The sequence below is a fragment of the Scyliorhinus torazame genome, chromosome 16 (assembly GCF_047496885.1).
Source record: "Scyliorhinus torazame isolate Kashiwa2021f chromosome 16, sScyTor2.1, whole genome shotgun sequence".
Lineage (NCBI taxonomy): Eukaryota > Metazoa > Chordata > Chondrichthyes > Carcharhiniformes > Scyliorhinidae > Scyliorhinus > Scyliorhinus torazame.
Window position 1 is genome coordinate 87706391 of NC_092722.1, and position 72089 is coordinate 87778479.

The 72089-nt window shown below is 45.2% G+C and overlaps 1 protein-coding gene across 1 annotated transcript; it reads right to left on the bottom strand.

Annotated features, from left to right (window-relative positions):
* Window positions 1–14241: 14241 nt before the first annotated feature.
* On the bottom strand, window positions 14242–51299 carry LOC140392932 (CD209 antigen-like protein A). Its single transcript, XM_072478712.1, has 6 exons — window positions 46813–51299; window positions 45991–46089; window positions 42699–42866; window positions 25240–25391; window positions 20282–20394; window positions 14242–15064 (listed from the first exon to the last, which is right to left on the bottom strand). The coding sequence occupies exons 1-6, from the start codon at window positions 47003–47005 to the stop codon at window positions 14902–14904; spliced, it is 888 nt and encodes a 295-aa protein (XP_072334813.1). The 5' UTR covers window positions 47006–51299; the 3' UTR covers window positions 14242–14901.
* Window positions 51300–72089: the final 20790 nt, after the last annotated feature.

The window sequence follows — 72089 nt, forward strand, 5'->3', positions numbered from 1 at the left end:
CATTAATTCGGTCCATGTGTATATATTAGGATCTAAGAACTGATCGAATTGTTCTGCCAGTCCTAAGGGGTCTTCCATTAACGTCTTCATCTCTTTTTTGAATGCTCTGACTTCTCCTGAATTTAAAGGATTTACAAATCCTACATCCCTCTCCCCAATAGGGACTTCCCGAAGGGGGTTCATTTTTGTTATTTCTGTTTCCTCTCCCTGCCCTTTCGCGGATCTTAATTGCATTTTATTCTCTCCTTTTTCAGGGACTTTCTCTGATTTGCCTTTATTCATTTGTTGGTCATTTGACGAGTCATCGTCGTTTGACTTGTTCTTATAAGGGAGTGGCAAATTATCTAGGACGTCCCATTGTCTAAGAGGGGCGGTGGGAACGTCTTCGCCCTGTGGAATTAATGGATATATTCTGGAGGCGTTCCTGCTGGGAAGCCAACAACTCGCGTAACTTACTTCTTTATCAGAACAGGGTCTTTTATCATTGACATATATATTCAAAATTTGGCACACCCAATCTTCGTCTGAACCGTATTTCGGCCAAAAGACTGAGGGTTTACGGATTGCTTCTTTTATCCATATGAAACAATAAAATTTTATCATTGTTTTCCTGTCCTTATTTTTTGTACAACTCTCAAAATCCCAATTAACTAACATCCGACCCAATGGACTTTCTGGTGGGATATCCTTAGGGATTTTTTTAGCGGGGCCGTCTCCTTGTTTCGAGTTTTTACTTCCCATTGTAATGTACTCAACTTTCACTTATTTCTAAGTAAAGTGTCTAGTTATGACCGGTCCGTCAAAACAATCACAATCCTGAAAGTACTTATATCATCAATCCGCCCATACACTTATACGGATGTCTAGATACAAACTCAAGTCAACAAGGTAATACTTAAAAGTCGTTTTTCTTACCTTGCTCCGTGCACAGAGTTGCCTGACTTTCACTTTCACGGCGTGCCTGCCACTATATTCCGTTATTTACTTCTTCAGAATGACTACCCTAGGAACGTGTTCAGTTGACCGTGGAGGATTACTCAAGATGAAGTACGAGACCATTTAAATAACGGGACGCGTCTTCTCGGTTCCTCTTGAGCCGCCCCCTCGATCAATAAAGGCTATCCCGGGCGAGACCCCAATTGTGAGAAATACCGCTCACTTGATAATAATTTACACTTAGCCAAATTCTGAAGAAGTATTTTATTCAGTCGATCTTGCAAGAACGGGTGCCGCCTGTCAACATTAGCAGGCACACTGAGCAGACACAGCATTAGTCCATATATACAATCTCTAAACACACCCCGCCTTCTGCCTTGCTGGCAGTTTCCTTATCAGTTATTCCTTATTTGGAACTTGTTATGTTTTAGAATGAGGAACCTATCCCCACCTGCATCTTGCTATTGCAAGTTCTGTTCATCCCGAGGTCAGTCACAGACACAGTTACAAAGCTTTGGCACTGCAGTTTACACAAAACACCACTTGACATCCTATTTCCCATCAAGCACTATTATTTGTGAGCCAGTGTTATTCATGTGCAAACAACATAAAATGCTCATTTCTCATAAGCAGAATTGAGAATAAATCAATATTAATATATTTAATAATCACCGATACTCAATGGAGCAGAAGAGGGAACAAATCAATATTAATATATTTAATAAACACCGATACTCAATGGAGCAGAATAGAGAATAAATAAATTTAATATATTTAATAAACACCGATACTCAATGGAGCAAAATAGGGAACAAATCAATATTAATATATTTAATAAACACCGATACTCAATGGAGCAGAATAGGGAACAAATCAATATTAATATATTTAATAATCACTGATACTCAATGGAGCAGAATAGAGAACAAATCAATATTAATATATTTAATAAACACCGATACTCAATGGAGCAGAATAGGGAACAAATCAATATTAATATATTTAATAATCACCGATACTCAATGGAGCAGAATAGAGAACAAATCTATATTAATATATTTAATAAACACCGATACTCAATGGAGCAGAATAGGGAACAAATCAATATTAATATATTTAATAAACACCGATACTCAATGGAGCAGAATGGAGAACAAATCAATATTAATATAGTTAATAAACACCGATACTCAATGGAGCAGAATAGGGAACAAATCAATATTAATATATTTAATAATCACTGATACTCAATGGAGCAGAATAGGGAACAAATCAATATTAATATAGTTAATAATCACCGATACTCAATGGAGCAGAATAGAGAACAAATCAATATTAATATATTTAATAATCACTGATACTCAATGGAGCAGAATAGGGAACAAATCAATATTAATATATTTATTAAATATATTATTATTGATTTGTTCTCTTCTGTTCCATTATCGGTGATTATTAAATATATTAATATTGATTTGTTCCCTATTCTGCTCCATTGAGTATCGGTGTTTATTAAATATATTAATATTGATTTGTTCCCTATTCTGCTCCATTGAGTATCGGTGATTATTAAATATATCAATATAGATTTGTTCCCTATTCTGCTCCATTGAGTATCGGTGTTTATTAAATATATTAATATAGATTTGTTCCCTATTCTGCTCCATTGAGTATCGGTGTTTATTAAATATATTAATATTGATTTGTGCCCTATTCTGCTCCATTGAGTATCGGTGTTTATTAAATATATTAATATTGATTTGTTCCCTATTCTGCTCCATTGAGTATCAGTGATTATTAAATATATTAATATTGATTTGTTCTCTATTCTGCTCCATTGTGTATCGGTGTTTATTAAATATATTAATATTGATTTGTTCTCTATTCTGCTCCATTGAGTATCGGTGTTTATTAAATATATTAATATTGATTTGTTCCCTATTCTGCTCCATTGAGTATCGGTGTTTATAAAATATATTAATATTGATTTGTTCTCTATTCTGCTCCATTGAGTATCGGTGTTTATTAAATATAGTAATATTGATTTGTTCTCTATTCTGCTCCATTGAGTATCGGTGTTTATTAAATATATTAATATTGATTTGTTCCCTATTCTGCTCCATTGAGTATCGGTGATTATTAAATATATTAATATTGATTTGTTCCCTATTCTGCTCCATTGAGTATTAGTGATTATTAAATATATTAATATTGATTTGTTCTCTATTCTGCTCCATTGAGTATCAGTGATTATTAAATATATTAATATTGATTTGTTCTCTTTTCTGCTCCATTGAGTATTGGTGATTATTAAATATATTAATATTGATTTGTTCTCTATTCTGCTCCATTGAATATCGGTGTTTATTAAATATATTAATATTGATTTGTTCTCTATTCTGCTCCATTGAGTATCGGTGATTATTAAATATATTAATATTGATTTGTTCTCTATTCTGCTCCATTGAGTATTGGTGATTATTAAATATATTAATATAGATTTGTTCTCTATTCTGCTCCATTGAGTATCGGTGATTATTAAATATATTAATATAGATTTGTTCTCTATTCTGCTCCATTGAGTATCGGTGATTATTAAATATATTAATATTGATTTGTTCTCTATTCTGCTCCATTGAGTATTGGTGATTATTAAATAGATTAATATTGATTTGTTCCCTATTCTGCTCCATTGAATAGAGAACAAATCAATATTAATATTTTTTAAAAAATAATTTTTATTAAAGGTTTTCATAAATTATCAAAAACAAAATGAGAAAGAAAAAAGAACCCAACAGGGTTAAGTACAAAACACAATCTAAAAATGCAACCCCCCAAACCCCTCCCCCCCTGTATCTAAATAATAAATTAACATTAACACCCCGACTTAAGACAACAGGTGTATACCCCCCTCAGACCCTCCAGTGTAAATAACCTGAACAAAAATAAAGTAAGCCCCCCACCCCCCGAGCTGCTGCTGCCATTGACCAATGTCTATTGTTCTACCAGAAAGTCTAAGAACGGTTGCCACCGCCTAAAGAACCCTTGTACCGACCTTCTCAAGGCGGATTTCACCCTCTCCAATTTAATGAACCCTGCCATATCGCTGGTCCAGGATTCCACACTTGGGGGCCTCGTATCTTTCCACTGAAGGAGAATCCTTCACCGGGCTACCAGGGACGCAAAGGCCAGAATTCCGACCTCTTTCACCTCCTGCATTCCCGGCTCCTCTGCCACCCCAAATATTGCGAGCCCCCAGCCCAGTTTGACCCTGGATCCTACCACCCTCGACACCGTCCTCGCTACGCCCTTCCAAAATTCCTCCAGCGCTGGGCATGCCCAGAACATATGGGTGTGATTTGCTGGGCTCCCTGAGCACCTAACACACCTGTCCTCACCCCCAAAGAACCTGCTCATCCTTGTCCCGGTCATGTGTGCCCTGTGCAGCACCTTAAACTGTATGAGGCTGAGCCTCGCGCATGAAGAGGAAGAGTTCACCCTCCCGAGGGCATCTGCCCACGTCCCCTCTTCGATCTCCTCTCCCAACTTCTCCCACTTACCTTTCAACTCCACCACCGAGGCCTCCTCCTCCTCCTGCATTACCTGGTAAGTTTCTGAGATCTTCCCCCCCCCCCCGAGAGCACCCTGTCCTGTACTGTGTGTGGCAGTAGCCGTGGGAATTCCACCACCTGCCGTCTGGCAAACGCCTTACCTGTAAGTACCTGAAGGTGTTCCCCGGGGGGGAGCCCGTATTTCTCCTCCAGCTCACCCAAGCTCGCGAACTTCCCGTCCACAAACAGGTCCCGCAACTTTCGTATCCCTGCCCTGTGCGACCCCGAAAACCCTCCACCTGTTCTTCCTGGGGCGAACCGGTGGTTCCCCCATAATGGGGTCCACGCCGAGGCCCTAACTACCCCCCTATGCCGCCTCCACTGCCCCCAGATTTTGAGGGCCGCCACCACCACCGGGCTCGTGGTATACCTCCTTGGAGGGAGGGGCAGCGGCACCGTTGCCAGCGCCCCCAGACTCGTACCCACACAGGACGCCGTCCCCAGCCTCTTCCATGCAGCCCCCTCCCCCTCCATCACCCACTTGCGCACCATTGTCGCATTGGCGGCCCAGTAGTACCCACAGAGATTGGGCAGTGCCAGCCCCCCCCCCTATCTCGACTCCGCTCCCTTCTCACCCTCGGAGTCCCTCGCGCCCACACAAACCCCATTATACTCCTGTTAACCCGCCTGAAAAAAGCCTTCGGGATAAACACAGGGAGGCACTGGAACAGGAACAAAAACCTTGGGAGCACCGTCATTTTGATTGACTGCACCCTACCCGCCAGGGACAGCGGCAAGGCGTCCCACCTCTTGAACTCCTCCTCCATTTGCTCCACCAGCCTTGTAAAGTTAAGCCTATGCAGGGCCCCCCAGCTCCTGTCCACCTGGACCCTCAAATATCTGAAGCCCCTCTCCGCCCTTTTTAGTGGGAGCTCGCCAATCCCCCTCTCCTGGTCCCCTCGCTGAACTACGAACAGCTCGCTCTTCCCCATAGTGAGCTTGTACCCCGAAAAGTCCCCGAATTCCCTAAGGATCCTCATTACCTCTGGCATTCCTCCCACCGGGTCCGCCACATACAGCAGCAGGTCGTCCGCATAAAGCAACACCCTATGCTCCTCCCCACCCCGCACCAACCCCCTCCAGTTCCTCGACTCTCTCAGTGCCATAGCCAGGGGTTCAATCGCCAGTGCGAAGAGCAAGGGGGCCAGGGGACACCCCTGTCTCGTCCCTCGGTGCAACCGAAAGTCCTCGGACCTCCTCCTATTTGTGGCCACACTCGCCATCGGGACCTCATACAACAGCCTAACCCACCTGACAAACCCCTCCCCAAACCCGAACCTCTTCAGCACCTCCCACAGGTACCCCCACTCTACCCTATCAAAGGCTTTCTCAGCGTCCATCGCCACCACTATCTCCGCCTCCCCCTCCCTCCCCGGCATCATGATAACGTTCAAAAGCCTCTGCACATTCGCGTTCAACTGTCTCCCCTTCACAAACCCCGTCTGGTCTTCATGGATGATCTGCGGCACACAATCCTCAATCTTCGTGGCTAAGACCTTCGCCAGCACCTTGGCATCTACATTTAGCAAGGAAATCGGTCTGTAAGACCCACATTGCAGGGGATCCTTGTCCCGCTTCAGGATCAAGGAGATCAGTGCCCGGGACATCGTCGGGGGTAAAGCCCCCCCTCCCTTGCCTCATTGAAGGTCCTAACAGCGGGCCCAACAGGTCCATATATTTTTTATAGAACTCGACCGGGAAACCGTCCGGCCCCGGTGCCTTCCCTGCCTGCATGCTTCCTATCCCTTTGATCAGCTCCTCCAGCCCAATCGGGGCCCCCAGTCCCGCCACCAGTCCGTCTTCCACCTTTGGAAACCTCAATTGGTCCAGGAAACGGCCCATCCCTCCCTCCTCCCGTGGGGGCTCGGATCGGTACAATTCCTCGTAGAAGTCCCTGAACACCCCATTGATGCCAACCCCACTCCGCACCACGCTCCCTCCCCTGTCCTTAACTCCCCCGATCTCCCTAGCTGCGTCCCGCTTCCGAAGCTGATGCGCCAGCATCCGGCTTGCCTTTTCCCCATACTCGTAGACCGCCCCCTGGGCCTTCCTCCACTGCACCTCCGCCTTCCTGGTGGTCACCAGGTTGAATTCGGCCTGGAGGCTGCGCCTCTTCCTCAACAATCCTTCCTCAGGTTCTTCCGCATACCTCCTGTCTACCCTCACCATCTCCCCCACCAGCCTCTCCCTCTCCCCCCGCTCCCTCCGCTCCTTGTGGGCCCTGATGGAGATCAGCTCTCCCCTCACCACCGCCTTCAGTGCCTCCCATACCATCCCCACTCGGACCTCCCCGTTGTCGTTGGTCTCCAAGTACCTCTCTATACTTCCTCGGACCCGCTCGCTCACCTCCTCGTCCGCCAACAGCCCCACCTCCAAGCGCCACAGCGGGTGCTGGTCCCTCTCCTCCCCCATCTCCAAGTCCACCCAATGCGGGGCGTGGTCCGAAATGGCTATTGCCGAATACTCGGTATCCTCTACTCTCGCTATCAGCGCCCTACTCAAAATGAAAAAGTCGATTCGAGAATAAGCCTTATGGACATGTGAGAAGAATGAAAATTCCCTAGCCCCCGCCCTTGCAAATCTCCAAGGGTCCACCCCTCCCATTTGGTCCATAAATCCCCTCAACACTCTAGCCGCCGCCGGCTTCCTACCCATCCTAGACCTGGAGCGATCCAGTGGAGGATCCAACACCGTGTTAAAGTCTCCCCCCATTATCAGGCCCCCCACTTCCAAGTCTGGGATCCGACCCAACATACGCCGCATAAAACCCGCATCGTCCCAGTTCGGAGCATACACATTGACCAGTACCACCCTCTCTCCCTGCAACTTACCACTTACCATTATGTCCCTACCGCCATTATCTGCCACAATGCTCGACGCCTCGAATAACACCTTCTTTCCCACCAAGATCGCCACCCCTCGATTTTTGGCATCTAGCCCCGAGTGAAACATCTGACCTACCCACCCGTTCCGCAGTCTTAATATTAATATATTTAATAATCACTGATACTCAATGGAGCTGAATAGAGAACAAATCAAAATTAATATATTTAATAATCGCCGATAGGCTCAATGGAGCAGAATAGGGAACAAATCAATATTAATATATTTAATAATCACTGATACTCAATGGAGCAGAACAGAGAACAAATCAATATTAATATATTTAATAATCACCGATAGGCTCAATGGAGCAGAATAGGGAACAAATCAATATTAATATATTTAATAATCACCGATACTCAATGGAGCAAATAGAGACAAATCAATATTAATACATTTAACAAACACCAATACTCAATGGAGCGGCACGGTAGCACAGTGGTTAGCACAGGTGCTTCACAGCTCCAGGGTCCCAGGTTCAATTTCCGGCTTGGGTCACTGTCTGTGCGAAGTCTGAACGTTCTCCCCGCGTCTGCGTGGGTTTCCTCCGGGTGCTCCGGTTTCCTCCCAGTCCAAAGATGTGCAGGTTAGGTGGATTGGACATGCTAATTTGCCCTTCGTGTCCAAAACGGTTAGGTAGGGTTACTGGGATGGGGTGGAGGTGTGAGCTTAAGTAACGTGCTCTTTTCCAGCTTACCATATGGCCATATGGCCTCCTTCTGCACTGTAAATTCTATGTCAATGTCAAAGCAGAATAGAGAATAAATCAATAGTAATGTATTTAATAATTGAATGATGATTATTGAATGTATTGATTTGTTTTAATTTTGCTCCAGTGTGTATCAGTGATTATTAAATATATTAATATTAATTTGTTCTCAATTCTGCACCATTGAGTCTATCGATGATGATTAAATATATTAATATTGATACGTTACTTGCCACTTGTCAGCCCAAACCTGGATATTCTCCTGGAAATGGCTTTGGAAGCCGCTCAGTTCAAGGGCAATTAAGAATGGGAAGAAATGATGGGTCAGTCAGCCACACTGAGGTCCCATTAAACAATAAAGAAAAACAAAATGAGATAATGCTCTCCACGTTTAAATTGAGTGGATGCATTGGATTATTTTATTGTTGTAAACGGTTTTGCTATGAAAAAGAACTTCCTGACACTGAGACCTGAATTTCCCTCGGTTCCTGTGGTCAATGTGGCAGTGCTCGTCACCTTGTTGTAGGCACACTCATCCATGACACGAACACAGCCTCCCTGATCAACGCCTCTCAGATGTGATTCGAGGATGCAGTCTCCAACTGGGGGGCAGCATGAATCTTCGACAGTGCGGCACTTGGTCAGTGCTGACCCTCCAACAGTGCTGCACTCCATCAGGGCTGACCCTCCAACAGTGCAGCACACCATCAGATTTGCTCAGATTTTCGGCGGGAGCAGTGTCCAGGGGCATGTCGGGAAGGGAAGTGTAACTTTAAAAACGTATCTTTACAGCTGCAGGAAGTCGGCCGTGGGGATTTCTGGGTAGATTTGTTAGTACCTGTATATAAGTTGGGCAGTTGCTAAACCCGAGACGCTACACTTGTAGTGTCCCCCACCCTTCCACCTCCTCTAACCTAAGGGATTGAGCGAATATCAGGTAAGCTCTTCCTTTCTTTTTCTTGTTCTATCTAGAGGGGATGGCAGGGAAGGCAGTAAAATGTTCCTCCTGCAGAATGTTTGAGGTGAGGGACACCGCCTGTGTCCCTGCTGATTTCACCTGTGGGAAGTGCACCCATCTCCAGCTCCTCAGAAACCGTGTTAGGGAACTGGAGCTGGAGTGGATGAACTTCGGATCATTCGGGAGGCAGAGGTGGTCATAGATAGGAGCTTCAGGGATGTAGTTACTCCGAAGAATAAAGATAGATGGGTGACGGTGAGAGGGGCTGGGAGAAGCAGTCAGTACAGGGAACCCCTGTGGTCGTTCCCCTTAGTAACAAGTATACCGCTTTGGATACTGTTGGGGGGAGGGGGGGGGGGGGTGACTTACCAGGGGTAATCCATGGGGTACAGGTCTCTGGCACAGAGTCTGTCCCTGTTGCTCAGAAGGGAAGGGGGGGGAGGATTAGAGCATTAGTCATTGGAGACTCCATAGTTAGGGGGATAGATAGGAGATTCTGTGGGAACGAGAGAGACTCGGTTGGTGTGTTCCCTCCCAGGTGCCAGGGTCCGCGATATCTCGGATCGTGTTTTCGGGATCCTTAAGGGGGAGGGGGAGCAGCCCCAAGTCGTGGTCCACATAGGTAGCAACGACATAGGTAGGAAAGGGGGTAGGGATGTAAGGCAGGAATTCAGGGAGCTCGGGTGGAAACTTAGATCTAGGACAGAGTTTTTATCTCTGGGTTGTTACCCGTGCCAGCGAGACGAGGAATAGGGATAGAGAGCAGTTGAACACGTGGCTACAGGGATGGTGCAGGAGGTAGGGTTTCAGATTCCTGGATAATTGGGGCTCATTCTGGCGTAGGTGGGACCTCTACAAATGGGATCGTCTACACCTGGACCAGAGGGGAACTAATATCCAGGGGAGGAAATTTGCTAATGCTCTTCGGGAGGGTTTAAATTAGTTCAGCAGGGGATTGGGAACCTGAATTGTAGCTCCAGTATACAGGAGGTTGAGAGTAGTGAGGTCATGAGTACGGTTTCAAAGTTGCAGGAGTGTACCGGCAGGCAGGAAGGTGGTTTCAATGCCAGGAGCATCCGGAATAAGGTGGGTGAACTTGCGGCATGGGTTGGTACTTGGGACGTCGATGTTGTGGCCATTTCGGAGACATGGATAGAGCACGAACAGGAATGGTTGTTGCAGGTGCCGGGGTTTAGATATTTCAGTAAGCTCAGGGAAGGTGGTAAAAGAGGGGGAGGTGTGGCATTGTTAGTCAAGGACAGTATTATGGTGGCAAAAAGGACGTTTGATGAGGACTCGTCTACTGAGGTAGTATGGGCTGAGGTTAGAAACAGGAAAGGAGAGCGTCACCCTGTTAGGGGTTTTCTGTAGGCGTCCGAAAAGTTCCAGATATGTAGAGGAAAGGATTGCAAAGATGATTCTGGATAGGAGCAAAAGTAACAGGGTAGTTGTTATGGGGGACTTTAACTTTCCAAATATTGACTGGAAACGCTATAGTTTGAGTACTTTAGATGGGTCCGTTTTTGTCCAATGTGTGCAGGAGGGTTTCCTGACACAGTATGTAGATGGCCAACGAGAGGCAAAGCCATATTGGATTTGGTACTGAGTAATGAACCAGGACAGGTATTAGATTTGGAGGTAGATGAGCACCTTGGTGATAGTGACCACAATTCGATTACGTTTACTTTAATGATGGAAAGGGATAGGTATATACCGCAGGGCAAGAGTTATATCTGGGGCAAAGGCAATTATGATGCGATGAGGCAAGACTTCGGATGCATCGGCTGGAGAGGAAAACTGCAGGGGATAGGCACAATGGAAATGTGGAGCTTGTTCAAGGAACAGCTACTGCGTGTCCTTGATAAATATGTACCTGTCAGGCAGGGAGGAAGCGGTCGAGCGAGGGAACCGTGGTTTACTAAAGCAGTTGAAACACTTGTCAAGAGGAAGAAGGAGGCTTATGTAAAGATGAGATGTGAAGGTTCAGTTAGGGCGCTCGAGAGTTACAAGTTAGCTAGGAAAGACCAAAAGAGAGAGCTAAGAAGAGCCAAGAGGGGACATGAGAAGTCTTTGGCAGGTAGGATCAAGGATAACCCGAAAGCTTTCTATCGATATGTAAGGAATAAAAGAATGACTAGGGTAAGAGTAGGGCCAGTCAAGGACAGTAGTGGGAAGTTGTGCGTGGAGTCCGAGGAGATAGGAGAGGTGCTAAATGAATATTTTTCGTCATGATTCACACAGGAAAAAGACAATGTTGCCGAGGAGAATACTGAGATACAGGCTACTAGACTAGAAGGGCTTGAGGTTCATAAAGAGGAGGTGTAAGCAATTCTGGAAAGTGTGAAAATAGATAAATCCCCAGGGCCGGATGGGATTTATCCTAGGATTCTCTGGGAAGCTAGGGAGGAGATTGCTGAGTCTTTGGCTTTTATCTTTAAGTCATCTTTGTCAACAGGAATAGTGCCAGAAGACTGGAGGATAGCAAATGTTGTCCCCTTGTTCAAGAAAGGGAGTAGAGACAACCCCGGTAACTATAGACCAGTGAGCCTTACTTCTGTTGTGGGCAAAGTCTTGGAAAGGCTTATAAGAGATAGGATGTATAATCATCTGGAAAGGAATAATTTGATTAGAGATAGTCAACACGGTTTTGTGAAGGGTAGGTCGTGCCTCACAAACCTTATAGAGTTCTTTGAGAAGGTGACCAAGCAGGTGGATGAGGGTAAAGCAGTTGATGTGGTGTATATGGATTTCAGTAAAGTGTTTGATAAGGTTCCCCACGGTAGGCTATTGCAGAAAATACGGAGGCATGGGATTCAGGGTGATTTAGCAGTTTGGATCAGAAATTGGCTAGCTGGAAGAAGACAAAGGATGGTGGTTGATGGGAAATGTTCAGCCTGGAGTCCAGTTACTAGTGGTGTACCACAAGGATCTGTTTTGGGGCCACTGCTGTTTGTCATTTTTATAAATGACCTGGAGGAGGGCGTAGAAGGATGGGTGAGTAAATTTGCACATGATACTGAAGTTGGTGGAGTTGTGGACAGTGCGGAAGGATGTTACAAGTTACAGAGGGACATAGATAAGCTGCAGAGCTGGGCTGAGAGGTGGCAAATGGAGTTTAATGCAGAAAAGTGTGAGGCGATTCATTTTGGAAGGAATAACAGGAAGACAGAGTACTGGGCTAATGGTAAGATTCTTGGTAGTGTGGATGAGCAGAGAGATCTCGGTGTCCATGTACATAGATCCCTGAAATTTGCCACCCAGGTTGAGAGGGTTGTTAAGAAGGCGTATGGTGTGTTAGCTTTTATTGGTAGAGGGATTGAGTTTCGGAGCCATGAGGTCATGTTGCAGCTGTACAAAACTATGGTGCGGCCGCATTTGGAGTATTGCGTGCAATTCTGGTCGCCGCATTATAGGAAGGATGTGGAAGCATTGGAAAGGGTGCAGAGGAGATTTTATGAGGAAAGGCTGAGGGACTTGAGGCTGTTTTCGTTAGAGAAAAGAAGGTTAAGAGGTGACTTAATTGAGGCATACAAGATGATCAGAGGATTGGATAGGGTGGACAGTGACAGTCTTTTTCCTCGGATGGTGAAGTCTAGCATGAGCGAACATAGCTTTAAATTGAGTGGAGATAGATATAAGACAGATATCAGAGGTAGGTTCTTTACTCAGAGAGTAGTAAGGGTGTGGAATGCCCTGCCTGCAACAGTAGTGGACTCGCCAACACTAAGGGCATTCAAATGGTCATTGGATAGACATATGAACGATAAGGGAATAGTGTAGATGGGCATTAGAGTGGTTTCACAGGTCGGCGCAACATCGAGGGCCGCAGGACCTGTACTGCTCAGTACTGAACCTCCGACAGTGCGGCACTCCCTCAGTACTGACCCTCCCACAGTGCAGAACTCCCTCTGTAGTGATGCCCCGACAGTGCCATGCTTCCTCAGTACTGACGCTCCGACAGCGCGGCACTCCCTCTGTATTGACCATCCGACAGCACAGCACTCCCTCAGTACTGGCCCTCCGATAGTGAGGCACTCCGCTCCCTCAGTACTGACACCTGACAGTGAGGCGCTCCCTCAGTACTGACCCTCCAACAGTACAGCACTCGCTCAGTACTGCCCCCCCCCCCCCTCGACAGTCTGGCACTGCCTCAGTACTGACTCTCCGACAGTGCTTCTCTCCCTCCGTACTGACCCTCCAAAAATATTGCACGCCCCAGTACTGACCCTCCGACAGTACAGCGCTCCTTCAGTGCTGACCCTCTGACACTACGGCGCTCCCTCAGTACTGACCCTCTGACAGTGTGCCTCTCCCTCAGTATTGACCCTCCAACAGTACGGCACTCCCTCAGCACTGACCCTCCGACAATATGGCACTCCCTCGGTACTGACCCTCCAACAGTGCGGCACTCCCTCAGTACTGACTCCCCGACAGTGTGGCATTGCCTCAGTACTGAGTCTCCGACAGTGCTTCTCTCCCTCCGTACTGACCCTCCTAAAATGTGGCACGCCCCAGTACTGACCCTCCGACAGTACAGCGCTCCTTCAGTGCTGACCCTCTGACACAGCGGCGTTCCCTCAGTACTGACCCTCCGACAGTGAGGCGCTTGCTCAGTACTGTCCCTCCGCCAGTGTGCCTCTCCCTCAGTATTGACCCTCCAACAGTACGGCACTCCCTGAGCACTGACCCTCCGACAATATGGCACTCCCTCAGTACTGACCGTCCAACAGTGCGGCGCTCCCTCAGTACTGATCCTCCGACAGTGCGGCACTCCCTCAGTACTGACCCTCCGACAGTGCGGCGCTCCCTCAGTACTGACCCACCGACGGTACGCCACACCCCCAGTACTGACCGGCCAACAGTGCCCACGCTGCCTCAGTACCGACCATCCGACAATGTTGCATTCCCTTGGGTACTGACACTCCGACAGTACAGCGCTCCCTTAGTTATGACCCTCCGACAGTGAGGCGCTCCCTCAGTACTGACCTTCCAACAGTACGGCACTCCCTCTGTACTGACACTCCGACAGTGTGGCACTCCCTCAGTACTGACTCTCCGACAGTGCTTCCCTCCCTCAGTATTGACCTTCCAACAGTGCAAATCCTTTCAATAGCCCCAAATGAATGCAGTCACTGCAGATCAGATCAGATCAGTGAAGTTTTATTGCAAACAATGAACGCTGACATTTGATATTCAGGATTAAATACAAAATATTGAGTCATCTTTCCTTTACAACTGACAATTCCACCCCCCAACCCCCACTCCCACTCCCACCCCCCCCATAAAACTACGACCTACACCTTGCTGTCAACAGGGAAGCACGTTAGGCGGACCACCAGGGAGTGGGGTGGAAGGGACACAAAGAAAGGCTTTCAGTTGTGCCGCTTGAGCCCCAGTCCATCAGTGGATGCATCGAGTGGTCACATGTCATCAATCGCCCTGCACCGCCTCTCCACTCCCCCTCGCCCCGCACGCTGGGAAAGGGCGCAAAATGTCAATCAATGACCCGAGGGCCTGCACCCAGCTGCTTCGGAGAACGTGCTCCTTCGTTTGGTTGGGACCTGGGTTTTGCCCCTTTGGTGCCAGGCTCCACACTCCTGCCCTGCGACATCTCAGCCGCGTCACACCAACTCCAGGTACTCCCGTGCGGCCCCATTCTCCGCACCCCCCCTGCTCGCGATACGACCGCTCCTCGGGCTCAAACCGCAACCCAGCAAACAGAAACGCGGGCAAAGTTTAAACAAACATCGCGCTCTTGCGCTCTTCAGCGCCCTCAAGGCCCCCAGGGGTCCTCCGACTCCATTTCATAGTTTGATCGGGATTGGCTCCGACCTCCGTTTGCAGATCCAGTAGTGCGGCGAGCTGCACACGGCGTTGGCCCAGGTAGCTTTGCGCAGCATGACACAGTTCTTGAAAGCCTCCAGATCGTAGTCAAAGTAACTGTCAGGATTGCCTTGGTCCCAGAACCTAAGAGAACCGGGTGGGGAAGAGGTGGAGCAAATGGCTGAATTTGTGAGTGATAGCCAAACTTTAACCCAATCTTTCCCGAACCCTCATGGGCTGAGAATATAGAATTACAGGATAAGGCTCCCACTACACCGTCCCCATCAAACACTCCCAGGATAGGTACAGCACGGCGTTAGATACAGAGAAAAGCACCCTCTACACCGTCCTCATCAAACACTCCCAGGACAAGTACAGCACGGGGTTAGATACAGAGAAAAGCCCCCTCTACACTGTCCCCATCAAACACTCCCAGGGCAGGTACAGCACGGGGTTAGATACAGAGTAAAGCTCCCTCTACACTGTCCTCATCAAACACTCCCAGGACAGGTGTAATGCGAGGTTGCATATCGAATGTAATACTACAGTGCCGAAAGAGGTCAATCAGCCCATCAAGTCTGCATTGGCCCTTGGAAAGAGCATTCTACTTAAGCCCACGCCTTAACCCTATTCCCGTAACCAGGTAACCCCATCTAACCTTTGGATTTTAAGGGGGCCATTTAGCATGGCCAACCCACTTAAGCTGCACATCTTTGGACTAAGGAGGAAACCAGAGCACCCCCGAGGAGACCGACACAGACACGGAGAGAAACTGCAAACTCCACACAGAAAAGTTACCCAAGGCCGGAATTGAACCCAGGTCCCTGGAGCTGTGAGACAGCAGTGCTAACCACTTTCCACCATGCCGCCCATTTAAGTTAAGCTTCTTCTACAAGATCCCCATCAACCATTCCCAAGACAGGTACGGCACTGGGTTACATAGAGAGTAAAGCTCCCTCCATACTGTCCACATCAAACACTCCCAGGACAGGTACAGCACGGGGTTAGATACAGAGTAAAGCTCCCTCTACACTGTCCCCATCAAACACTCCCAGGACAGGTACAGCACGGGGTTAGATACAGAGTAAAGCTCCCTCTACACTGTCCCCATCAAACACTCCCAGGACAGGGACAGCACGGGGTTAGATACAGAGTAAAGCTCCCTCTACACTGTCCCCATCAAACACTCCCAGGACAGGTACAGCACAGGGTTAGATACAGAGTAAAGCTCTCTCTACACTGTCCCCATCAAACACTCCCAGGACAGGGACAGCACGGGGTTAGATACAGAGTAAAGCTCCCTCTACACTGTGTCCATCAAACACTCCCAGGACAGGAACAGCATGGGGTTAGATGCAGCGTAAAGCTCCCCCTACACTGTCCCCATCAAACTCCCCCAGGACAGGTACAGCAAGGGGTTACATACAGAGTAAACTCTCTCTACACTGTCCCCATCAGACACTCCCAGGACAGGTACAGCACGGGGTTAGATACAGAGTAAAGCTCCCTCTCACTGCCCCCATCAAACACTCCCAGGACAGGGACAGCACGGGGTTAGATACAGAGTAAAGCTCCCCCTACACTGTGCCCATCAAACACTCCCAGGACAGGGACAGCACGGGGTTAGATACAGAGTAAAGCTCCCTCTACACTGTCCCCATCAAACACTCCCAGGACAGGTACAGCATGGGGTTAGATACAGAGTAAAGCTCCCTCTACACTGTCCCCATCAAACACTCCCAGGACAGGTACAGCACAGGGTAAGATACAGAGTAAAGCTCCCTCTACACTGTCCCCATCAAACACTCCCAGGACAGGTACAGCACGGTGTGAGATACAGAGTAAAGCTCATAAAGACCATTGGACACAGGAGCAGAAGGAGGCCATTCAACCCATCAAGTCTGTTGCGCCATTCAATGAGATCTTGACTGATTTGATGTGCTAATCCTCAACTCCACTTTCCCGCCTCATCCCCATAACCATCGATTCCATTTCCTCCTCTAATTTCCGAAAGACATGCTTTAAGTGAATTGGACTTTCTGAATTCTCCCTCAGTGTAACCGAGCAGGCGCCGGAGTGTGACGACTAGGGGATTTTCACAGTAACATCGTTGCAGTGTTAATGTAAGCCTAGGTGTGACATTAATAGAGATTATTATAATAAAAATCTGTCTATCTCAGCCTTGAACATACTCCACTGCAACTCTCTGCAGTAAATAATTCCACAGATTCACTGCTCTCTGAGAGAAGAAATTGCTCCTCATCTTTGTCTGAAATGGCCGACCCCTTACCCTGAGATTATGCCCTCTGGTCCTAGACTCTCCCACAAGGGGAAACAACCTCTTAGCATCTATCCTGTGAAGGCCCTGAGAATCCTATATGTCTTAATAAGGTCGCTCTCATTCTTCTAAATTCCAATCAGTACAGGCCACAACCTACTCAACCTGTTTCCTTACCCGGGAACGACTGAGTGAGCCTTCTCTGGATTGTCTCCAATGCCAGTACATCTTGCCTTACATAAGGAGACCAAAATGTTCACAGTATTCCAGGTGTGGTCTAACTAGTACCTTGTATAGTGATAAGAGTTTATTCATTTCGGTGCTATTTGAATGCATACAGCTAATAGGCAAAAATATTAAAAGTGTCCTGACTGTGGGAATCCAGTCATTGTCTCATATCCTAAATTAACCATTGTATTCCAGTGTATTCAACACTGAGAACATATTGTTCTCTGTCTAATCAACTAATCAATTCTCAAGCTGTGAAATATAGCACAAAGTGTGAGAAACATATCTAGTAATTTTCCTAAGACTGCACATGCAGATGTTAAGCTAGTTTTGATAGGCACCAGTCAATCTTACGTAATGTCCAATGTTTGATTAATAAATCACCTTCTAAGTAGCAGACATTCATTTGAACAAACCAGGTCTCAGCTGAGAATTAGAAGCCAATGGAAGTAAATGAGGGGTTAAACCAGAGGTAAGAATGCCTTAAAAATAGAACCTCGTGGTGGAGGTTTTGTTCCTGAATTCTTGAATCATCTGTCTGTTTGTGTTAAGTAATTTCTTTTTTATGCTTTATGCTTTTTGCCATGTGCTTGACCTTTTTATGTATTGTTTGATATTTTGTTTCTATGTTTATTCAAGTGTATTCAAATAAGTAATTAGCAAAAAAAGCTGTATTTTTGACATCTCCCACAACCGGACTGCCGATTCTTATTAGAAGGTTAAAAAAAAAGAGTCCTACATGTAGTTTTAGCAAAATTGCCCTATTTTTATACTCCATTCGCTTTGAAACAAAAGCCAACATTTCATTTGCCTTCCCTATTACCTGTTGAAATGGCATGCCAGCCCTTTCGTGATTGGACTGCCAAATCCCTCTCTGCTGCAGCTTTGTACAATCTTTCTCTACTTAAATAACATTCAGCTCTTTTATTCTTCCTACCAAAGTGCATCACTCCACACTTTCCTACATTACATTCCTGCATCTGCCCTCACTCATGTTTTTCTTTTTATATGCTTATCAAAGATTTTACAGACTGCTTTTGTGTTCTTTGCAATTTTACTCTCATACACTGCTTTCCCACTCTTAATCAATCGCTTGGCCTTCCTTTGCTGAATTCGAAACTGTACCTATTCCTCAGGCTTGCTACTTTTTTCAGCAATTTTATTCAACTCTGAATACTATCCTTAATTTCTTTTGTGAGCCATGGTTGGGCACTTTTCTTATTGTGTTTTTTCACCAGAAAGGCATATATAACAGTCACAGTGCACACAATCGTTTCTTACATATTAACTGTTGTCTGTCCACCATCATGCTTTTTAATGAAGATCCCCAATCTATCTTAGCCAACTTACATCTCATACCTTTGTAGTTTCCTTCGCTTAGATTAAGGAATCTAGAATCAGATTGGACTTCCTCACTTTCCATCCTAATGAAGAACTCTATCATGTTATGATCACTGTTCCCTAAAGGACCCTGCACAACAAGATTATTAATTAACCCCTTCTCGTTGAATAATATCAAATTGAGGATAACATGTTCTCTATTTGGTACCTCGCACATGCTCTAGGAATTCACCTCCACTATATTATTGCTAATTTGGTTTTCCCAGTATATATGTAGATTAGAGTCACCGATGATCACTTGTTACATGCATCTCTAATTTTCTGTTTAATGCCATTCCTGACATTACCGCTAATGTTTGGAGGCCAATAGACAACGTCCAGTCATGTTTTCCACCCCTTGTTTCTTCTTAGCTCCACTCAGACTGATTCTACGTCTAAATTTTCTGAGCCAATACCCAAGGCAGGATTCTCCGTTCTGAAGACTAAGTCCCCACGCCGGCATGAAAACGGTGGCGTTTTATGCCAGGGAAACTGGCGCAAAACGGCCACCGATTCACTGTTCTGGGGGAGTGGGGACTAGCAGCCAAGCAGCATAGAGCTCCCAGTTCTAGCTGCCGATACGACCTAGAGAGTTGCCGGGTCTGTGGCCGCGCATGACGTCGGCCTGCAGCGGCCACGCCGTGCTTCATGGCAGATACCGCTCACAGGCCCAGCCCGCGAAATAGTCTCCCCTTCAGCCGGCTTGCGCGCTCTGGACCGCTCCACCACAGTGCACCCAGCCCAAATATGCCCCCCCCTCCCTGCCCATGGATCGGCGTTCCGCCGACTGTGTCGGAGCTGGACTGAGTCAGCAGCCGCCACGCTCAGTTCCCGAAGGGCGAGACCACACGCGACCCACGTCGTTGGGAACTCGGCCGGTCGGGGACAGAGCATTGCGGGTTCGGAGGCCGTGGAGAGGGCATGCGCTGTGCTCTTTGAGTACGCCGCTTTTCAGGGGATGGAGCATCGCGAAAGCGGCGCTGCCCCCGATTTCGCCGTCATCGGGGATTCTCCGCCCCATCACCGAAAGTGATTTTGGCGCGGGGATTGGAGAATCCAGCCCCATAATCTCACCATTGCTTTGATTTTGCCCTAAACCAACAATGCCTCTTTTCCCTTTTTGCCTGTCCTTCCTAAATATCAAGTACCCTTGGATATTTAATGACCATGGTGGTCACCATGCAGCCATATTTCCATAGTCGCAATCATATCGTGCTCCTGTATTCCAATTTGCTCTGTGAATTTATCCACCTTATGCAAATGATCCATGCATTCAGAATCGGTGACTTTAGATTAGTCTTTGTAACACTTTGGCTCTACTTGCTGCTAGCCCTTTGCTTCCTCTGCCTTCCATCTGTGCTTTCTGCCTTTTCTGTCAATCTTTGTTTCCTTCTCTTGTGTCTTCCGGCCCACCCACATGAGGTGCACGACCACAGTCATGGTCCGCCTGCTCCCCCAGACTTTGGTGTACTCACATCTCGTCGCTGTGTAAAAATGTCCCATCCACCCACATCCAAGACGATTCCACCGGATTATCCTTGATTCCAATCCAATATGCGCGGCTCAGGTTGAACCCAGCCACAAATTCCTGAAAAGGAAAGCGACCAGTGAGAATCATGCTCGCCACACAAGTGCCAGGCAATGACCATTTCCAACAAGAGAGGATCTAACCATCTCCCATGACATTCAGTGGCATTACATAAGAAGTTCGGAACTAGGAGCAGCAGTAGGCCTGCTCTGCCATTCAATAAGATTATGGCTGACCTTTTTGTGGACTCAGCTCCGTCCACTTATTCGCTCGCTCACTATAACCCTTAATCCCTTTACTGTTCAATAGTCTATCTATCTTTGCCTTAAAGATATTCAACGAGGTAGCCTCAACTGCTTCACTGGGCAGGGAATTCCACAGATTCACAACCCTACGGGTGAAGATGTTCCTCCTTAATTCAGTCCGAAGTCTTCTGCCTCTTATTTTGAGGCTATGGCCCCAAGTTCTAGTTTCACCAACCAGTGGAAACAACCTCCTTGCTTCTACCTTATCTATTTCCTTCATAATTTTATATGTTTCTATAAGATCCCCCCTCATTCTTCTGAATGGGGGACATGGTAGCACAGTGGTTAGCACTATTGCTTCACAGCGCCAGGGACCTGCGTTCGATTCCCGCTTGGGTCACTGTCTGTGCGGAGTCTGCATATTCTCCCTGTGTCTGCGTGGGTTTCCTCCAGGTGCTCCGGAGTCCCACAAGTCCTGAAAGGCGAGCTTGTTAGGTGAATTGGACATTTTGAATTCTCCCTCTGTGTACCTGAACAGGCGCCAGAGTGTGGCAACTCGGGGCTTTTCACAGTAACTTCATTGCAGTGTTAATGTAAGCCTACTTCTGACAATAATAAAGATTATTAATATTATAAATTCTAATGAGCATAGAACATAACAGCGCAGTACAGGCCCTTCGGCCCTCGATGTTGCGCCGACCTGTGAAACCACTCTAAAGCCCATCTACACTATTCCCTTATCGTCCATATGTCTATGCAATGACCATTTCAATGTCCTTAGTGTTGGCGAGTCCACTATTGTTGCAGGCAGGGCATTCCACGTCCTTACTACTCTCTTGAGTAAAGAACCTACCTCTGACGTCTGTCTTATATCTATCTCCCCTCAATTTGAAGCTATGTCCCCTCGTGCTAGACATCACTATCTGAGGAAAAAGGCTCTCACTGTCCACCCTATCCAATCCTCTGATCATCTTGTATGCCTCAATTAAGTCACCTCTTAACCTTCTTCTCTCTAACGAAAACAGCCTCAAGTCCCTCAGCCTTTCCTCATAAGATCTTCCCTCCATACCAGGCAACATTCTGGTAAATCTCCTCTGCAATGCTTCCACATCCTTCCTATAATGCGGCGACCAGAATTGCACGCATAGTATAGTCCCTGTCTACTCAGTCTCTTCTCATAAGCTGATCCTCTCAACTCCGGAATCAACCTAGTGAATTTCCTCTACACCCTGTCCAGTGCCAGTTCATCCTTTCTCAGGTAAGGAGATCAAAACTGTACACAGTACTCCAGATGTGGCCTCACCAGCTGCAACATAACCTCCCTGTTTTTAAACGCCATCCCTCTTGTAATGAACGTCAAAATTCCATTTACCTTCTTAATTACATGCTGCACCTGCAAACCAGCTTTTGCAATTCGTACACAAGGACACCCAGGCCCCTCTGCACAGCAGCATGCTGCAATTTTTTACCATTTAAATAATAGTCCATTTTGCTGTTATTCCTCCCAAAATGGGAGACCTCACATTTACCAACATTGTACTCCATCTGCCAGACCCTTGCCCACTCACTTAAACTATCTATATCCCTCTGCAGACTTTGTGTCTTCTGCACACTTTACTCCACCACTCATCTTAGTGTCACCTGCGAACTTTGACACATTACACTCGGTCCCCAACTCCAAATTATCTATGTAAATTGTAAACAATTGCGGCCCCAACACTGATCCCTGAGGCGCACCACTAGCCACTGATCGCCAACCAGAAAAACACCCATTTATCCACACTCTTTGCTTTTTGTCAGTTAACCAATCCTCTATCCATGCTGATACATTACCCATAATGCCGTGCACCCTTATCTTATGCAGCAACCTTTTGTGCGGCACCTTGTCAAATGCCTTCTGGAAATCTAGATAAACCACATCCACCGCCGTTGTCCACTGCACTCGTAATGTCCTCAAATTCCAGTAAATTAGTTAAACATGACCTGCCTTTCATGAACCCATGCTGTGTCTGCCCAATTGGACAATGTCTATCCAGATGTCTGGCTATTTCTTCCTCGATGATAGATTCAAGCATATTCCCCACTACAGAAGTTAAGCTAACCGGCCTATAATTACCCACCTTTTGTCTACCTCCTTTTTTAAACAGTGGCATCACATTTGCTCTTTTCCAATCTGCCAGAACCACCCCAGAGTCCAGCGAATTTTGGTAAATTACCGCGAGTGCATTTGCTATTTCCCCCGTCTCTTTTAGTGCCCTGGGATGCATCCCATCAGGGCCAGGAGACTTGTCTACCTTTCGCCCCATTAACGTGCCCAATACCACCTCCTGAGTGATAATGATCATTTCTTGGTCCTTACCTGCCAAATCCTCCTTGGCATCAATTATTGGCATGTTATTTGTGTCTTCCACTGTGAAGACCAAATCAAAATACTTGTTCAATGCCTCAGCCATTTCCTCATTTCCCATTATGAAATCCCCCTTCTCATCTTCTAAAGGACCAATGTTGACCTTAGCCACTCTTTTTCGTTTCATATATTTGTAGAACCCTTCGCTATCTGATTTTATATTCTCAGCTAGTTTACTCTCATTATCTATCTTACTTTTCTTTATAGCTTTTTTCGTGGCTCTGTTGACTTTTAAAGATTTCCCAATGCTGTCGTTTCCAACTAATCTTTGCCACTTTGTATGCATTTTCTTTCAATTTGATACCCCCCTTTATTTCCTTCGCTATCTCTGGCTGATTATTCTTTATCCGACAGTCCTTCCTTTTCATTGGTAGATACTTTTGCTGAGCACTCTTCGTCATCCCCCCTCCAGCAATTATCAACACCCTGGGGGTTACCATTAACCAGAAACTGAACTGGGACCAGCTGGATAGACAATCTAATCATCTCCTCCCTTTGACATTCAATGGCAATATCATCACTGAATTCAGATTCTAGCATCCGCAGTAATTTCCTTTTATCCATCACTGAATCCCCCACTATCAACATCCTGGGGGGTTACCATTGACCAGGAACTGATCTAGGACCAGCCATATAAATACTGTGGCTACCCAGCAGGTCGGAGGCTTGGAATTCTCAGAAGAGTAAAGTAAAAACGCCAGAGTCCCAGATGAAATGAAATTAAAAATCACTTATTGTCACAAGTAGGCTTCAAATGAAGTTACTGTGAAAAGCCCCTAGTCGCCACATTCCGGCGCCTGTTCGGGGAGGCTGGTACAGGAACTGAACCCACACCTCTGGCCTGCCTGGGTCTGCTTTCAAAGCCAGCGATTTAGCCCTGTGCTAAACCAGCCACAGGTTGCTTTCCGCTTTGAGAAGAGCTGACTAGTGGTGATTTAACCTGAGGATCACACCTCAGGTGAGGGGCAAGGTTGAGAAGGCAGGGGCTTCATGAATAACGTCAGCCAGTACAGGAATTGAGCCCTCTGTTAGCCTTGCTCTGCATAACAAACTAGCCGTCCAGCCAACTGAGCTAAACCGGAGGAAGTAACTGACTTCCTGAGTTCCCACAAAATCTGTCCATCATCTGCAAGGCACAAGTCAGGAGTGTGATGGGATACTCCCCACTTGTCTGGAGGAGGGCAGCTCCCAACAACATTCGAGAAGCTCAATACCATCCAGGACAAAGCAGCCCCGCTTGATCAACATGCTCACCACAAACATTCACTCTGTAAACTACTGATACACAGGGATTCCCAAAACAGGTACAGTATAAACAGGTGATGCATTTTGGTAGGTCTAACATAGAGGGGAAATATACCGTAAATGGCAAAACTCTTAGGAAATAGAACGTCAGAGAGATCTGGCCGTGGAGGTCCACAGATCTTTGAAAGTGGCAACACAAGTGGACAAGGTAGTCAAGAAAGCAAACAGAATGCTTGCCTTCCTTGTACGGGGCATCGAGTATAAAAACTGGCAAGTCATGCTGCAGTTGATAGAACCTTGGTAAGGCCGCATGTGGAATATTGAGCACAATTCTGGTCGCCAAACTACCAGAAGGATGTGGAGGCTTTGGAGAGGATGCAGAGGAGGTTTACCAGGATGTTGCCTGGTCTGGAGGGTGTTAGCTATGCGAAGAGGCTAAATAGACACGGACTGTTTTCATTAGAACGACGGAGGTTGAGGGGTGACCTGACAGAGGTTTACAAGATTATAAGGGGCATGGATAGAGTGGATGGGCAGGCACTCTCCAAGGGTGGAAAGGTCAGTCATCAGGGGGCATAGGTTTAAGGTCCCTGGGGCAAAGTTTAGAGATGTGCGAGGCAGGTTTTTTTACGCAGAGGGTGGTGAGTGCCTGGAACGTGTTGCCAGGGGAGGTTGTGGAAGCAGATGCATTAACGTCCTTCAAAAGGCATCTTGACAAAAACATGGATAGGATGGTATAGAGGGATACGGCACAAGGAAGTGCTGAGGGTTTTGGCAAAGGTTGGTATCATGACCGGTACAGACTTGGAGGGCCGAAGGGCCTGTTCCTGTGCTGTATTGTTCTTTGTTCACGCGGTTAGAAACAGATTAAAGCTCCCTTTACACTGTCCCCATCAAAACACCCAGGATAGGTAAAGCACGGGGTTATATACAAAGTAAAGCTCCCTCTATACTGTCCCCATGAAATACTCCCAGGACAGGTATAGCACAGGGTGAGAATTTGCTTACCTGTTCCTCCTCACTGTGAATCACCAAGAGCTCGGCACCCTGTAGGATACAGTTCTGTCGACTCTCCTCCCAACCCAGGATACTCTTTGAGAAGTAGTAGCAATGGCCCTTGTAAGGAGTCCAGTATTTGTGGCACAGGTCACTTGTACAGTCTGAGGGTGGCAGAGAGAGAATGTAAATTATGAAACAAGACATGAAGTGAAGGGGCAGACATTATCAGTTTTAAATGGAGGTAAACATATCATTGCCACACCAAAACTAACCACCCTTCTTCAATGACCAACTAATGGTGCACAATCTTAGTGTATATGTGTGCGTGTGTGACAGTGTGGGCGAGAGAGCGTGGGCGAGAGAGTTTTCGAGAATGTGAGAGATCATGTGTGTGTGAGAGTGATCGTGTGTGTGTGAGAGAGATTGTGTGTGAGAGATTGCGTGGGAGAGAGAGATTGTCTGCGAGAGAGAGATCGTGTGAGAGAGAGATCGGGAGATAGTGTGAGTGGTAGAGGGAGAGAGAGCGTGTGAGAGAGAGAGCGTGTGTGAGGGAGAGCGTGTGAGAGTGAGTGAGACTACATGAGAGAGTGCGTGAGAGAGTGCGTGAGAGAGTGCGTGGGCAGCATGGTAGTACAGTGGCTAGTACTGTGGTTTCACAGCGCCAGGGTCCCAGGTTCGATTCCCCGCTGGGTCACTGTCTGTGCGGAGTCTGCACGTTCTCCCCGTGTCTGCGTGGGAGGGGTTATTGGGTTATGGGGATAGGGTGGAAATGACGGCTTAAGTGGGTCGATACAGACTCGATGGGCCGAATGGCCTCCTGCAGCACTGTCTGTTCTATGTTCTATGTAAGAGAGTGTGAGTGAGGGAACGAGTGTATGGCATTGAGTGTAAGCGTGTGAGAGTGTATGCGAGTGTATGTGAGTGTGTGTGAGAGTGTGTGAGAGTGTGTGAGAGTATGTGAGAGTATGTGAGAGTATGTGCGAGTGTCTGTGAGAAAGACAATATATGATAGAGCGGGTGTGAGAGAGCGCGGAAGAGAGGGCATGAGAAACAGCCTGTGAGAGAGAGCCCGTGAGAGAGTGCGTGAGAGAGTATGCGTGAGAGAGCGTATGTGAGATCATGTGTGAGAGGTAGCATATGAGAGAGTGCATGTGTTAAAGAGTGCATGTGTGAACATGTGTGAGAGAGAGCATGTTAGAGAGTGTATGAGAGGGTGACAGAAAGTGAGTGTGAGAGTATGAGAGAGGCAGTGTGAAATTGTGAGTGCAAGAGAGAGTGTATGAGAGGCAGTGTGTGAGAGCGATTGTGCGCGAGAGTGACAAGAGAGCTTTTGCAAGAGATTAGATTAAGAGAGAGATTAAGAAAGTGAAAGAGCGAGAGAGCGCGGCACGTTGGCGCAGTGGTGTGCACTGCTGCCTCATGGCACTGAGGACCCAGGTTCAATCCTGGCCCCAGGTCACTGAGCGTGTCGAGTTTGCACATTCTCCCCATGTCTGCGTGGGTCTCACCCCACAACTGAAAGATGTGCAGGTTAGGTGGATTGGCCACGCTAAAGTGTCCCTTAATTGGAAAAATTAAAAGATAAATAAAGAGAGACTGTGTGTATTTGAGTTAGAGAGAGAGATTGTGCGCGTGTGCCAGCATGTGCATGTGTACACAGGACTGGAATATAAAGACACAGGGATTATGCTGCAACTATATAAAATCCTAGTTAGACCCCACTTGGAGTCACTTTGAGCAGTTCTGGGCACCACAGCTTCGGAAGAATAATAAATAGCCTTTTATTGTCACAAGTAGGCTTACATTTACACTGCAATGAAGTTACTGTGAAAAGCCCCTAGTCGCCACATTCCGGTTCCTGTTCGGGTACACAGAGGGAGAATTCAGAGTTCTCAGCTGGTACGGGAATTGAACCCGTGCTGCTGGCATTGTTTTGCATCACAAACAGTTGTCTAGCCCACTGAGCTAAACCAACCCTATTTTGGCCTTGGAGGGAGCGCAACATATGTTTACAACAATGATAACTGAGTTAGCAGATACGATAAGGGAGGGGGCGGTTAGGGAAGGAGGGTAGGGGGAGATAGTTTAGGCATGATCAGTGAGTGGAGGAGGAGGGACTGGGGAACTGTGTGTGTACGCCATGTTGGCTGGTTATGGTTGTTGGCTCGGGGGGGGGGGGGGGGGGGGTATTTACTGTGTTATGCTTACATTTGAAATTGTTGTTAAAAAAAAATCACAAATGCCTTAATAAACAGTTTTTTTTTAAAATGATACCTGGATTACAGGGTGTTGAGTTACGAGGAGAGATTACTCAAATTAGACCCGTTTTCGTTAGAATTTGAAGACTAAGGAGTGATCTGATCAAAGTATTCAAGATATCAACAGGGAAAGACAGGGTAGATAAAGATAAACTATTTCCACTGGCTAGAGATTCTAAAACTATGGGGCATAGTCTAAATATTAGGGACAGACTATTCATAGAACATAGAACAATACAGCGCAGTACAGGCCCTTCGGCCCACGATGTTGCACCAAAACAAAAGCCATCTAACCTACACTATGCCATTATCATCCATATGTTTATCCAATAAACTTTTAAATGCCCTCAATGTTGGCGAGTTCACTACTGTAGCAGGTAGGGCATTCCACGGCCTCACTACTCTTTGCGTAAAGAACCTAAAGAACCTACCTCTGACCTCTGTCCTATATCTATTACCCCTCAGTTTAAAGCTATGTCCCCTCGTGCCAGCCATTTCCATCCGCGGGAGAAGGCTCTCACTGTCCACCCTATCCAACCCCTGATCATTTTGTATGCCTCAAGGTCTTTTTTTTTTAAACAGTAATTTTAGTAAAACCTGGGTTAACATGCATGCAGACACTATGGCTGCTGAAACTGTGATTAAGGGGGTCATAAAAGTGAAGTAATCACTGATTTTGCAGCTGAAGCTGTTAATAGATTTGAGAACCATTTATTTATTTACAGCTAGCTAGCTAATGGAATATTGTTTACTTCTAAAGGATAACTGGGGTGTAGATAGTTTATGCGTTTGGTCCTGGTTAAATGGGTCCTGAGTGTTAAGTAATGGGTAAGAGACATTCCAATTAATTGTCTCATTTATGTTAAGTATCCAATAATTGACACTGATATGTAAAGGGGCTTGAGGTGGCCTTTGTGTCAGGTGATCTGATGATAGAGTTTTGTGCAGAGTCTGTTAAAGTAAAATAAAGGTGTTTGCGAAGAGAAGCAGAACCTTTGACTCTTTATACAACAGCAGCTAAACGTCCAACAAATGGTAGCAGAGGATGGTTGCTGTGCAAATGTGAAGGGTTGAAAGATACAACTTTTCCAGACCAAACCAAGGAGTGAGTGAGAAAAGTAAAGATGGCTGGATATGACTATCCTCCCTTATTTTCTGAAAGGGGATCGTATGACCAATGGAGAACTGCAGTAGTTATGTGGACTAAGGTAACTGCCTTGGGAAAGAGAAAACAAGGTATAGCATTGGCTCTTTCTCTACCTTATGACAGTAAAATCCAGAGCAAAGTGTTTTCTGAGCTGGAATTGGAAGAGTTAGACTCAGAAGAAGGTCTGGAGACTCTACTAAGTTATATGGATAAGATTTATAAGAAGGATGACTTGTTAAGTGCGTATGAAGCATGGTCGGATTTTGATAGGTTCCCCGGAAAATAGAGGATTTCTCCATTGAAGACTATATAATGGAATTTGGCAGACTATATTAAAAGGCTGCAGAAGCACAACCTGGAATTTCCACAGTCTGTGTTGGCCTTTAAATTACTTGACTGTGCTAGAGTGAGCAACATGGATAGGCTCCTGGTTTTGACAGGAGTTCAGTTTGCAGATAATGATACTTTATTCGATCAGATGACAGAAGCTTTAAAAAAGGTTTCTGGGGAAACATTCGATTCCGATGGCTCTGATGACCCAAATAGGTCAGTCTGCAATAAAGCAGAATATGGAAAATACCCTACTAACAGGATGGCGAAATTGTGCAGCTATGCTCAGGTTCCAAGACTATAGAAGGAGATCGGTACGCGGAAATTATGAAGACGGCAACCTACAATAGGAAGATGAAACCCAGAAATGCATGGGACATGATAAATCGATGTTTTCAATGTGACTCTCAATACCATTATGCTTTCAACTGTCCAACACGTTATAACAGTGTTTGAAGTGACACATGATAGGGAAGAGTCAGAAGGGGAAAAAGATAGTGACCAGAGAAAAGGCATTGTCCTATTAACAAGCAGTTTTACGCCGGTAATGAGGGTGTTGGTTGCAGAATCCTTCAATTGTGCTGTATTGGACAGTGGCTGCACATCTACTGTGTGTGGAATTGACTTGTTCAAATGTTACCTGGGCTCCTTGAATGCTGAAAATCGGAACAAGGTTTTTACTAAATGAATTTTACTAAATGAATACTTTGCATCAGTATTCACCAAAGAGAAGGAATTGGTGGATGTTGAGTCTGGAGAATGGTGTGTAGATAGCCTGGGTCACATTGAGATCCAAAAAGACGAGGTGTTGGGCGTCTTGAAAAATATTAAGGTAGATAAGTCCCCAGGGCCTGATGGGATCTACCCCAGAATACTGAAGAAGGCTAGAGAGGAAATTGCTGAGGCCTTGACAGAAATCTTTGGATCCTCACTGTCTTCAGGTGATGTCCCGGAGGACTGGAGAATAGCCAATGTTGTTCCTCTGTTTAAGAAGGGTAGCAAGGATAATCCAGGGAACTACGGGCCGGTGAGCCTTACGTCAGTGGTAGGAAAATTATTGGAGAGAATTCTTCGAGACAGGATCTACTCCCATTTGGAAGCAAATGGACGTATTAGTGAGAGGCAGCATGGTTTTGTGAAGGGGAGGTAGTGTCTCACTAAATTGATAGAGTTTTTCAAAGAGGTCACAAAGATGATTGATGCAGGTAGGGCAGTGGATGTTGTCTATATGGACTTCAGTAAGGCCTTTGACAAGGTCCTTCATGGTAGACTGGTACAAAAGGTGAAGTCACACGGGACCAGGGGTGAGCTGGCAAGGTGAATACAGAACTGGCTAGGTCATAGAAGGCAGAGAGTAGCAATGGAAGGGTGCTTTTCTAATTGGAGGGCTGTGACTAGTGGTGTTCCGCAGGGAGTAGTGCTGGGACCTTTGCTGTTCGTCGTATATATAAATGATTTGGAGGAAAATGTAACTGGTCTGATTAGTAAGTTTGCAGACGACACAAAGGTTGGTGGAATTGCAGATAGCGATGAGGACTGTCAGAGGATACAGCAGGATTTAATTCGTTTGGAGACTTGGGCGGAGAGATGGTAGATGGAGTTTAATCCGGACAAATGTGAGGTAATGCATTTTGGAGGGTCTAATGCAGGTAGGGAGTATACAGTGAATGGTAGAACCCTCAAGAGTATTGACAGTCAGAGAGATCTAGGTGTACAGGTCCACATGTAACTGAAAGGGGCAACACAGGTGGAGAAGGTAGTCAAGAAGGCATACGGCATGCTTGCCTTCATTGGCCGGGGCATTGAGTATAAGAATTGGCAAGTCATGTTGCAGCTGTATAGAACCTTAGTTAGGCCACACTTGGAATATAGTGTTCAATTTGGTTGGCACACTACCAGAAGAATGTGGAGGCTTTAGAGAGGGTGCAGAAGAGATTTACCAGGATGTTGCCTGGTATGGAGGGCATTAGCTATGAGGAGCGGTTGAATAAACTTGGACTGTTCTCACTGGAACAACGGAGGTTATGGGGCGACCTGATGGAGGTCAACAAAATTATGAGGGGCATAGACAGAGTGGATAGTCAGAGGCTTTTCCCCAGGGTAGAGGGGTCAATTAGTAGGGGGCATAGGTTTAAGGTGCGAGGGGCAAGGTTTAGAGTAGATGTACGAGGCAAGTTTTTTTACACAGGGTAGTGGGTGCCTGGAACTCGCTGCCGGAGGAGGTGGTGGAAGCAGGGACGATAGTGACATTTAAGGGGCATCTTGACAAATACATGAATAGGATGGGAATAGAGGGATACGGACCCAGGAAGTGTAGAAGATTGTAGTTTAATCGGGCAGCATGGTCGGCACGGGCTTGGAGGGCCGAAGGGCCTGTTCCTGTGCTGTACTTTTCTTTGATCTTTGTTTGTTCTTTGTTAAGGAATTTGAAAGTTCCACAAGTTTCAGGTTTGGTGATGATAATACTCTGACGTCGCTGATAGAGTGGTGATCCCTTGCAAAATTGCCGGAGTGAATCATTTCATTAGCACGGATGTTGTATCAAGTGAACAGACCGTCGATGAAGAAAGCACACATGAAACTGGATATGGAACAGGATAAGGCAACAGTTTTTGGAAAGACGGTGGACTTACAATTTACACAGTCGGGACACTATTGTATTCCATTACTGACAAATAATATTTCAAGTACAGTTATTAAGGATGTATTAATGGCAGTTGAAAATGGGACTTTAGCTGATAAAAAGCTTGGTGTACTAAAACTACAGAGGCAATTTGCACATCCGTCTCCTCGGAGGCTGAAAAATTTATTAAAGGATGCAGGGGTAAGGGATGAAGACTATACACAGCTGATAAAACAGGTTAGTGACCGTTGTGAAGTTTGTAGGAAGTACAGAAGGACACCAGCACGACCGATAGTAACCCTACCTTTGGCCAGGGATACAAAATTATGAGGGGCATAGACAGAGTGGATAGTCAGAGGCTTTTCCCCAGGGTAGAGGGGTCAATTACTAGGGGGCATAGGTTTAAGGTGAGAGGGGCAAAGTTTAGAGTAGATGTACGAGGCAAGTTTTTTACGCAGAGGGTAGTGGGTGCCTGGAACTCACTACCGGAGGAGGTGGTGGAGGCAGGGACGATAGGGACATTTAAGGGGCATCTTGACAAATATATGAATAGGATGGGAATAGAAGGATACGGACCCAGGAAGTGTAGAAGATTGTAGTTTAGTCGGGCAGTATGGTCGGCACGGGCTTGGAGGGCCGAAGGGCCTGTTCCTGTGCTGTACATTTCTTTGTTCTTTGTTCTTTGTTAACGACATTGTGGCCATGGACCTTAAGACCTGGGATAAAGCCAATAATATATTTATTTTTCATGTTGTAGATTTAGCAACCAGGTTTAGTCAATCAATGATTGTACGAAGTAAAGACAAGGGATCAAATTGTGGAAAAATGGATAGGGACAGGAATGGGCCCACCGGCAAAATTCCTTATGGGCAATGGGGGAGAATTTGCTAATGATGAGTTTAGGGATAGGTGTGAAAACATGAATATCACAGTTCTGAATACGGATGCAGAAAGCCCATTTAGTAATGGTGTGTGTGAAAGAAACCATGCGGTAATAGATGACATGCTCCGGAACATTTTGGCAGATAGATCAAACTGCAAGCTAAATTCAGCTTTAGCATGGGCGGTACATGCAAAGAATTCCTTGCAGGTGGTTGGGGGCTATAGTCCCTATCAATTAGTGTTTGGTAGAAATCCAAAAATTCCATCCATTTTGGATGACCAGCCTCCAGCTTGGGAAGGGACTACAATTAGCTCTGCCTTTGCTGAGCATTTAAATGCATTACATAGTAGTAGAAAAGCTTTTTTGGAAGCAGAGGTCTCTGAAAGAATTCGCAGAGCTTTAAGGCATAATGTTAGGCCATCAAATAACGTTTTTCAGCAAGGAGACATTGTATACTATAAGAGAGATGACAGTTCACCGGATAGTGAACAGGTCCGCAGGAAAAGGTCGAGAACTATTGAAAGGACATCCCACAGCAGAAGGGAAAGATCAAGCAGTGGCAGTACAGCACGAGATACCAGGTGGGAGAGTGGACGTAGATTATCAAGGTCTCAGAACATGAGTAAAACTATGAATACGAATAGGAGTAGAAGCCCACATGCACTTGAGATTATGGTGGTTTCCAATAAAGTAGATGAAACAGTTATCAAAGATGCCAAACAGCAAGAATTGCATCGTTGGAGTGAATTTGGGGTATACACGGAAGTACCGGATAGGGGACAAAGAGCTCTATCCCACAGATGGATTTGCATGGAAAAGGTTCTTCTGGATGGACCTTATAAGGCAAAGGCCCGGCTTGTGGCAAGGGGATTTGAAGAAAACTTTGAAGATTAGGATTTAAGGGTAGATTCACCTACGGCAGGAAAGGTTATTTTAAAGATCTTCTTGGCTCTATTCGGCACAAAGGCATGGGAATGCAACTCTATAGATAAAAAAGCTGCCTTTTTGCAGGGGCATCAGCTCCAGAGAGACATTTTTCTCCGTCCTCCTAAAGAAGCAGCTAACACAGAAGGGGTATTCTGGAAGTTGAACAAATGTGTATATGGATTAAATGATGCGTCTAGAGTCTGGTATTTTTCGGTATAGTCAGTTTTGTTAAAGTTAGGCTGTTGCCAGTTGAAAGCAGATCCGGCAATGTTTTACTGGCACTATAAAGGAAATCTTTCTGGCATCTTTATGATGCATGTCGATGATTTTTTGTGGGGTGGGACTAGTGATTTCAAAGCTATTGTAATCTCTGGTTTGAGGAAAGAATTCAGGGTTGGAAGTCAGGCTTCCGGTGCATTTAAATATATTGGACTGGAAATTGGACAGACTACCTTAGGGGCAACTTTACGTCAGCAATCTTATTTGGAAAGCATCAGCCCAATAGCAATTACTCGTGGCTGGGTTTCACAAAAAGACGCAATGGTTTCAAAGATGGAAAAAGAGCAACTGTTTAATTGGGCAACTGAATTGGTTAGGTAGACAGACTAGACCGGATGTGTTTTGATGTCTTAGAGTTGAGTACAGAAATGAATGATCCCAAAGTGGAAGACATAATAAGAGCAAATAAAGCATTGGTCAAACTAAAAATGCAGGAGTGTGTTTTGAGGTTCCCGGTTTTAGGTGACCTTTGGCACTTGAAACTCAGTTTGTAGTGATGCATCCTATGCAAATTTATGTGATGGGGTTTCAAGCACAGGAGGTTTTAGGGAACAATGGTAAATGTTGACCTCTTGTGTGGGAAACAAAGAAAATAAGGAGAGTGGTCAAAAGCACTTTGGCTGCTGAGACGTTAAGCCTTGTAGAGGCGGTGGATATGGCCTTTTATGTATCTCAGATATTGACAGAAATTTTGGGATTAGGGGATTTGGGTAATATACCTATTGAATGTCACATTGACAATAAATCCCTGTGGGAAAATGTGCACTCCACAAAAAGTGTCAATGAAAAAAGGTTAAGGATAGACATCGCAAGTTTGAAGCAGATGTTGGACAGTAGCTATCAATTGTCAGACTGTTTTACAAAAAGAGGGGCTAGTTCACAGAAAAGCGCCTGTTTCTGTGACTGTTTTTTTTTCTTCCAAAAATGAACAAAAAAAAGAGGGGGAAATTGCGTGTGTGTTTTTGAGTTTCTTGTAATTTTGTTTTCACCTAATTATTTTTTTTCTCCAAGGAAGGGGAGACTGTAATGGATTAAGAGACATTCCTCATTGTTGTCTCATTTATGTTAAGTATCCAACAATTGACACTGATATGTAAAGGGGCTTCAGGTGGCCCTTGTGTGAGCTGATGTGATGATAGAGTTTTGCGCTTAGTCTGTTAAAGTAAAATAAAGGTGTTTGTGAAAAGGAGCAGAACCTTTGACTCTTTATACAACAGCAGCTAAACGTCAAACACTCGGACATCCTGTGGGAGGAAACAAAAGAGTGCCTCATGCTTTGGATACAGAATTTGTAATTAAGGGGATGATCCAAGTCGGTCTGAAAAGCATGTGGGTATTGTTGGTTAAATCAAAATTGGTAGCTAGAGTATCATTGTCAGAGGAGGTATCTAGGAATTATGATGAGATAAGAAAAGCCATTTTAAGTGCATTGATCTACTGCCAGAGACCTATCGACAGAAGTTTTGAAATTTAAGGAAAGAACCAGGTCAGACATATATAGAATTTGAAACCATCAAAAAAAAATTGACAGGTGGCTAAAAAGCATTAAAGATAGACAACTTACATAGTTCTGAGGGAAATGATTATTCTGGAGGAATTTAAGGATTCACTTCATGCAGTAGTGAGAACTCGTGTGGAAAAACAAAGAGTTAAAATTGCTAGACTGGCACCAGAAATGGCAGATGATTTTGATGAAGGTTTGGGTTTTAACATCCATTTTAACAACTGTGGAAATGAAAAATCCACAGGTGATCAAGGAAAAGGAGGTCTAGTTGGAGGTATTCAAGAGATTTTGCCTCAGTATATAAAGGAAATTTATGAGAGTGGAAGAGAGATAAGAAAACTTAAATGTTTTCATTGTAATAAAGTTGGATACACAACGTCACAGCATTGGCGGCTTAAGAAAATTATTGGGAAGACATAATCCTTAAAAGAGGAAAAGCCAGTGGGGTTTATTAAAAAGGTAAAAGAAACTATGGTTGCAGCTGAGAGGTGCAAAAGTGTGTATAACCTGTTCAGAGGTTGGTTGATAAGAAGGTGGCAGATATTTGAAAGATTTTATTTGCCAGGGTCAGGCTTACTCATGTGTACAAGGTGGAGTAGGTAAGGATGTTAGAATCTTAAGGGATAGAGGAGATGGTTGGAGATAAGGAGCGATGTAGTACAGGAGTTTTGCCAGCAAAGGTGATAATATATGGGATTAATGGCGGTGAGTCGCATTCCATTATGTAACGCAAGGTCAGAGAGTCCAATGAAAAATGAAGTGGAGGTAGGAGTGATTGAAGAAATTAGCTTTTTCAGGAGTAGAGTTATTCCTGGGTAATGATGTAGCTGGATTACAGGTGGGAGCGATATATACTGTGAAAAGCTGATGGAAAGTCAAAAAACAAAGGTGTTGCAAGAGCGTATCTGGGGGATTTCCAGATTGCGTGGTAACAAGATAAGAAAGTCAAAGGTTGAGATAGGAGGAGCAAAAATTAAAGAGCAAAGATAGGGAGGCTGAGGTTCAGTTATCAGATAAATCTATGACCAGATTGTTGATAAAGAGCAAGAGCAGATGGAGGATGAAGCTGGTATCTTCCGTTCAGGAAAGTTGGTAGAATTAGAACAGAAAGACTCAGAGATAAAGCAGTTGTCTCCGAAAGCATACACAGATATAGAATCTGAGTGTATACCGAGAGTTATTGCATTAGAAATAATATATTAATGAGGAAGTGGAGACCTTTACATATTCACGCAGATCAGAAATGGGCAGAAGTTATATTACTGGTGGGTTAAAGAAAGGTGGTTTTGCGAGTAGTGTAGGAGGTTCCAGTAGGGGGTCATTTAGGAGGAAGGAAAACTCAAGCAAAAACACAAACATTTTTATTGGCCTGGACTGCATAAGGATGTAGTTGAGTTCTGTCGTATATGTCATACATGTCAGGTGATAGAAAATCTTGCGGTAATCAAACCAGCATCCTTAATACCCATTCCGGCATTTGAGGAACCTTTTACTCGGATCCCAATTGATTGTGTGGGACCGCTTCCTGAGACGAAAAGTAGGAATCAGTATTTGTTGACTATAATGGATGTGTCCATTAGATTTCGAGAGGCCATTCCATTAAAAAATATGATAGCAAGGGCAGCACGGTAATGCAGTGTGTTTAGTACTGTTGCCTACTGCGCTGAGGACCTGGGTTCGATCCCGGTCCCGGGTTACTGTCTGTGCGGAGTTTGCACATTCTCCCAGTGCCTGCATGGGTTTCACCCCCACAACTCAAAGAAATGCAGGGTAGGTGGATAGGCCATGCTAAATTGCCCTTTAATTGAAAATAAATAATTGGGTACTCTAAATTTACAAAAAAAAGAAATATTATAGCTAAGATGGTTGTAGAGGAGTTAACCAAATCATTTACCAGATACGGATTACCAAATTAAATCCAAGAGAGGATTGGGGATTTGTACTATTTGCAATTTGGGGTGCACCTAATGAATCAACTAAATTCGGTCCATTCAAATTGATTTTCAGTCATGAGGGAAGAGGACCACTTAAATCGATTAAGGAGAAATTTGAGAGACAAGAATTCTGAGACTACATTTTATGACTATGTGTCAAACTTTAGGGAGAGATTAAATAGGGCTGGTAAGTTGGCTAGAAAGCATTTAAAATTATCACAGCATATGAAGAAAAGGAGGTGGATAAGAAAGCAAAAACTCAATTTTTTTGCAAGGAGAAAGTATTACCAGTGTATTGAGCCAGTAAAGGCCAACTTTAGTGGGCCTTATCAAATCGAAAGGAAATTGAGTGAGGTGAACTACTTGATAAGAACGATAGATAGAAAAAAACCTCAGAGTACGTCATGTTAATATGCTCAAAGTATTTTCATAGAAAAGAAAGCAGGAGGATTTGTTCAAAGTTATAACTCTGGGAGAAGCAATAAATCCAGATGTCTCTGAATTTGACATTCCTCGAATCAGATTGCAGTGATTGAAGCTCACCTATTGCGATGGTGTAGAAGCCAGGTATTTCGAATACAACTAGTATAGGTAAAAGATAGCTGTTTAAGTACTCATTTTAAAAATGAGAATTTCAGCACACATAAATTCAGGACTTCAATATGATACATGAAACAGCATAAAATTCCATTATAAGATTATAACAGCACAGTTGCAAGACAATTTGACACTGCTTGTGCTAATTGTCAAGACCAAGGACTGAGTTCCATGGCAACGAGGTGGCAAGAGTCCAATGCAGTTTGTAAGAGCATTGAATCATATATATTTTACTCAATCTTTCTTGATATGAAGTCTCAATTGTTACATTAGCCAAGCCAGCTTACAACCAGTCTATTGCTGTTAAAGATTAGCAGAATATTACATTCCATAACATGTAGACATGAAACAATTAAAAAGCTGATGTTGCACATTGAAGATGGACGGCTTGCCATCAAATCAAATGTGTTTGAGTCTAACCCAAACCAATTAGGATTATATTGGGGTGTGATTAGATGACTTAAGACAGATATGAAAGTGTATAACTGAAAAGTTTCCGCCCGCCATTTTAGAAGATGTCTTTTGGGGGTTCTGTCAGTCTGTTAGTCTGTGTCAGTGATGTTAGTCCACTTTTGACTTTGAGTTTGAGTTTAGCTGAAGATTAGCTTTCTCTCTCTCTTCATGTTTCATTGCCAGACTTTGACCTTTTAAAAGTTACTTTCGAGCTGTCTGCCTAAGCAAAGAAAGATAATGTCTGTAATTCTCTGAAAGCTTCGAATTGTCTACGAATTGCCTTTTAAATGACTTTCAAATTGTAATCAAGCGACTACAAATAAAACAATTCTTTTTGGCACCTGAAAAGTTTTAACTGCAAATTTCTGCTGAGTTCCAGTATTCGCAAAGTGCTACTGATAACCGAATAACAGATGATATAAATTCCTTCAACTTTACACAGTCGAATAATACAAGGAATCGAACAACTTGGCATAGTCCAGAAATATTACAAATCTTAAAACTTGTCGTATTGCGCCAGGACTTTGATTCATCAACTAAGCTTCCCCCAAACTTGGCGTAGTTCGACAGGTTAAGATCCCATAAATTACAGATTCCTATAGATGGTCCCAAAACCAGATGGAATACAACGTATATGTATGGATAATATCAAAGTCAATGCAGTTACAAAGTCAGATTTGTATCCCATTCTTGGTTTGGAAGACTGGATTGCAAAAATGGGACAAGAAAATCTCATTACCTACTTGACTTGCTAAAAGAATACTGGCAAGTACCTTTATCTGAAAGGGCGAAGGAAGTTTTGCTGTGTGTAATGCCAAATGTCTGTATCAGTTTACAGTCATGCTGTTTGAAATGAAGAATGCTTCAGCAACATTCCAAAGGCTAACCAATACCGTCATTTCTGGACTAAAGAATTGTGTAGTGTACAGAGACAATCTGGTGGAGTTCATTCAAAAGTGGAAGGAGCATTTAGAACATTTGAAGGAACTGTTCAATCGACTACATAAGAGTGGATTGTTGGTAAACTTGACTAAAAGTGAATTTGCAAAAAGTCACTTTCTTAGACCAGACAATTGTCAGATGGCCCCACGGATTGTGAAAACAAAAGCTATTGGGGAGTTTCCAATACCATCAACGAGAAGAGAAGTTCTGAGATTGCTGGGCATGAGTGGTTTCTTCCAGAAATTCGTGCCAAATTTTAGCAGTGTGGTTGCTCCACTGATTGAACTTCTGAAAAAGCACTGGAAATGTCAGAATGTCAGGAACCATTTGACCAAATAAAACGGTTATATCAGAAAGCATACACGGAAGAGGAATCTGAGAGTATACCAGAGTGTTATTACCGTAAAAGTGATGTCTTGATGAGAAAATGGAGACCTTTATATATGCAGGCGGATGAAAAGTGGGCAGAGGTTCATCAAGTAGTATTGCCGGTAAGGTATAGAAAGGAGGTGTTGCGAGTGGCACATGAGGTATCAGTGGGAGGCCATTTGGGGATAAGGAAAACTCAAGCTAAAATCCAGAAACCTTTTTATTGGCCTGGACTACATGAAGATGTAGTTAAACTTTGTCAATCATGTCACACATGTTAAGTGATAGGGAAACCTCAAGCAGTGATAAAACCAGCGCCCTTAATACCCATTCCAGCATTTGAGGAACCTTTTACAAGGGTCCTAATTGATTGTGTAGGACCGCTTCCTAAAACAAAATATGGGAATCAATATCTTTTGACTATGATGGATGTGTCTGCTAGGTTTCCAGAGGCCATTCCAGTATGTAATATTATAGCTAAAAAGATTGTGGAGGAGTTACTTAAATTCTTTACTATATATGGACTACCCACAGAAATTCAATCGGATCAAGGATCAAATTTTACCTCAAAGTTATTCAAAGAAGTTATGGATAGTTTAGGAATAAAACAATTTAAATCAACTGCGTACCATCCAGAATCGCAGGGAGCGTTAGAAAGGTGGCATCAGACATTAAAGACAATGTTGACGGTTTATTGACAAGATTATCCAGAGGATTGGGATAAAGGAATTCCATTCGTACTGTTTGCAATTAGGGATGCACCTAATGAGTCAACCAAATTTAGTCCTTTTGAACAAATGTTTGGTCATGAGGTAAGAGGACCACTTAAATTGATGAAAGAAAAATTGGTGGATGAGAAATCGGATTACGTGTCAAATTTTAGGGAACGATTAAATAGAGCAGGTGAATTGGCTAGGCAATATTTGAAAGTTGCACAAAAGGTGATGAAACGGGTCGCGGACAAGAACTCCAAAGTTCGTAGTTTTGCCAGTGTAGATAAAGTTTTAGTGTTGTTACCAGTGGTAGGTGAACCTAACACCAGATAGAAGGAAGACTCACCAAGTGGGTCATGTGAATATGCTTAAAAGGTACTTTGAAAAGGAAGGAGAGAAATAGGAGGTTTTAACGATTCTAACTCAAAGTGACGGACCAAATCCAGATGACTGTGAATTTGACATACCTCAAATTAACTTGGAAAATGAGGATGTTCTTAAAAATTGGGATGAATTGTTGAGTTATTTTCCAGAGGAAAAACGAACTGACCTGAAAGAGTTATTGATACCACATGGGCAAGTTTGTAGAGATAGATTGGGAAGTACTAAAATGGCTATACATGATATAGATGTGGGAAATGCTGTTCCTATCAAACACCATCCATATAGACTTAATCCTTTAAAATTGGCACAGGTTAATAAAGAGATTGAGAGTATGCTTGAAAATGGCATAATTGAAGTGGGTTGCAGCCAATGGAGCTCACCCATGGTGATGGTACCTAAACCAGACGGTACCCAACGGTTGTGTGTGGACTATAGAAAGGAGAATGCAGTTACAAAAACGGATTCTTATCCTATCCCACGTACAATCCGCTTTTATTTCTAAATTGGATTTACTTAAAGGTTACTGGCAGGTACCTTTCTCCAAAAGGGCGAAGGAGATGGAGTTTATTGCTACAACTATTTAGCTTGTAAATTATACATGTAGCAGGAAGAGAAAACATAATTCAAATGCTTTATCAAGATGATGAGATTTAAGAAGAATGGAAAGTCTAAAATTGGGAAAGACGGACTGAAATGGACTACACTGATGTTTAAATTTGCATATGATGAGATATGTATCTTACAGTGTAAAAAGTAATGTCTTGTATTGAGGAGTATTTAAAGTTGAAAAGGCTTTGGAAAATGAAGCTGGCTTTTCATATTGCTGACTCATTTTTTTAAAAGGGGAGAGGTGTGACGAATGTTAAAAATTGTCATATTTTATATTTGTTGCCGGAATATTATTAAAACCTGGTTTATGATGCATATAGTGGGCTGGAGTGTCATGTCCCCCAGCCACGTATATCTTGGCAGTGCGCAGTTCACTGGCGGTGCAATTCGCTACTCCTGCCGCCTGTTTAGCACAGGGCTAAATCGCTGGCTTTGAAAGCAGACCAAGGCAGGCCAGCAGCACGGTTCAATTCCCGTAACAGCCTCCCCGAACAGGCGCCGGAATGTGGCGACTAGGGGCTTTTCACAGTAACTTCATTGAAGCCTACTTGTGACAATAAGCAACTTTCATTTCATTCATTTCATTTCATTGTCAATGGGATTTCCCATTGAAGCCACCCCATGCCGCTGGGAAACCCATGGGTAGGGTTGCGCTGCCAGCAGAAACAGAGAATCACATTGGCTGGAGAATTTCAGTCAGTATGTCTGCTGAAACAGTGATTAAGGGGTCGTAAAAGTGAGATAATGATTGATTTTCCAGGTGAGGTGTTCAGCTAATAAATTTGAGAACTATATACTTGTTTACAGCTAGATAGCGAATGGAATATTGTTTATTTATTTATTGGGCAACAGTGATGTAGATAATTAATGATGGGCATTGTGTTTGGTCCTGGCTATACAGGTCATGGATCATCTTGTGGGAGGAGACAGAAGAATGCTTTATGCTTTGGGCACAGTTGATGTAATTAAGGGGTGGAGTCAGATATGTCTGAAAAGTGAGTTCGTCCTATGATTTTGATATGAACAAAGGTGTTTCAGGTTTGGTCCTGGAAGGTTCTTTCTCTAAAGACTCTGCACAGAGAAAAGCAAGTAGAAACCTGATTGTTAACTTTATTCATGAGTGGCATTTGAACTAGGCTGGTTTGCTTAGTTGGAATATAGAGGCAGGTTTAGGAAGTAAGTTAAAGTTTCTCTTTTACTTAAGTGCTGTTGTAACTGTTAACTGTAAAGCTATTTTTCTGCTGTTAATGTGTTTACTTCTGTGTTTAAATTAAAGTTTGTTTGAACATAAAAGATACCTATCGGTTAGTATTATCACTCCTGTGGTGCAGAAGTAACCTTTCCTCACAGTTTTACATATTGCAAAGAGTTGGGTTCTCTTCCGGGATACTAACAATGTAGAAAGAATTGGAGGTGGGAGGGAGTGAGAAGGGCGTTAATTGGAAAGGTGGAATGGCAGGATGTCTGGTGTTGGGAGGTGGGAAGAGGGATGAAACAACAATAGCACAAAACGTACTGATAATCTTGCAGAAGGATTGGAGCCAATTCATGAAGGTGTCTTCGTAGCGAGCACACTCAGTCTGCTTGATCTCCCGCTGCATGCTGTCACTGACCTTGTTGTAATTGTGGAAGGCATAGTCGAGGGCTACCTTTTTGGACAAGAGCTCCCGTTTCATCCGGGATCCTGTTGACAGAAAAGACATGGGAATGCAAGAAGCGGGTTTCTGAGGCACCTCGGGACACCCGCGAAGTGCATTCAAATGCTGCACATCAAGGACGAAATGAAGTATTGCATTGCAAAATTGTGGAGACAGCTGTGAGATCACGAACATTTGAGCTGTTTGCGGACAAGTTCCTGCATGGGTAACTATTGGCCCCAAGACATGTGGAGATTTGGCTACATGCTCCGACAAGAGTTGGAATGATTTCTTCCAATACCTCCGAGAATGGTTTCATATCTCATCCATCGCTCCCTCAGTACTGAGCCTCCGACAATGCAGCACTCCCATAGTACTGACCCGCCAACAGTGCGGCACTCCCTCAGTACTGAAGCTCTGACAGTGCGGTACACACTCAGTACTGACCCTCCTAAGGTCACTCCCTCAGTATTGACCCGCTGACAGTGCGGCACTCCCTCAGTACTGAAACTCCGACAAAGCGGCACCCCCTCAGTCCTGCAGCTCCGACAGTGCGGCACTCCCTCGGAATTGACCCTCCGATAGCGCGGCTCTCCCTCACTCCAGACCACCCGACAGTATGGCACTCCCTCAGGACTGACCTTCCGAATGTGCAGCACTCCCTCAGTACTTACCCTCCAGAAGTGCAGCACTCCCTCAGTACTTACTCTCCAAAAGTGCAGCACTCCCTCAGTATTAACCCTCAAATGTGCAGCACTCCCAGTACTGACCCTGAAATGTGCAGCACTCCCTCAGTACTGACCCTCAAATGTGCAGCACTCCCTCAGTACTGACCCTCCAAATGTGCAGCACTCCTCAGTACTGACCCTTTGACAGTGCCGCACTCCCTCAATACTGATCTGCTGATGAGAGCCGTGGTTTGTACTATGTTTAATTTGTGTCTTGACTTCTTTTTGTACTGTACAATGTCAGTTTTTATATATTCCTAAAATACCTCATTAAAACTGTTTGTTTAAAAAAAAAAATACTGATCTGCTGACAATGCGGTACACACAGTACTGACCCTCCAACAGTGCGGCTCTCCATCAGTACTAAACCGCCAACAGTGTGGCACTCTCTCGGTAGTGACCCTCCGATAGCGTGGCTCTCCCTCAGTCCAGACAATCCAACAGTGCGGCACTCCCCGAGTACTGACCGCCGACAGTCTTGCGCCCTCAGTACTAATCTTTCGAAAGTTTGGCAGTTCCTCAGTACTAACCTGCCGATAGTGCGGCAGTCCCTTAGTACTGACCCTCCGATAGTGCGGTACACATTCACTACACGGTACACATTCAGTACTGACCCTCCGAAAGTACGGCAGTCCATCAGGATTGACCCGCTGACAGTGCGGCACTCCCTCCGTACTGAATCTCCGACAGTGCGGCACTCCCTCCGTACTGAATCTCCAACAGTGCGGCACTCCCTCCGTACTGAATCTCCCGACAGTGCTGCACTCCCTCAGTACTGACCCATCGACAGTGCAGCACTCCCTCCGTACTGAATCTCCGACAGTGCGGCACTCCCTCAGTACTGACCCATCGACAGTGCGGCACTCCCTCAGTGCTGACCCTTCGACAGTGCGGCACTCCCTCAGTACTGACCTTTCGACAGTGCAGCGCTCTATCAAATTCTGACCCTCCGACAGTGCGGCTCTCCTTCAGTACTGACCCTCCAACAGTGCGGTGCTCCCTCAGTACTGACCCTGCAACAGTGTGGTGCTCCCTCAGTACTGACCCTCCAGCAGTGTGGTGCTCCCTCAGTACTGACTCGTCAACAGTGCAGTACTTCCTCAGTAATGACCCTCCACATTGTGGCAGTTGTCTACCACAGACTGCTCAAGCACTCTGTATCCCGGCCCAATTCCGACTCTCCGACTCCCATTCATTAACACTGTATCTGTAACTTATACAAAGAACAATACAGCACAGGGACAGGCCCTTCGGCTCCCCGCCGATCACGTGTCCTATCTAGACCAACCGCCTGTATTCTTCTATACCCTGTCTGTTCATGTGCCTATCTAGATAAGTCTTAAAAGGTCACTAACGAATCTGCCTTAACCACGTCACTTGGCAGTGCATTCCAGGCCACCACTCTGTGTAAAAAACATGCCCCGTACATCTCCACTAAACCTATCTCCCCTCACCTTAAACTTGTACCCCCTTGAGATTAGCACTGCTGCCTCATGGTGCTGAGGTCCCAGGTTCGATCTCTGCTCTGGGTCACTGTCCGCGTGGAGTTTGTACATTCTCCCCATGTTTACGTGGGTTTCGCCCCCACAACCCAAAGATGTGCAGGGTAGGTGCATTGGCCACGCTAAATTGCCCCTTGCTCTAAATTTATACAACAAAAAAGAACTTGTTCCCTGCTTGTAATTTTCAGTTCCGCCCTGGGAAAAAGCCTCCAACTGTTCACCGTATCTTTACCGCTAATAATTTTATAAACTTCTATCAGGGCGTCCCTCAGTCTCCGTCTCTCTACAGAGAACGATCCCAGTTTATTCAATCTATCCTCACACCTGGCAACATCCTGGTAAACCTTTTATGTACTCGCTCCAAAGCCTCCACGTCCTCCTGGTAGTGTGGTGACCAGAATTGGACACGGTATTCCAAATGTGGCCTAACTAACGTTCTATATAACTGTAACATAATTTTTGAGCTTTTATACTCGATACCCCCTCCTATGAAGGCAAGCATGCCATATGCTTTTTTACCACCATTTCCACCTGTGCTCCACTATTAAGGATCTGTGGATCTGCACTCCCAGATCGCTCTGTGTTTCTATGCTCCTGATGGTTCTGCCATTTATTTTATAGCTCCCACCTGAATTGGATCTACCAAAATGCATCACCTCACATTTGTCCGGGTTAAATTCCATCTGCCATTTCTCTGCCCAATTTTGCAGCCTATCTATATCCTGTTGTATTCTCTCAGAATCTTCATCACTATCCGCAATTCCTGCAATCTTAGTATCATCCGCAAACTTGCCAATTCACCCCGACTTCCTGTCCTGCTCACCTCCTGTCTCTCTGCCCTGTACACTTGCCCTGTCCTGCTCATTTTCTGTGCCTCTGCCTTCTTCTCTCTCGCTCTGCCCCGCCCACGCTTATCGCCTCAGCGCTGTTACTGGCCATACCTTCAGTGTACAGGATAACGGCGACGATGGCACATACGGCAGCGATCATCAGTGAACCGATTGCAACTTTCTTCCACGAGGCACCGCATAACGTTGTCTCTGTAAGAACACAATCATAGGCAAGCTGAGATCAAGGGAGAGGGATGGATAGCATCCAGAAAAATTCATGGTTTGCATGTGCTGGGATTTCACTGCTGGATGTGCCAGGGTTGGAATGCCAACCGCTCCATGGAATAATTACAGAATTAAACCGCTTCATATTGTTCCCATCAAACACTCCCAGGACAGGTACAGCATGGGGTTAGATACAGAGTAAAGCTCCCTCGACACTGTCCCCACCAAACACTCAGAGGACAGGTACAGCCGGGATTAGATACACAGTAAAGCACGCTCTACACTGCTCCCATCAAACACTCCCAGGACAGGTACAGCACGGGGTTAGATACAGAGTGAAGCTCCCTCTATACTGCCCCTATCATACACTCCCAGGACATGTACTGAACAGGGTTAAATACAGAGTAAAGCTCCCTCTACACTGTCCCCATCAAACACTCCCAGGACAGGTACAGTACGGGGTTAGTTACTTTGCACTGCCCCATCAAACACTCCCAGAACAGACACAGCACCAAATTAAATGCAGAGAAAAGCTCCCACAGCATAGTATTAGGTGCAGAGTAAAGTTCCCTCTGCACACTGTCCCCATCAATTACTCCCAGGACAAATCCAGCACGGAGTTAGATACAGAAAAAGGTCCCTCGAGCAGCCACACCTCCCCACTGTCACTCCCTTGCCTTGTCACACGAGCTCGACTGCTGTCCGTACCTTCCTCGGACTCGGTCGGCGACACACTATTCTCGTCCACACTCATTTGGTCATCCTCCAACTGCGGCTCCCTGTTTCCCTCACTCCACCTCAACCTTTGCTTCGTCTGTCCCTGTGAGTCGTCCTCCGGTGAGCCGCCATACTCTTGCTGCCTCCATCCGTCCCAGCCCTCCTCCTCGTCCTCATCCGCCATGTAGGGGGAACTGTCCTTCCCTTCTGCACCCCACTGACGGATTTACCGATCAGTTCAGAGGAATTGTCCAAGCTCTCTTTTCACAAGTTGCTTTGCATTCTTCACGCCAGCATCTCACCTACACTGTCTGTCGGAAATATAGATTCTTCCACAGCAAAAGGCTGAGATTATTGTTCGATACTTGCAATCGGCCAGAAGAAATCGCGCTTCAAAATGAACCAAGCCCTTTCCCTCAGTTTGCAATGAAGGGCTTTCACCACCAACTGCATCGGTAGAATTATTAATTTTAATTCTTGGCGTTGTTTGAACTGCAGGTATTAAAATTAATCATCCACTTCAATTATTTTCTCTATAATTAACAAATTATTTGTTAGTATTGAAAACCGATGTCTCTTAATTGATGCATATTTAATGAGTTCCTTACAAATCAGATTAACGTATATTACGCTCATTAGAGGCTCATTATTTCGGTTTAACCATAGATTATTAATTACCAATTCAGGCTTATCCCCCAAAATGCTTGGATTATTTCTTTAAGATTATCCTGCAATTGGAACTAATAATCAATAGTTAGAATCGTGATATTATTTGATTTGTCAATTTTTTTAAAGCGCAAACTGATTAACTATTTGTCAAATTAATTAGTTTAAGTAAACGCAGGTTAAATATACAGCGTCATAGCTGGATCAGGGATTCTTTCAACATACTTAACAAAGATTTAGCTTGTTTTCGAAGCATTGAGATAATTCCTTAAACGCTCACCTAAATCATAAAATATTTTGACAGTTCGATTATTAATTATTACTAGTCAATTCAGAACAATTAATTGAACTGCCAGATTATGAAATGGGATGATTAAGTATTAAATACTTAGTTAAATTGCTGGATGAGGCCTCCATGGAGTATTTAGATAGTGCAGAGGATGATTGATTACTTTGGGATAATTAATAAATGCAATAATTGATAAATTTGCGTGCATTAATTAAGGTAAAGGAGTTAAGTTTAAATAAATTATATATACTTATTAAATAACTAATTAAGTTATTATTTGGACTGTCTACTGATTATTTAGTGATTACAACAGAATAATAAATATGTATTGAACACAAAGTTTAAATGTGATTCTTAAATATTCGGTCAAATTCTTAAATATGTACATAAAGTATTAAGTATTTTGATTTTTGAATGAACGGATTATTTACAGAATCTCTCTTAATTTAGAGAGCAAATATAAGTGTTGATGATGTAGTTTTATTTACCAAGTATATGGCGAATTAGACAGAGAGAAAGGGGAGCATTATATTATGATTATTAAATATTAAGGTGAGTTATTACGTAGATTGTGTCAATGCTCGAGGTTATTACAGATTTAATCAAGGTAATAAACAGTTATGCTAATTTATTGGAACAATAATAGAAGTTTTGCAAAACTATGGGTGTTAAATATTTAGCCAAGTAACATTTAAACTATGCCGATTCTTACCGGGACTAAAGGATCAGTTGTTTATTGAACATTGGTGATTGATAGAAAAATCATTAATTTAGAAAAATGAAACAATTTGTATATATGCAGCCAAGTTATTCTTAAATGCAAGCTTTTTAATTTAGAATGAGTGTTTACGGATTAACACAGATTAATTCAGATAACCTAATGGATTATTGATTGAATGTTCCTTAATTAACAGAACAAATGTACGGTTTGATTAACTAATTTGTGTTAATTGATGGAACAAAGGCAGAAAATTAAATATTTTTGCACAACAAAAGGTTGACCTTCAACAAAAGAATCTGTCAATTGATACAAACGCAAGTTTAGATCAACTAAATATTAACATTAAACACGTCAATTGACAGAATACACACGTTTAAATCTGATTGAGTGAGTTCATCAACAAGGAAAAACAAAACCTTAAATGAAACTAATATTAAATTAACAGAAGGTGCACACAAATTTAGGTAAGTTAAATATTAATACCAAATGTGTTAAGTGGCAGAATAACCACAGGTTTAGGTAAAGTAAATCTGCTTCTTAAATATGTTAACTGACAGAATGTTTAGATAACATAAATCAGATTATTAAATATGTTGCGGAGCAAAACTGGAGTTGCTTATTAAACCTGCCAATTTACAGAAAAAATGCTAAATTAGATCAACCAAATCTGCAGAACAGATTGTCGGCCAAATTATTATTTGCACTGCGTCAGTCTTTCACTGATTGTTTGTGGTTTAGCAGCACAAGAATTGAACTATTTGCTGAACGTATACTAATATTTTGATTATGAAAGGAAATTGAGCAATTATTAAATTTAATATTGCAAATGAATCTGCTGAAAGCTATTAAACTAAATATTAAAAATACAATTGCTGATATTAAATTTAATTTGAACTAAATAACAAATTAAATATATCTATCAAAAGATATTAAATGTAATATCAAAATTAAATAAATCTGAAAGTTAAGTATATTAAGTGGCACAAGACACAAGTGTAGATAACTTGAATATTATCATTAAATGTTTTAAGCGATGAAGAAGCCACAAGTGTACAGAATGCAAAAGTGATTATTAAATATGTTAGCTGACAGAAATATCAAAATTAAATAAATCAGCCAAAAGCTATTAAATTTGAAACTGAAATTAAACAAATCTATCAATAGATATTAAATTGAATATTGATGTTAAATCTGCCCAAAGATATTAAATAAATTAACAGAACAGTCCGAGTTTAAACTGAATATGGTTATTAAAGCTGTCAATTGATACAACTTAAGTTTCGATAAATTGAATACGTTAACAAACAGAACAATCAAATCCGTTTAAACATGATTTTTCTGTTAATCAAATAAAAAGCACAAGTTTAGATAGATTTAGTGGCGGTACAAATTATATTAATTGGCAGAAGACACAGATAACTTGAACATTAAAACTAAACGTGTTAACTGATGGAACCACAAATTTAGATTAAATTAAATACTAACGTCAAATAGGTTAATTGCCGGGGCAAACATGCAGTTAATCGGATTATTAAATGCGTTAATTGACAGTAGAAATGCACCTTCAGACAAATTTAATATTAGTAAAGTATATTCATTGACATAAAAAACACAAGTTTAGGCAACTTGAATATTAATAATAATTATGTTAAACAACACAACAAATCCCAGATTAAGTCAATCTGATGATTAAATATGTTACCAAACAGGACAAATGCAAGTTTAGGAAAATCTGTCAATCAATATTAAAGCGAGTTTAGATGAAGTCAATCTGATGATTAAATATGTTAACAGGACAAATGCTTTAGGAAAGTCTGTCAATCAATATTAACGCGAGTTTAGATGAAGTCAATCTGATGATTAAACATGTTAATGATCAGGACAAATGCAAGTTTAGGAAAATTCACAAGTCAATATAAACGGGAGTTCAGTTAATGTTGACCTAACGATTCATTAAAGGCGTTCACTGACAGGGAAAATACGATTTTAGGAAAATCCATCCACCGACGTGAACACGTTTTCGGAGAAGACGACCTGATGGCCGACTGATAGTGGACGCCGACGGGACAAGTGCAAGATTAGCGTGATCCGTCAATCGACGTGAATGCGAGTTGAAGTCGACCTGACGGCTGGCGGAAGGCGCCTGCCAACGGGATGAATCCAACGTTCAGTGGCAGGGGTTGGGGGGCAGGGGAGGATGTTGTCACCGTCTGCCGAGTGATCTGAATGTGACAGGCCAGACAGAATCGACACCGGAGGCACGTTTCAGGCCACAAACAGAAGCGCCGGTTGAAGGGCCTTGGGCATGGGCACCGTGGATGGTTCGACCCGGGCTTGCCCTCGGTGCCGCCGAGAGGACCGACCCAGGGAGGCGGTGAGGACAGTGAATTAAAACCCAAGTTGGCAGGACCCGAGGCGAAGGTGGTAACCGACGTGAGGGATGAACCGGTCGATTTGAGGTGGGGCCGCGTTAAGTTGAATTTAGACACACGGATTCGATCGAAATTTGATCAATGTCGAGCCAATGATTGAAATCGAACCGACCCGGTGTGCGGTTTGGGGTCTTTTTTATTCTTAAGGTCAGTCAAATGGACTGAAATTGGGTGAGTACTAATATGAAGTTAATTAATCAATATTATTGATAATTAATGGGCTCAGGGTTAATTGTTCAATGCTGGGTGAGTTCTCAGTCACTGCCCCCTCCTTGGCTGGGTCTGTTCTCTCTCTCTCTGCTTGCCCTTCCACAATGGGAGGCCGCAAATGAAGCCTCGGCCTCTCCCCGCAGTGCCAGACCGCCTTATGTCGCACCTCGCCCCGGCCGCCCGGCCCCTGGTAAGCCCGCTGCCACCGCCATCTTGGATAATGGTGGAGGAGGGGAGGCAAGACTGGGCCGTGACGCCAGGGCGCTAAGCGCTGACGGCCGGCACTAGCGTCTGACGTCACATTGAGGCGGGGCGCCATGCTGCGCGCGCAGTTCTCCCAGGGACTGCAAAGTGCAGGCACCACAGAATCGAGAGGGAAATGCAATTAACAAATTAAACAGAGAAAGACAGCAATCCTGTGTGCAAAATAGAGGGGAAATGCAATTAGCTAATTCAACAGAGAGACAGCAACCCATTGTGCAAAGTAGAGGAGGAAATGTAATTAGCAAATTAAACAGACAGTAACCCAGTGTGGAAATACACTTAGTAAGTTAGATTTAGATTTATTGTCACGTGTACCGAGGTACAGTGAAAAGTATTGTTCTGCATACACTCCAGGCAAATATTCCATACATGGAAAAACTAGAAGCATATTACAATACTCTACCGACAACTTATTCTGGTGAATACATTCACCACAGTGGATAAATCAGTTCAGTCCATAAGAGGGTCATTCAGGAGTCCAATAAAAGCTGGACCATGACAGATTGTTGGTGATGCGCACACCTCGGAATTTGAAGCTGTCGACCATCTTCACCTCGGTACCACTGATGCAGACAGGGGTGTGTACGACACTTTGCTTCCTGAAGTCAATGACCAGTTCCTTAGTTTTGCTGACGTTGAGGGAGAGATTGTTGTCATTCCACCACTCCACTAGGTTCTCTATCTCCCTCCTGTATTGTGACTCATCGTTGGTTGAGAACCGACGCACTACGGTTGCATCATCAGCAAACTTGTAGATAAGAGTTGGAGCCGAATTTTGCCACACAGTCGTGTGTGTATAGGGAATATAGTACGGTGCTAAGTACGCAGCCTTGTGGGGCCCCGGTATTGGTGACTATCGTGGAGGAGGTTGTTTATCCTTACTGATTGTGGTCTGTGGGACAAGAAGTCAAGGATCCAATTGAAGAGGGAGGAGCAAGTTCTAGGTTTTGGAGTTTTGATATGAGTTTGGCTGGGATTATGATATTGAAGGTAATGCTGTAGACAATGAATAGGAGTCTGACATAGGAGTCCTTGTTGTCGAGATGCTCCAGGAATGAGTGAAGGGTTAGTGAGATAGCGTCTGCTGTGGACCAGTTGCAGCGGTATGCAAATTGCAGTGGATCATGGCATCCTGGGAGAATGGAGTTGATATGTCTCATGACCAACCTCTCAAAACACTTAATTACGTTTGATGTCAAGGCCGGTAAATTGTTGAGTCATGTTGCCTGGTTCTTCTTTGGCACCGATATGATGGTGGTCTTCTTGAAACAGGTGGAAACCTCGGAACAGAGTAGGGAGAGTGTTTTAACCTCAATACAATTTCCCGTGACCTCCGCGAAATATGAACTTCCCCTTTCAGGCAAGCAGGCTTTCCCCTTTAAGGGGCTGGGGTTTCCCTTTGTTACGGGCCAGGGCTTAGAAACTTTAAAGTGTATTATGACGTTCACCTGAATTTGGCTCGGATGAGCACAAAAGCCTTCGCCTCAGGTGTGATTCAGCAGACTCCCTCGACACTTTAATCCAAACAAGATTTATTCTAAAAATGTAGCTAACACATATATATCTATAAATACAGCAAGAATTTTTATCAATTACAAACATAAAGACACCACACAGCTACAGTAATCTATGTATAACACTTAATGAATTCCCCTTTAACTGTTCCAACTCATGAACAAATCCAATTAAACCAAAAATCCCTTTCAAGGGCGTGGTCCAGCTCACTGGATTCTCACTTGAATGGGACTGATCTTTTTCCTGAGATTCTGATCCAGTTCCAAACAGCTGATTCAAACTCCTTCCAGAAAGCAACTATTTCTTTAAAGTTAACAAGGCAGTTAACCACACCCAATGTGCCTCTACTGGAACAGCCTTTAAAATGAAGACAGAGAAAATACTATTTTTCACTTTCTGTAGTCTACATCAGTAAAACTAAAACTGAAACCCTCTCTCACCTCACAGCCACAGAACAATGTACTACTCATCACATAATAAGAGACTAAACATTTCTTAAAAGGACACTCACACATGACACCCTTTACTAGGAGAGCCCAGCTGTATAGAAACACCGGCCTAGCTGCAGGTTGGGAAGTGGAGGAGTATTGTAATTGTATCAAAATAAACCTTGTTCAGTAATTTCTACTTTCATCGATGCGATCTGACTACCGCGGATTCAACAGAGTGTTTCAAGATATCCGCGAACACACGCGGCAGCTGGTCCATGCAGGATCTATGCAGTGCATGACTAAGGACTCTGTCAGGACCAGTTGCTTTCCGAGGGTTCACTTTCAAGAAGGCCGATCTGACTTCGGAAGCTGTGACGGTGGTTATGGGTGTGTCTGAGGTTGATGGGGCAGTTGACAATGGTTTGATGGTTTCCTGCTCGAAATGAGCATAAAATGCACTGAGATCATCGGGGAGGGGTGCTCTGCTGCCGGAGATGCTACTCGACTTTGCTTTGTAGCCTGTTATATTGTTTAAGACTTATAATAAGGGCAGCACGATAGCATAGGGGTTAGCACTATGGCTTCACAGTACCAGGGTCCCAGGACAGAAAGAGAAAATGCTGGAAAATCTCAGCAGATCTGGCAGCATCTGTAAGGAGAGAAAAGAGCTAACGTTTCGAGTCCGATGACTCTTTGTCAAAGCTAACAGTCAAAGAATGTGGGGAATATTTATACTTTGGAGTGAGGATGAAAGAGGCCAAACAGCAGAGAAACTAACATCAGAGGGTAAACTGTGACAGATGGAGATGTGGGGGGAGAAGAAGGGGGAAGCAAAGGGGAGAAAGGGTAAGGAAAGGTGGATAAGATTGGGGGGAGGGTTAAATGTACATTAAGAAAGAAATGGTAAGAGACAGTTGTAATGAAATGGGATGAAAACAAATGGGTCGAGGTGGGGTAGAGCTAATCATCTGAAGTTGTTGAATTCGGTGTTGAGACCGGAAGGCTGTAGCGTGCCTCAACGGAAGATGAGTTGTTGTTCCTTCAGGTTGCGTTGAGCTTCACTGGAACCTGGCAGCAGGCCAAGGACAGACATGTGGGCATGGGGGCAGGGTCTTGTGTTAAAATGGCAAGCAACGGGAAGGTCAGGGTCCTGAATGCACACAGACCGAAGATGCTCAGCAAAGCGATCACCCAGTCTGCGTTTGGTCTCTCCGATATAGAGGAGACCACATTGGGAGCAGCGAATGCAATAGACCAGATTGGAACAGGTGCAAGTGAAACGCTGCTTAACCTGGAATGTGTGTTTTGGGCCTGGGATGTTAAGCATGGAAGAGGTAAAGGGGCAGGTGTTACACCTTTTGCGATTGCATGGGAAGGTGCCATGGGTGATGGGAGAGGTACTGGGTATGGTGGTGGAGTGGACGAGATTATCTCGGAGGTGTAGCTATTTGACATGGCCACTTCCAACTAAGCACAGAGCAACTCGCAAAGACTGATGGGTAAAATGGACAAGCCAAGAGTCAGGCAGGTTCTGAGCCTGAAGTGCATATTCATCAGCAAAGTCCAGACGGTATCGGAACCCCGTCCCATTAGCATGTTAATCAGGCCGATTAGCAGGTGATGGCCCATCTCCCCCAACACAAAGGACTGGCACTCCAGCTACCGGGACAGTCCCAGACATTTTGGCGCCACTCCCCATCCAAGGGAAACACAAACAACAGGGTCAATGACCGCTTGAGACCCGCCCAGTCATCCAGATCCCCGCCCACTTATTGGTTAAGGAATCGAACGGCGTGATCAGGGATCACCCAATTAGTAAGGTCCAAATCGAAGGACTGCCCAAAAGAGCGCGAAAACCCCCGAGTATAAAGGAAGAGTTTGCCATATGCTCGCTCTCTTTTGGCCTTGGTACCCCGGTCACGGCCATTGCCAATCACAGCAACACGAGAAGCAATTTTGAGTTCAACGCCCACTACCAGACGGCTGAGCCCAGCTGAGCAGCAGTTACTCCTTCAAACCCAAGAGATCCAGAATTGAACAGCGGCCACTGTTCTCTGACTTAAGTTGGGTGCCCGAAGTTAAGTACAGGTTGTCTTAGTAATAGGTGTAGTTAACTAGTAGTGTTTAGGTTGCATGACTAATTGTGTGTAAATAAAGTACCCTTGACCTTGAACTAACTAACTGGTGTTTGGCTCTTTGATCGATAGCTGGTTGAAACTTGTGGTGGTATCATTCGATTCCTGGTGACTCTAAGCATTCGGACATAGACAATATAGAAAGAAGGCAAATTCACTGATTGCCCTAATTGTAACAGAGCCAGAGTAAAGAGCATAGGAAAGAGAAATCAGCAAGTTATTGGCGACATCTGACGGGACTCGACCCAGAAGTGACCGTGTCACTCCGAGAGAACCCACAAAACAGTTGAATTAGAATCCAAATTGGAAATGTTTTAAAAAACCACAAGCGTAACCAGTATCGATCAAACCTCCAGAATTCGGAAGTGTGTAATTTGCATGCGGACCAACAAAGGGATATAAGGTAACCTCGATAGATTTTGTTGTGTGAAACTTTCGGGAGTTGTGTAAACCGGAAAATAGCTTGAGCCGTACCCGTGTTTGCACCACCGCTTTATTCCCCTTGTTCCACATTCCCGGTAGAAAGAGTATTTGTAGGGATGGCCATGAAGGCAATGGAACGCTTTATGCACCCACAAGAGCCCGAGGTCGCAGCGACCAATACATCAGAACAGTGTCCCATTTGGGAAGAAGGGATCAGGAGATACCTAAAGGGGAAAGGATGGCCCCTATGGTCGGACATTTGCTCCAATGAAGAGAAAGGTCCTGGCAGCAATGGACAGACTTGGTGGGACAGCCTGACCGAGGTCCATAAAAAGAGTTCAGCTAAGGTTCGTAAGCCGATCGCAATCGTGTCCTGTCTGGCACAATTGCGAGGCACAGAGGAGGTCGTGAGGACGCTCAGCAAGCAGCTAGAGGAGAAAGAGAAAAGTAGAGAGGGAGATTTAAGTGAAAGCGAGAGATTAAATGTACAGCTCCGGGAGCAGTTAGCGGCGAAGGACAAGGAAATGGATGGTGTCAAGAGGGCTCATCAATCCTGTCTCGCCCACCTAGCAGCTTCCAAGTCCAACATGATAAGGTCTACCAGGACACACAACGTGCTGTAATAGTAAGAGAAGAGACAGAGAATCAGGTACAGATCCTAAAGAAACAATGCGATGATTTGAAGGCAGCCCTCCGAGCACTCCACAGTTCCACCATGGAACAGAGACAGAGTTCGGTGGATCATGCCAAATGCAGGCAGCAAATTGCAAAGTTGCAATCCCTGCTATCAATTCAAAATGGGTTGAGACATACCTTTTGCCCACAGCTAGACCAGGAAGACGGCCCCGATTGGCAGGAACTCGGTGAAACGACCCAACGCGAGACCGAGAATCAAAATAGAGGCCCCCCCAGGCCCTGAAAAGAAAAGCACCCGCACCACTGACTGCACAGGCAGCACACAACCCAATGAACCCCATTACCACACAACGCAGGGTTCCCACGGAAGGCCAACCCGATATCATGTACACCACCCCATTATCGATCACCCAGTTACGAGACGCCCGCGAGAAGATAGATACGTTCCACCCCACATCGGACCCACATCACTTTTTCAAGTTAGTAAAACAGTAAACCCTAACGTATGGTTTCGACAAGCCGGAGCAGGTTAAGCTCATAGTTATGTGCTTAGACCCGTCCATTAGTTCAGCCCTTCCCGACCCACAAAATGTAGGAGGAGGTGGCCTCCAAAAAATAAAAACGGCCATTTTAAACGCCATAGGGTATAACAGAGGAGATCCGGTGGATGGACTCAACCGATGCAGGCAGAAAAAGGGAGAGCATCCAACAGCGTTTGCTGGACGCCTTTGGATCCATTTCACTGCGGTATTCGGTGAGTTAGCCCGCGCCCATTTATCAGCAGCCAATACGGCCAAATGGACCCGTACGTTAATATCCCATGCCTCAGAGGCAGGACAGAAGGCTTGCGCCAATTATGAAATTAAATGAATGAAAACCGCTTATTGTCACAAGTACTGTCACACTTCAAATGAAGTTACTGTGAAAAGCCCCTAGTCGCCACATTCCGGCGTCTGTTCGGGGAGGCTGGTACGGGAATTGAACCGTGCTGCTGGCCTGCCTTGGTCTGCTTTCAAAGCCAGTGATTTAGCCCAGTGTGCTAAACCACCCCCTTATGACCCCTCCGACCCAGCGCACAATGAAGTGTGGGTTCTGAAACGATTGTCCAAAGCTTGGGAACCGTCGGTACTGAAAAAGACAGAACATGAGAGAGTAGACGCCACCATGAACCCAGTAAAGGCACACCAAGACCCCGCATGGGTAAATGAAGGCAGAGGTACAGCGCCACACCCCAAGACACAGGAATGCTACAATTGTGGGCAGAAAGGACATTACGCCCGAGAATGTCAAGCTCCCCCCCCCCCCCCGAAGCAGCAAAGGAATCAACACCCAAACGCCCCCAGAAACAATACCCGACCCATTCACAGCGTTAGCGCCGACCAGATAATTCGGCCATGAATGGCACCGATTGACGGTGTTCGGGCTCCCAACTTGAGTCTGCGATGCCCTTTGGGACAAGTCCGGAAGATCGGTCATTGCAGGCACAGTCCGGGGACACCCCGTAGAGTTCCTTTGGGACACAGGAGGATCCGGAACCACTTCTCGTACATAACCGGACCCAACCCAGTAACCATTCTGACCGGGGGCACCCCGACACAGCTTTTATTGGACGGCAGACTAAAAGATGGCACAGTAAGCCAAATTCGAGCACCGCGATGGACCCTAATCCTACAGGGACGCGACATCACGGTAAAACGGACCAAAACGCATACGTTTCTGGCCAATAATTTGCACTATGCAGGAACCCCATATGAGTGCGAGATCATAGCCCCCAAGCACAGCACAGGCCCCTTTGTTCCAAAGTTGGTACCAAGAAAGACAGGTATCGGACCCCAGCCCACAGACAATGCCCTGAGAATTTATGTAGACGGATCCTCCACAGTCCTTGAGGGAAAAAGGATAACAGGCTGTGGCATTTATGTAGAGGACGCGCAGGGACGCGCTTTAGAAGAGATAGCTTGAAAGTTGCCTGGACACTTAGGTTCGCAGGCAGCCGAGTTAGCAGCCATTGCTTACATTGTCCAGCACCCCAATTCATTCCCAACCCCTGCAGACATATATTCGGATGGTTTGTACGTCTGCAACAGCCTGACAGAATTCCTACCCCTGTGGGAATCGAGAGGATTTATTTCTGCGGACGGAAAACCTCTATCCTCAGCCCCACTACTAAAACACATCCTTCAGACAGCTAAAGGCAGAGAATACTGCATCATCAAAGTTCGAAGTCACGATCGCTCCTCCCCACCCGGTAATGTGAAAGCTGACGCCCTAGCGAAGGCAGGCTCACGACATGGCCACTTTTGGCAACCCCCCGAGCGTGCCCCAATACACGCAGTGCAGGTCTCACAGACCAACATCCAAGACCTAGCCCAGGCATAAAAAGGAGATGAGACATTGAGGGAAATTTTAAAACGAAACTTCCCAGCTCCCTATGACAGGTTTAGAAATTCTTTGACGGTCCATGAGGGAATCGTTTTAAAAGATGGAGTTTATGTAGTCCCCACCCAGGACAGGAACGAAATAATTTGCAAGTTCCATGACAGACATGGACATCAAGGGATTGAATCCACCCTTGCCCACCTCAGACCCCTCTGCTGGTGGCCCGAATTGAAGACCGACGTGTCCCATTACGTCAAGAATTGTTTAATTTGCGCCCGATAGGTATGCAAGGAAAGCCCAGCTACGACACACCCGTAAATGGCCCGTGGACAAACCTCCAATTAGATTATATTGGCCCCCTCCCCCCTGCAGAAATGGTTACAAGTACGTCTTAGTAGTGATAGACACGTTCACAAAATGGGTCGAAGCGTTCCCAGTGAGAACAAACAAAGCCAAGTGTTATGGGGAGGTGTTTTCAGAACCCCAAAATGTATCATGGAGTTCAACCAACCTCCCCCTTTAATGGATTGTTGCTTTTGAAGCACAGGTGTGATATTACAATTATGGACACGTGGTTTTTAACACGAAACTATGTTTATTCCATGTACTCAACTTAACCTTTCAAATAAACATTGGACCCCTTAACACCCCTTACTGCAAAGATAACCCCGAAAATAATACAACACTAAATAATCACTCAAAATTTTCCTTCAAACATCCAAAAGGCTTCAAACCTTCAAAACAGTAACACACCAGGTCACAGAATATATATATTTTCTGTTGGATGGCAGAGATATATCAGCTTGGTTGACTTCAGCTCCAGCACCTTGCTTTTCTTCCTGCAGCTCTCTGGAAACACACAGACACACACAAGCTGCTTTTTCAAACTGAAACCAAAAGCAGAAGTGAGCTCAGCTCCCCCCCTAGTACATCACTTCAGTAATATGATCAGCTTCATCTGTTAAAGGTACATTGCTTAAACATCCATTTCTTAAAGGTACTCTCACATGACACAAGGTCACCGCAAAGGTCTTAACAGAACAGATTTTTACAAGATGGAGACTCCCCCGTTCTATTGAGTCGGACCAAGGTTCCCACTTTACGGGAAGAGTCATGAAAAATGTTATGACAATATTTGGAGTTAAACAAAAGTTCCACATTGCCTATCACCCGCAGTCCAGCGGCATAGTGGAGCACATGAATCGGACGCTAAAAGCCATCCTTAGGAAAATGGTGCAGCAGCACAATACAACATGGGACACAGAGCTCCCATTCGCACTGATGTTTATTAGGAACACAGTGTCGAGCTCTACAGGATATACCCCCCCATACCCTCATGACCGGACAATCCATGAAGGGTACCGAATACTTATTCGGACTTGTTTTGGCCAGCCCCGCAGTCACCGCCCTGACCCATGAGAAAGCAATCCAGCACATGGTAGAGAATATTAAAGCAGCACAGCTCGCTGCAGCTGTTCGACTAGGCGCTAAACAAAAGCAGAGTAAGGACTGCTTTGACAAAACAGTACACCCGATGGAGTATACAGACAGACAGCAGGTAATGATCACCTTGTGCAACCCTAGTTCGTTCAGGACCCTATTCAATTTCAGACAAGGCAAGCCCCTCGGTTTACAAAATCACGTTTCCAAACGGAAAGTCAGGATGGTTCCATGTAAATCAGCTTAAGGTTTATGGAACGCAGTGCAGCCACTCGCACCACCTCTCATTGGCGATGGCAGACAACGGAGACCCGCCCACTGACAACCCGAGTTCCCCCTCCCCCAGCAGCAGCAGCACGTCCACAGACACGACCTTGACCACGCCCCCAGAATCAAATTTCACCCTGACGCTTGATTCGGCTGCTAGCGACAGCGACAGCACTACCGAAGCCCCTGAAAGACCCGAACAGAGATCCCACGAACCAGGCCCCAGTCACTACAGGGCCAGAAACCCCGATGACGATACACTCAGCCCCTTTGAAACAATTTATCTGCCCAATCCGGAACCTGACCCGCCACCCGACGATAGCGACACCCCCCTGACAACTTCCCTACGGACCATGAAGCACTGGCACCGTGTCAATTCCTGTCGCTTGAAATGGATCCCACATCGGCACACGCCGCCTTAGCACGCAAACTCCATGAAAGAGTTTGGCACCTGGGAGATGGTGACAGCTACGAGTCTGACTCCCACCATGGTAACCCCTTTGCAATTCTTTTTGAGATGGAATCGCGAGGTGTCCAGATGATGAGAGTTAGGAACCAATGGAGACTTCCGGTATCCTGTACCCTGATGGAGCCTGCCCGTTTTTTCCTTTAATTTGTTATTTTTATGTGTTGAATGTTTGTTTATTTGTGTGACTACTCGTGTCGTTCTCACTTAATTTCTTGATACAGTTTCTTCTCACACCAACGTTCTTGATACAGTCACAATTACTCTTCTGACGCCACACGGCAGCTAGTGAAACAAGTTTGTCGGCAACCCATATTGTTACAAATTCGTTCTGCTCTTGGAAGGTCACTCAGGCAGTGGAGTAACGGCACTTATCCCCGCCCTGCCTGGGGACCCCCTATACATTTGGTCAGCCATGCTCGGGTAGTGGAGCAACAGCACTGATCACCGCCCTACCCAGGGATCCCACCCATTCTTGCCCTGCCGCTGACCATACGCACCACCCCATTCGACTACTTGGTTTCAAAACTCTTTTTCTGGGTTTCTTTCGAGTCCTGTGGTTTAAAGAATGCTCTTTGCAACTACTTTTGTCCTTCCTGGAATCCTTCGGTTGCTATTCCCCCACATGCTATTTACATGTAAGAAACACTTGGTTAGGAAAAAAACAAGTTTGCAGAGGACGGAGAAATTGTCCGGCCACTCAGCTCATCGACCACAGGCTGCGAGAATGCTCGTGCTGTGACACAGAACTTTTGGAATGTCTTGTCTCCACAAATGGTTGTTTCAAAAAAAAATGAGGGAGTCACATATGGTGACGATTATAATGGGAGAATTGACGTTAAGGAGACACAGACGGAAATACAAGATATTAAGCAACACGATGATAACAGACTCTATGCTTGTTCCCTTAGAGAGATACAAAGTCACTCGACGGTGAAGGAAAACCGAAACAAGGTGACGATGACCCTGATGATCGGTATCATGATCGTAGCTGGAACAGTCCAGTTGCACGCGTTACCTACCTCCACCCCCCTCACCACACAGGCCCCGAACACGACCACCCAGCATACACACCCAGCCACCGATACCCCCACATGATGTGAGAACCTCATCAAGTGGTATTCCCTGTCCGACACAGTGGAAGCCTTACTAGTAATAACCATATTGTACAGTGTCATTCAGACAATTAGATTGCGGAAATCGAGACGGAGAGCCTCCCGCCCCCCAGTATGTACATTCAGAGCCCCTTCCTCGGACTCCAGCAGACCCCACACTCTTTCCGAACTTTTTTCTTTAATAAATTCCGTGGTTGTTGTTTTTGTGAATAAAGTTTATTTTTCTGTGTATGCAAGTCTCAGTGATACGAAGAAATGCGATGCTGCTATCGGATATTTTTTGTATTGTAACATGAGTTTATGGATTGTAAATAGCAGCATGAGTGTAGTCTAGTTGGAGGCAGTTAGAGGTTCCCCTTTTACTGAATGTTAAATGGCCCCGTAGAAATTATCATAGAATTTACAGTGCAGAAGGAGGCCATTCGGCCCATCGAGTCTGCACCGGCTCTTGGAAAGAGCACCCTACCCAAGGTCCACCCTATCCCCCTAACCCAGTCACCCCAGCCAACACTAAGGGCAATTATGGACACTAAGGGCAATTTATCATGGCCAATCCACCTAACCTGCACATCTTTAGACTGTGGGAGGAAACCGGAGCACCCGGAGGAAACCCATGCACACACGGGGAGGATGTGCAGACTCCGCACAGACAGTGACCCAAGCCGGAATCAAACCTGGGACCCTGGAGCTGTGAAGCAATTGTGCTATCCACAATGCTACTGTGCTGCCCACAATTCTTAGACATGTGTTGTTTAGGGAAATTAGGTAAATGTTTTGGACCCATAGGACAGAGTAGAGTAGAACCTGTCCTTGGTTAAGGGTACCCGGCATCCCAAGTGAACAAAGAAGACCCAGTATTGTGACCCTTCACGCTTCGTGTTGTGGATTAAGAGGACGGAGTGTAACTATCTGACATGGCCACTTCCAACTAAGCACAGAGCAACTCGCAAAGACTGATGGGTAAAATGGACAAGCCAAGAGTCAGGCAGGTTCTGAGCCTGAAGTGCATATTCGTCAGCAAAGTCCAGACGATATCGAAACCCCATCCCATTAGCATGTTAATCAGGCCGATTAGCAGGTGATGGCCCTCTCCCCCAACACAAAGGACTGGCACTCCAGCTACCGGGACAATCGCAGACATTTTGGTGCCACTCCCCGTCCAAGGGAAACACAAACAACAGGGTCAATGACCGCTTGAGACCCGCCCAGTCATCCAGATCCCCGGCCACTTACTGGCTAAGGAATCAAACGGAGTGATCAGGGATCACCCAATTAGTGAGGCCCAAATCGAAGGACCGCCCAAAAGATCACCAAAGCCCCCCCGAATATAAAGGAAGAGTTTGCCATATGTTCACTCTCTTTCGGCCTTGGTACCCCGGTCAAGGTCATCGCCAATCACAGCAACACCAGAAGCGTTCGTTTCAGCTCGGGTTTGATTCTTGGTCGGTGACATTCGGAGACAGTTACCGATTAGGAAGATGCGAAACCCCGACCCAGGGACTGCGGCAGCGAACCCCACGATAGACGTTTACTTCCCAAGGACACCCAGTGAGATGATGGCTATTATGGCTACAATCCCAGATAGAAAAAAATCTCCTGCTGCCTTCGTGGATTCCTTGAGAACTACCATCTCAATTTATCAAGCTGATTCAAGGGACCTCTGGGCCCTAGTCCAGCAGATTTTAATCCCAGCAGAGTACCGCAATTATCTTAACCACCTGAATTATGCTAGTCATGCCGCACTCCAGCAGGCCTATGCGTTAGACGATGATAGAAGGACACAGATCTTGAATGCGTTGAATAGCACATTTCAAAGGCCCATAAATCTTTCTGTTATCTTAGACCTAAAACCTAAGAAGACTGAAGAGCCAGAGGAATTTCTGGAGCGTTTTAATGAAATCTACCGGGGGCAGTCAGGCGATTTGCTGTATCAAAATGGTCAGAATTCCCCTCAATACTGTGCTATGTTAATGCATTGCCTACCACCTTCTGTGGTTACTGCTGTGAAAAGTAATAACATGAATTGGACAGAGAACGACCCTTCCCAGATGGCAAGGGCAGTCAGATTTTACTGGAAGGAGGGTGTAGGCCAAGAAGGAGGCTCAGTTACAAAGGTTAAGACTGAGTATGTAATGAAAAAGGATGATCTGCGACCCCAACAAGCGGCAGAAATGGTAGTTTACCAGCAGGAGCCCCAATATAGTGACTTTGGGTGGGTGGATCAGCGAAGAGGAGGATACCAAACCCACCCAAAGGGACCCTCACCCCATTTTTATGGCCCACCGAACGAATCAACAGCTCTACAACCGCAGCCCCCTCTGAGGGGCCATTGGTCTACTGGAAGACGAGGCCGGGGCAGAAATAGAGGGAGCAATGCATGTTTTAATTGCGGCCGTGCAGATCACTGGCAACAGGAATGCCCCTTTAAAAGACAGACAGTAGAAGGAGATTATTCGACCCAAAGGAGAGGGTACCCACCAAGGGGAGGACAGATGAGATACACTGACTTCTCCCAGGAAAACCCTTTCCCAACACAGGATTGACTAGCTAATTTAGCCATAAGGACTCTCCAATCGGACAGGGAACCTATTATCTCTCTGCAGATAGGAGATCAACATCACTCATTTGTAATCGACACAGGGGCAGCTATGTCTTCTGTGCAATCAACACTTAAATTACCAATATCCGACCACACGCAGCAATTGTCAGGGTTCCAAGGACAGGTGTGTGAGTATCCTATTTCTGAACCTGTGACAGTCACTTACGAGAATACGTCTGCAGAGCATCAGTTTGTAGTGACTACTGGATTGGACTGTAACTTGTTGGCCCGAGATTTACTGTGTATCTTCCAGCTACAGCTAGAATGCGGAGATGAGGGGGTAACGGTTACATCATGGAGGATGAGACAACAGTGCTATATTTCTATCACCCCCCAGTGGTGGACGTTAGACGTTGAACAGTCACTGCATCACGTTACCCTGGCCTATGACAGAACTGGACGAAACAGGGAGTTGGAGGACAAATACCGGCCATTACTTGAGACCGAATGGCCAGTCAAGGTTACAGCCACAGTCACGGGAAAAGAAGGTACAGCCGATTTTGTTACAATATCACCACATTTATGGCCACAGTCAGCTTCGGTAAGCCCTCATATTACACGTCAGGTCCATGACCAGTACCATGCCAGGGATATGGGGCGAATGGTCAGGAGGGCTGTGGATCATTCAGATCCAACAGACTACGCACTTCAAGTCATGCCGGACGGCACTACCATAAAATATTTTGAGGTCCCTGAAACGATTAACACTCGACTGCAGCATCACAGGGGACATGATGTGTTGGAATATGTCAATCCACAGGTCTGGGCGGAATACCCATCACAAGTGGGAAAGACAAATGTTACACCTATTAAGGTAACGATTAAGGATCATGTAAAGCTACCTTCCATTCGACAATACCCCCTGAAATCTCAAGCTGCTCCATCAATAGATAAATTAATTCAAGAACTGTTGAAACAGGGTATTTTGGTCCCTTGCCAATCAGAATGTAATACCCCAATACTTGCTGTGCCTAAACCAGCCAAACCAGACCAGTACCGATTAGTACAGGATTTACGTTCAATTAATGCCATCGCACAGCCGTTACATGCTCTCGTCCCTAACCCTGCCCACATACTGGCTCAAATTCCAGCTCAAGCCCAGGTCTTCGCCGTAATTGACCTTCAGCACGCCTTCTTTGCCCTCCCTCTTGCGACTGAAAGTCAATATTTGTTTGCCTTCACTTACAATGGACAGCAGTATACCTGGACCCGACTGCCACAGAGGTTCGTCAATTCACCTGCACTCTTCTCCAGATGTCTGCAGACCCAACTCCAGGCCTTGACATTGGAGCATGGTTCCACTCTAGTGCAGTATGTAGATGACATATTGGTGGCAAGTCCTGACGAGCCCAGTAATAGGGATGATGTGATCCAATTATTGAACCACCTATCCTCGTTGGGTTATGTTGTTTCACAAGCAAAGGTCTTGGTGGCTCAGAGAAAAGTTAAGTTCTTAGGAGTTTTACTTACAGCCACAGAAAGAAGTCTCGAACCCAGTAGGATTGAACCAATATGCCAATTCCCCGCCCCTACAATAGCCAAGGAGGTTCGTCATTGGCTGGGTATGGTGAATTATTGTCGGCAGTGGATACCAAACATCGCTGTCTATACCAAGCTGCTGACGCCTTACATGAGTAAAGAGGGAAACTTTATTCTCACCACTGAGGCACTCGAGGCCTTCCGTTGCCTGAAGCAGGCCTTGCTACAAGCACCGGCCTCTATACGACCGACCATTCCAGATATACTGTACTGTTCTGGAAGGATGTTCAACAGCGGTACTCACCCAGCAACATGGGGACAAGCACCGGCCCGTAGCATATTACTCTTCCAAACTCGACCCAGTGGCGTTGGGCCACCCTGTTTGCACCCAGATCTTGGCAGCGATATACAATAGTTTGCAGGCTGCTGCCAACATCACTCTCCAACAGGATATTACGGTGTATAGCTCCCACTCGGTAATCGCACTATTGGGGCAACTGCAGACTCAGCATCTTACCGCAGCTCGTCAGAATAGGTATGAGGTATACCTTTTGAACAATCCACGTCTGACATTTAAATATTGTACCACTATCAATCCAGCCTGTTTTCTTAGCGGTCCCCCTGTCCATGAGGACGCGCCTGGTCACGACTGTTTAGCCTTGATTCAGGAAACTACCACAATAAGGGACGATCTGAGTGATATTCCGTTAGAACAACCTGACATGATTATGTATGTTGATGGCAGTGCATTAGTAAGCCCCACTGCCCGGAGACTGTCCGGTTATGCAATCGTAGAACAGTATGGTCTGATTTTAGAAGCGGCAGCTTTCCAGACCCCTTATTCAGCTCAACAAGCCAAACTTTTTGCCCTCACCCGTGCATGTATACTTGGGGGAGATCGTCGGGTAAATATTTACACTGACTCCTGATATGCTTTCGGGGTAGTTCATGACTTCGGACAACTCTGGAAGAATAGGGGATTCCTTACCTCGGCAGGCACAGAAATATCCAACCGGGGTTTAGTTAATGACCTACTGCAGGCCCTCCTTCTGCCAGCGCAGATTTCCGTTATTAAATGCGCTGCCCACACGAATGGTACAACCCCAGTTGACGTTGGTAATGAACGAGCAGATCGTGCAGCGTGGACAGCCGCGCAAATTCAGCAAGTGATGGTGCCTAAAATGTTAAGTCAGACTAAACGATCTGCTATAAATATGTCTGCTTCTGACAAGTCAATGCCAACCATCCAAGACGTCATAAGGTTACAGGAGGACGCTCCTGAGAGTGATAAACAAATGTGGAAACGGTTAGGTTGTACATATGATTCTGTTTCCTCTTTATGGACCACGCCAGCACATCTGACTTGTATGTCTGATGTGCTGGCTTTATGGGTCATTGAATGTGTACACTTTGCAACTCATTGTGGGGCTCGAGGGACTAGTGATTTGTTGCTGGACACTTGGTGGCACCCTAAAATGCAGGGGTTGGCCCAAAGTATCAGTAATCGGTGTTTGATTTGTCAGCAATATAACACCGGAAAAGGTATCCCTTGTGGGAAGGGGCAAACCCCGTTGCCCAGTGGTCCCTTTGAGACGCTCCAAATGGATTACATTGAGTTGGAAAGGTGTCAATGTTACAAATATGTTTTGGTCATTGTGGATGTGTTCAGCAGATGGGTCGAGGCGTATCCGACTATCGATAATAAAGCTGCTACTGTGGTTAAAGTCTTGATGAGGGAAATCATTCCCCGGTACGGTATACCAGCTCAGTTAAGTTCTGATAATGGGCCTCATTTTATTGGACAAATTAACAAGGAGTTTTGCTCCCAGTTGGGCATACGCCAGCAGTTACACTGTGCTTACAGACCGCAGGCGGCCGGGTTGGTTGAGAGACACAATCAGACCCTCAAAACTAAATTGGCTAAATTAAGAGCAGACATGGGACTGACATGGCTTAAGTTGCTCCCCGTTGCCCTCTTGCAGCTGCGGGTTACACCTGCGGGACCAGCCCGGCTCTCTCCCGTCGAGATTCTTTATGGCAGGCCTCTTAGAACTCCTTGGAGCCTGCAGGTTCCCAGACGGGTTCAGTTTCATCAGATGACTGAAGAAATGACCACCTATGTTCTAGCCCTTACGCAAGTGCTCAAGGAACTCCATGGCCAAGTCCGCGCGGCTCACCAGCCATTGCCCCCAGTACCTAGCTCACTTTCAGTCCAGCCCGGTAGTTATGTCATGGTCAAAAATTGGACTAGGAAGGGGTCGGAGCAGCGATGGGACGGGCCCTTCCAAGTTCTCCTTACCACCCCCACAGCAGTTAAAGTGGAGGGTCGAAGTGCTTGGGTCCACCTACATCACTGTAAATTGAGTCCATCTCCACTACTGTAAAAGGTCGGATACTAACCTGCCTCCCTTCTCCAGTGCTATTTTACAGGTGTGGAGCATGATGGAGTGGCTACGCATCGTCTGTCTGATATTTGGCCTCACTTCGCTTGGCGTGTTATTGGCGATGGACATGGAAAAGGGGAATATTATGTATCTGTGTAGCCCAAACCAATCTACAAGGATACATCACCTATGCAAAGGTGATGTTCTTCGCTGCCCCCATATACGAGGACATGGTATCAACTCATGGAAGGTCATCAAAGTTAAGGATAATGCAGGAGTCATGAAGCAGTTGCACCGGTCCCGGCGATGGGAAGGGAACATTATATGGACATTGTCTTGTTTTTGGAATACATGTAAACCCCGCAGCGGTGTCTAGGTTATTTTTTGTTTCACCGCTTTGGGGCACTCCCCAAACGGTGGTTCATTGTCAGCATTCCGAACCACTGCCCGATCAGGTCACTCTTCCTTACGATCCGGGTTCAGCACCACCGGCTATTTGCCTTCCCCTTCCTCGGGATAATTCCCATTCACAGTACGATAGGCTGCGACGGTGGAGGGCGTACATACCTAGCCACTTCACTCCCAATAGGGATTCCCGGTCGTACGAGAATTGCTTCAGCAGTGAAGGATATGGCTGTTTGCTGGTAGAGGTGGACACAAATATAACATATCTGGTTCCCACCTGTACGGACAGGAGGTGCCATATCACCCAGGCGTCTGGCCAATGCGTTTGTTACAACACCACTTGCGTTCCATTGAACGCCGGCCTCCAGCTCCTCTGTGGCTGGGCGAATGTCTCTCATATCACTGTTGGGACTAGGGCTTTCCGCATTGCTGGGCGGCCCGAATGGGCGTTTCAAAGCTGGATAAACTGGGCTACTGGGAGGTCCTTACGCAACCGATATGCTGATTGTGATGCTAGTCTCCACACGGAACAAGGATACTACTTTTTATTTAATGGTACAGCGACCAACGTTTTGTCACCCCATTTCCCCGCCGAATTGCTATAGGGACTCTAGTCCCTACCACAGTCCCCTGCCCTTCGGCGTGGAACCTGCATAATCAGTTAGCACGCCGGGCAGTCTCTGCTGAATTTTGCGAGAACTGGAAAAAACCTCAGGTTCTTGCACCCAACCGTGGCCACTCAGCTGGGTGGGGCATTCTGAGCGTATTGACACTGGGAGGTGTGGGGGGTTCCTTGGCTGTCAGTGATCGGAATTATTTTATTTGTGGCCTTACCATCTTGGGAAATGAAACCTTGGGAGCCCTCGGGGCAATAACTAAGGAGTTGTCTCAGCTACGGTTGTTTGCAATGCAGAACCGGTATGCTCTTGACTATCTTCTGGCCCGTGAGGGTGGGGTATGCGCCATCGTACAGGGCAAGTGTATCATGGGAGTTCAGGACTTGACCGCTAACATCACTAAATTTTATGGATCGCATACGGGATCACTTGGACGGGATGCAGGATCCTGGCTCTTGGGGTAACTGGGGATTTGGAGGATGGAAGGACTGGTTGATAAATATGGCCATGTATCTAGTGGTAGCTATCGGCTGCATCTTTGTGGGCCTGGCCATCCTTAAATGTGTGATGGGTAGAATGCGGGGTGCACTGGATCAGATCACCGCCCCAATCACCGAAAAAAATGTTTTAACTGTTAAAATCCATGAGGGTGAGGCAGATGAAGACAGGAATTGGAAATGCAGCAACGGATCTTTTTAGATGAGGAACCGTAGCTATGGATTGGATAGTTCGGTTATCATGGAATGATAAAAGGAGGGAATGACGAATGTGATATAAAATAGTTACTTTAGAGATACTAATTAATGTAATGTAGAAATAAGCCACTTTGATTCTGGCAGTTAGGGACAAAGGGATTTGAGACCGCATGGAAAAAGCAGGAAGAGGTGTGTCTATGAGAGTGATGCTGCATTGATAGGGGCCAGAGAAAGGGATTGGAAGTGAGCCAATCAGAATAGATCAAACAGGTCAGGAGGGACATAGGCTGACCTATGTCCATCGAGTATGTGAAACTTGATACCATTTGAATTGATTTTGCAGAGATCCCTTTGTCTCTTTGTTCAGTCGCTTTCTGGAGTGTAAGAGGCTGGATGTCTCTTATGTTTCTGTAAGATGAATTAAGCTTGCAAGCTAAATAAATAACTTCTTTTTACGTGCGAATGCATCTCAACTTTTATTGAGGCCAGACTGACAGAGAAAGAAATTTGGGAATCAACAAGGCACGCTACAGCCTTCCAGTCTCAACATCGAATTCAACAACTTCATATGATTAGTTCTACCCCACCTCGACCCATTTGTTTTCATCCCATTTCATTTCAACTGTCTCTTAACATTTCTTTCTTTCTTGTCTTTCTTCATAGATATTTAATCCAATCTTATCCACCTTTCCTTACCCCTTCTCTCCTTTGCTTCCCCCTTCTTCTTCCCCCATATCTCCATCTGTGACAGTTTAGCCTCTGATGTTAGTTTCTCTGCTGTTTGGCCTCTCACACCTTTTGTTCTCTCTGGAGACTGCCATTAGCACTCTTTCCCCTTGGTTTCTGTGGCTATTAGCACCCCGTTTCCCTGGGTTTCTGTGGCGATGACTCATCTTTCATTCTCACTCCACAGTATAAATATTCCCCACATTCTTTGACTGTTAGCTTTGACAAAGAGTCATCGGACTTGAAACATTAGCTCTTTTCTCTCCCTACAGATGCTGCCAGACCTGCTGAGATTTTCCAGCATTTTCTCTTTCGGCCCTAGGACCCTGGTATTGTGAAGCCACAGTGCTAACCCCTATGCTAAAAGATTATTATAAAAAAGACTTAGAATAATAATACTCTTTATTATCACAAGTAAGCTTACATTAACACTGCAATGTAGTTACTGTGAAAAGCCCCTAGTCGCCACATTCCGGCGCCTGTTCGGGTACACAGAGGGAAAATTTAGAATGTCCCAATTACCTAGCAGCACGTCTTTCCGGACTTGTGGAAGGAAGGACGTGCTGTTGTTCAGCGGTAGCAGCGAGAGCAGTAACCGGGGTCTGTCAGGAAGGTTAGTTACCCGTTTTAAAAACTTACCTTACAGGAGCGGTGAGAGGGAGGAGCTGAGTGGGAGCGGTCGAATTGCGCTCTGGGAAGGTGAGTGAACTGATATATTTGGGCAGCGGCTGAACCCGAGACACTACACGTGTAGTGTCTCCCACCCGCCCTCCTCCTCTAACCAAAAGAAAAAGACTGGTGTGTTGATAAGGTAAGGTTTTTCTATTTCTATTTCTTTTTACTGTGTGATTGGTAACAATTTTTCTTTTTTTTTTCCTTTTTCATTTATCTATTATTTGATATTATAGTTGGACTAAGTTAAGCTTAAGATTAAAAATGGCAGGAGATCTCAGACCCGTGTTATGCTCCTCTTG

Coding starts and splice junctions, on each gene's coding strand:
- LOC140392932 (XM_072478712.1), bottom strand. CDS start 47,005: ATGGCGGATGAGGACGAGGAGGAGGGCTGGGACGGATGGAGGCAGCAA. Junction 46,090..46,812: donor GCCGACCGAGTCCGAGGAAG/GTACGGACAGCA, acceptor GTGTTCTTACAG/AGACAACGTTATGCGGTGCC. Junction 42,867..45,990: donor CGTTATCCTGTACACTGAAG/GTATGGCCAGTA, acceptor TTCTGTCAACAG/GATCCCGGATGAAACGGGAG.